General features: G+C 47.4%; 4 protein-coding genes across 4 annotated transcripts; 2 read left to right on the forward strand and 2 right to left on the reverse strand.

The window, feature by feature from the left end:
* Window positions 1–28,824: 28,824 nt before the first annotated feature.
* On the reverse strand, window positions 28,825–30,819 carry LOC136965192 (C-X-C chemokine receptor type 4-like). Its single transcript, XM_067259243.1, has 4 exons — window positions 30,805–30,819; window positions 30,162–30,358; window positions 29,619–29,902; window positions 28,825–29,429 (listed from the first exon to the last, which is right to left on the reverse strand). Exons 1-4 carry the CDS (start codon window positions 30,817–30,819, stop codon window positions 28,825–28,827), a joined length of 1,101 nt encoding a protein of 366 aa, XP_067115344.1.
* Window positions 30,820–31,465: 646 nt separating this feature from the next.
* Window positions 31,466–33,391, forward strand: LOC136965580 (piggyBac transposable element-derived protein 4-like). The gene has a single exon (XM_067259763.1). The coding sequence runs from the start codon at window positions 31,466–31,468 to the stop codon at window positions 33,389–33,391; it is 1,926 nt and encodes a 641-aa protein (XP_067115864.1).
* An 846-nt stretch (window positions 33,392–34,237) lies between these two features.
* LOC136965581 (piggyBac transposable element-derived protein 4-like) lies at window positions 34,238–36,166 on the reverse strand. Its single transcript, XM_067259764.1, has one exon. It carries the CDS (start codon window positions 36,164–36,166, stop codon window positions 34,238–34,240), a length of 1,929 nt encoding a protein of 642 aa, XP_067115865.1.
* A 462-nt stretch (window positions 36,167–36,628) lies between these two features.
* LOC136965215 (C-X-C chemokine receptor type 4-like) lies at window positions 36,629–38,638 on the forward strand. Its single transcript, XM_067259274.1, has 4 exons — window positions 36,629–36,643; window positions 37,089–37,285; window positions 37,539–37,822; window positions 38,034–38,638. The coding sequence occupies exons 1-4, from the start codon at window positions 36,629–36,631 to the stop codon at window positions 38,636–38,638; spliced, it is 1,101 nt and encodes a 366-aa protein (XP_067115375.1).
* Window positions 38,639–72,089: the final 33,451 nt, after the last annotated feature.

The raw sequence follows: 72,089 nt of genomic DNA on the forward strand, positions 1-72,089 counted from the left end.
GATTTCGCCAAACGGGGGGTTGTAAAGTTGGACGACGTTGTCGTTGACATCCCCGAAAACCGTTACAAGGACCCGGCCTCTGGTTCCAAGAACTGTCTGGATCCTCAGTATAACATAGGTTTAAGTCACACCGTCGTATGTCCCGGGTTGATAGCTGCTCACGGAGCGTTAGGTATATTCAAGGAACCCCACAAGGAACTTTATAGCACCAATTACGAGAAAATCTACCTAGCCGATTTGTATAATCTTGAATCCTGCACACCCGGAGAACCTAGTAAAAAGGCTACCGTCTCCACGCGGCCTCCTCAGGTCGCTGTGAACATCAACACATTCATCCCCACAACAGATCGCAGCCACTACATGGTAGGTATCCTGGATTCTGAGCATGTTGTGGAGTATGAGCCTCCCGTCAACAAAGTGTGTACAGCATACCACACCGGGGAGATGACACAAAGCATGAACGTGGTCTGGGTAGACGATGGTTATGCGGTAGATAAACCGGTGGTTGAGGTTGAACATGGGGTAATAGTGAAACCCGTGGAACTTTTATATTTCGTCTCTAATTTCACCCCGGGCATAGACTACATCAACCTTAATGTCAGCTGTGTCAATTACCACGTGAGTGCCTTACGTCCCTGTCTGATTGCAATATGCGGAGGTGACAACAGTTGCAGGAGAGACTATGGGAGGCTATGCAATTCAGCACATGAGATCATGAACGACGCTCGCAGGGCCGGAGCGTTGATGAAGGAAGGTCTTGAGGAGTTGGCTGTGCAGGATAAGAAGGCTAGGATGTACGAGATACCTGACAACGCACCCTTCCCCATGTTCAATAAACCACAAGGTCGCAACATTCGCCATAAAAGATTTCTTGGGATGTTGACAGGGGCAGCAGCCTTGGGGCTGGCTTGGCACGTATCTGATAGAGTGTCAGTCTTAGAGGATCAAATGGACTCCCTAAAGAACTCCTATGTTTCGGTGTCAAATAAGTTAGTGGAAGTAAGCAGCAAGCTCAATACCAACATAGCCCTGGTGAGCGGTAGGATCGATGACCAAGAGAAGAAGATACAGAAGAACAATGACATCGTCAACAACAACTTTGTCATGCTACGAGATGCAATGATGAGAAATACAGAGGCTGGCTTGCGTGACACCAACATCAAGTTCTCAGTCATGGCCAGTTATCAAATGTGGTATGCTCAGATGCAGAGCGTCACACATCAGATGACGCAGGCCGCCATGCACACTAAGTTCATGACCAGAGGAGTTGAAAACTGTTTAAGGGAGATCGCATCGAAGCGGTCAGGGAGTTGCCCCAGCGGCATGACAATCATGCAGGAGCACCCCGGGTTGTCCGAGTTTCCGACAGTCGGCACAGCCCTCTACAAAGACAGAAAACTTTTTATAGTACACTCTATTCCGTCGACTGTTGAGAAGACCATAGTCAGAGGCATCATACCCATGCCCAAAATGAGCACAGACGGAGTGCCGTGCTGGCCCGATTACAAAGTATGGCTGATAGATGGTAGTTACTACGAACCATCCGACTGTTACGGAAAGTACTGTCACAAACCGGAACCTCACGAAAGGTACCTAAGATGTGTAAAGGAACCCAGCGAGTGCAAGACTGTATGCACGGCATGTCATCGAGGCATTTGCTATCAGGACAATAAGGTGACCTGGATGGAAGGTTCTGTTTCAGTGGAGATCAAGTCCCCTCCACTCAAACCGTTTTCCGGACCGCACATATCGGACGGACCTGTGTCTTTCTCAGATCTACTGAAAATCCCGAAAGTTTCAGAACTTGAGCTACTGCAGGCCATAAACACCACCGTGAAACTAATAGACATTAGAGACGACCTGGACAATATCACAAAAAGCCTAGAAGAATTTGACAAGCGATATGACGACATTTCGGCCAGCAGAGTCACATTCGGAGGGTGGCTTTCCGGCTTCGCCAGTGATACGGCCCTATGGACATCTGTAGCTATACTTATGACTTGGTGCACCGCGCTATCAGCCGGGATCGGATATGTATTTTTCTTTGGAGGGGGCGGAGGAGGAGGAGGGTCTGCGGTCACAAGCTGTCCCAAAAACTTCTCTAAGATGTTATAGACGTCATTACAGTATACCAATGTGTGCACATGTGTACACCCTGTACATTCCAAAGTTTAAATGAAATAAAGTTGATTAGACCTCAAGGGGTTCGAATCTTGTTTGTACAATGTGAAAATGGTATCACAAGAAGATAAAGAGTTGTAAACACACTGACTCCAGAGAGGGATTGTGTAATCACAGCTACATACATATATCATCACACGGCTTTTCTAAACCTCTGTTGGGTCCGATGGGCTCTTAGAATGAGATTCCAGTAAGATTTACTGACTAGTTACGCCTATATACCTTTATAAGAAGAATGTTTTTTACAGCGTCTGTCAACTGAGCGGTTAGACATATTCATCACCAACCGAGCACATTCATCCAACCTTGCCAAGGGGGCTCATTCCTCCAACCGAGACGAGGGGCTCAGGTCAAGACCCGTAAAAGGGAATCCGACCAAGACTTGTCAACAGTCCGAGTGAAAAGAACTCACTGTCACATAATTGAGACCATTGGCTTATCAGAAGTTCAGAATGTTGGATAGAGTGTGCGCTTCGTCATGGTGGGCAGGAGGTTGTGGACATGGCTGCCATCTAACAGTGACAAAAGCGGTTCAACCAATTTTAAGTTTTCACAAGCCTGATGATGCTCATGATGAGTGTTCAGATTTTTGGAAGAACGTGTCAGATGTAATTGGCAATATACTCAAAGACACAAGCCTGCGTTTCAATCACGGAAGTAGTTGTATGTCAGATTTGATCAAAAAGATATCATCCCTGACCTTGCCTCAAATGAATGAAATTTTGGCAGTAGGAAGTGGAAATGGCTTAACGGAAGCCTACATTGGATATGAAGCACTCAAAGCGAAGATAGTTCACATCACTGACATCCAACCTCCTCATGATATGGTGGAAGAGTTATCTTGCCATGAATCGATTGACAAGTACACTGAAGCTGACACTTTGATGTTTATATATCCTTTTGTTGGAGCTTCAGGTTACAAAGGAGTCATACGAAAATTCAAAGGAGACAACATTTTCATGATCGGAGAGCTTGCTACCTTTGGACACACTAATCCTGACGAATTGTTGAAGCAGATAAGTGAAGATTTTGAAGAACTTTTGAAAGTGGAAATGAGCACTTGTACGGCTTTTTGTCGTACTGAGCACATGCTTATATACAGAAGAAAATAGAAAGAAGGCAACACAATGATTAACGGTCACGCAAGTTAAAGATTTGATTTATGGTGTGGGATAGTTTCAATTTCATTTGCAACGATGATGGTCTCATGGAATAATGGTGTACACACAGTCTTGTAAAGATCAAATAAATACAATTTTACACACAGTCCTCTTTTCAACTCATTTTAATTTAATTTGCAACAAGATGGTCACAATGTATTCATGAAACAAACGAGTTGTGCTGAGCTGTAGAGGGTCTTGTAATAACTTATAAAGTCTAATCCTGTATGATAAACTAACAAACACATTATGTCATCACATTACTACTAATATAACTAATTGAGACATGTAAATCGTTTGAGTATAGTAGATTTATAGTGACATTGTAGAATAATACATTTACAATTGCACCGTAAAATGTTAATGAATAAAAGAGTACACACAATCTTGTAAAGATATAATAAAAAACATTATACACACAGTCCTCATTTTCAACTTTCTATAGCTTAGCCTGGTTTCTGACCACATTCTTGTCTTCCTCAGTCATGCACGCAAGCGTCATCCATTCTCTATCCTGTAACAGTTCGTGAGCCTTAAGTCTCTTGGTCTCATAGAAATTCAATAATTTCAAGACGATTCTTTGGACAATTTCACATCCCATCGCAGTAGGCATTATTTTGACAGGGTTACAGGGTTGAATTTGTGCAGAAGGGTGGCTTTGGGGACATAGAGCCTGTACAATGAGTTCGTAGGTGGACACTTTTGCATGCCCTATTTTACTAACAGTTCCGTCCCTGCGCTCCGAATGGGTCAATGTGTCATACCCAAGAAATACAATCCTTCGTTCCATGGCGTCTGCTATCATTACACCCAGACTCCACATGTCTATGGAACAAGTGTAATCTCCATACTCACCTGCACCAAACAATTCAGGAGCCCTGTATGGCACAGTGACCACATTCAAGCTCATCCATTTTGATGTTTGTCTGGATAGGCCCATATCGGCCACCTTGACAGTGAGATCTTCTGTCAGTAGCACGTTGAAAGGTGTCAGGTCTCTGTGCATTATACTCAATCTATGCATGTAGGACAGAGCACTGGCCACTTGGCTAGAAAAATGAGCCACAAAACTCAACGGCAGGGATTGTTGCGGCAGGTGTTGACAAAGGTAGGATCCCCCACCTTGTTGGTTGTGAATCACTTGGCTCAGCGTGTAGGGTAGGTAGGGCATGAGCATGGCAAGTATTCCATCATCTACGAACCAATCGCACATCTGGATTATGTGACGATGACCACTCAGTGAAGCGAGACAAGACATCTCTCTCACTGTCGAATCCTCCACACCGTGGACGTGACACTTTAAGGCAAATACATTTCCTGTTACCCGACATTTGACCTTGTATACGACTCCGTAGGCGCCTTTGCCGATAATGTCACCCTTTATGTAATTCTCCATTCTGAGTCTGATGGGGTATAACCTTTCAGTTATAATTGTGGACAAGCTGAATGAGGGGGTTTATAAAGGGGTGAACAGTTCCATAAAAAAAACTGTTACGTCCAACCACGACTGACACAGCCAACCTCAGTGCTCAACCTTTACAGATCCATTGGAAATGATATCAATGGGAGGTTCTCCTTGATATCTGGATCAGGGACAAGGCTTCGTAACCCTGAACAAGAAAATTGTAACACTAGCGGAGATGTAAGTTGGTAGAACGTGTAACCGTTTCTATGTATATATGTGTTATAAACCTGACAAACCATTTGTAGCAAATAAAGAATGAATATACGTTTAAGCGTGTGATTTAAGCCTTTATTACATTTTTACATTTGTAGATGTAACACCAGAGCAGAGGGTTGAATTCAGAACTTCTTCAGTGTCAACAAAATCAGTGTTGCTGCAATGTCAAGACATTTTACGATTGTGTTATTCAATGTGGACTCCACTTCTGTCACTTGAAAGAATTTGACAAAGCCGTCCTGTGAAATGATAATTAACATTAGATTACACTCAGTGTTACAAACGGAAACGTGATCCGTTAAGCCGTTACACAGCTTACCCAGGAGTTGTTTTCGACCAGCCAAGTCTTCTGGTTGGTGGCCAGGTAGACAGCTATGTCCTCTCCCACCAACTCTACACAGTTGTCCACGCCACCGTCCTTTAAATGTTGACACACTACAGCTCCAAAGGCTAACAGGCTGGCGACACGGCCCCAGTTGACGATCCCGTCTTCGAAAAGGTGATTTGCTACTACATTGACTAACTTCACAATGCCCTCTATGTCAGCACATGAAATTGTCCTGATCATACCTTTAAAAACGAATATAGATAACATTGATAAAAACAGCGTTGAGTTTATGCCATTGGATTATTGTTATCATAGACTTATTACCTACCATTGTATACTCCGGCGTGCTTCTCCAATAATTTGCCCACAACCCTTTTCATTGTTGACATAGGTTCCTTTTCTTTCCAGCTAGGTTTAACCACTCCTGTAAATTCCCCTAGGAAGCATTTAACGAATTGAGAAGTCTCTGTGTCGAACACATCGCGCCTGGGGCTAGACACCTCAATGTTGACTTTGGATACTGTGTAGATACCCGCCGATGACATTACTAGACTCCTCTAGAATTTGAAAATCTAAGTTGACAATTTAAGTCTAACTGGCAGCTTATCACTCACTTAAAGCAAGTGACTAATGTCAAGATCCCGCCCAACTGGGTATGGCATACACCTTCATCGTCCAACTACATGAATAATGCAAAAGGCCAATGTACATGTATTTTATTAAACAACATCAGAAACAGTCATAGACATATGACAACATAGACAGTCAAATTAAACTACCGTTCATGCTGACATGTTTGCTACAGTTGGACATTATCTTAATAAAGTACAGGGACATGTATGAATAGAGGACAGTGGTACAGACGTGCAAGTATCATGCCAGAACTTTGAGTTGAGAATGCTTACTTTTTGTCGTACAGGAAGACGTGCTATCAAAATCTTACATTGACACAAGATACTCTGAGTTGGCGTCAGGGTCACTACATACAGTCTCGGTTAAGGTATGTAATCCACTGTAATTATATTATAAATTTCATAATTGTCAGCCTACTTGTAAGAGATTTGTTCATTTCGTAACAGTGCGGATAGTGCCAAGGGCGTAGGTATACCCCCAGGACGGTCATGGCGCTGCAGACAAGACAACGGTTCACCCCGCCGATTGTTATGAACCCGTAAACAGCGTTGGTGATACCAGCCGGGAAGGCGATTGATCCCTTTCTGTAACGTTCCTTACCCAGTTTTGACATCAATTCATTTCGTCGATCTTTGAATCTATCTTCAAGGTATGGACATTGGCCGCCTGCGTTGTAGACATGATATATGTGTTCACCCAGTAATGTATCATTATGCACAAAGTTGTTGATATCGATATTACACTGAAAGCATGTATGCGTGTCAACCGTCTGAGGACGATGATACATGTTGGCAGATTCTCCCAATACAGTGAAGTCATTGGTGAAGTGTGCTAAAGAACTATCAGTTTCAATACCGTGGTCGTACAAGCGCCAGGACGGCTCGGGTCCTGTGAACAAAGGAGTATCATAGCTGGACTTAACTATCAAACTCTTCAGTTTCACCTTAAGGCGTTTGGAAATCTCCTCGCATGCGATATAATGGTCTTCTCCAAACGGACATGTGCAGATGCTGCAGTGTTTCGCCCCTGCAATGTTAACGTATCCATTTTTGGAAGACAACAAGAACTCAGGGAACGCGACAAAGCCATGCTGGAAGCGAAGTTTTCCTTGTAAAATCAGAAGCTCATTTTCACGACCCCTGTATATCGCCTTGATATAACGACAATGTCCTCCTCTTTGCACATGTTCATTTAAACCAGGGTCACCTCTTTTGTAGCCAGATAGTACTATGTTACAATCAATACACTTATACGTATCGTAAGTCCCAGGTATATGGATCATGACGCGAGGGTTGTTTAGCAGTTCGAATTCATTTCTCAAACTTCCACCAAACTGTGTGATGTCATGCGGACGTCTGCTAGAATCTCCATCTGTCTCTAGCTGACAGTCAGAGACTGTCATGGGAACCCCCTGAACCATCAGCAGCTCTGACATTTGACGAGGTTCGACGTTGTTATCATCTGAAGTCTGCATGGTTCACTCTGATATAGCGCTCTTGGTGGGTTAATAGACAGTTGTGAGGACATCCATTGGGTCTCGAATTTATAAGTTGGTCATTGTCCTTGGTTGGAAAAAACGGTCAGGTTAGCTAATCTCCGTGTGATACATATCATCTTCTCGGTCGGAGCAAGGAGAGCTTCCTCTTCTCGGTCGGATAAATGAGAGCTTCCTCTTCTCGGTCGGATAAATGAGAGCTTCCTCTTCTCGGTCGGATAAATGAGAGCTTCCTCTTCTCGGTCGGAGAAATGAGAGCTTCCTCTTCTCGGTCGGATAAATGAGAGCTTCCTCTTCTCGGTCGGATAAATGAGAGCTTCCTCTTCTCGGTCGGATAAATGAGAGCTTCCTCTTCTCGGTCGGATAAATGAGAGCTTCCTCTTCTCGGTCGGAGAAATGAGAGCTTCCTCTTCTCGGTCGGAGAAATGAGAGCTTCCTCTTCTCGGTCGGATAAATGAGAGCTTCCTCTTCTCGGTCGGATAAATGAGAGCTTCCTCTTCTCGGTCGGAGAAATGAGAGCTTCCTCTTCTCGGTCGGAGAAATGCGAGCTTCATCTTCTCGGTCGGAGAAAGGAGAGCTTCCTCTTCTCGGTCGGAGAAATGAGAGCTTCCTCATCTCGGTCGGAGGAATGAGCTCCCTTGGACGGTTGGACTGTTGACAAGTTCCATGACATGAAGTCTAAAAGGCTTCTGTATTGTTAGCAAGATTATCATAGGCTTTGTGTTTAGCTGTATCACAAGAATGGACGCCATCGTCAACATCACATTCAATAACATGTCATACTATCCAGAGTTTATTTCACAATGTTATTCTCTTTACGAATACAATTGACATTTTACATCCCTTTCCGCCATGCACTAATGACGATCAAGGGCTTGGCTGTCAACCTGTATATGAGCATGGTGCACATTGTTTGTGTAGAAAGGAATCAAGTCGAAGAAAGAAGGTCATAAGTAGCCGTTATAATATAGAGTATTTTATTATCTGTTTAACATGCATGTGAAATAAGTGTGGATGTAATGTGTATTGGTATAATTAAACCACAAACCCTCATGGTGTACATCGTCTTTGAGTTTATTTTTGATAGTACAGGTGGCACATGTGATTACAGTGGTTGAAACTTCACATTGATGAAACTACCGCATGTTCAGGTCGTTTAACGCCCATGATTCATTTCTATCACACTCGCCAATTCGGTGGGGACAAACGTCCAACAGTTGCGTGTCTTCATCCGACGGTTGATCAAAAACAAAGTCACATCTGATCAACGGGGCATGGTCTGATGTCCCACTGTTGAGAGTGTGCGGCATTGGAACATTATTCTCGTCCAATTCCTCAGTGTCCCTCGTAAGCACTCGGGTTGAACTTGTTGCTTTCACTGGAAGTATATCAGGTTTCGACTTGGTTGACTCAAAAGGAGGATGTGAATTAAGATCAGACAAGCATAAGGCGCTGTCTACCAGCGCCTCTATCATATCAATCAGTTTGGCGTAACGGCTGACAAACTCGTCACCATGAGCTTTGTACTGTTCCAAAGACATGCTTATGAACTGGTGGAAGTTTATCTTCTGAAAGAACACTTCAAACCGGGACATTCCCATAACTCTAAGACATTTATAAATTAGAGGGTCGATCCGACATTGCTGTCCGATCCGCCTCAATCTCTTGTGTTGCTGTTGAGAATACATTTGTTTTATGATCCAAAACTAATCCGTATCTCAGATCTATTAAAAATCTAAATCAAGTAGCACACCAGGTTGTACGTCTCTGACTGTGTAATGTATAACTGACTAGTTGAAAAATTGAAAGATGTGCACACTGACATTCTAAATTTCTGATAAACCGATAGCCTTAAGTATGTAAAACAGTGGGTTATATACACTTGAGGAAGGAGGTAACTCGGACGACGGTTGCATTGTTGACAAGTCTCGGTTGGATTTCCTTTCACAGGTCTTAACCTTAGACGGGTGTGGGTTGGAGGAACCAGCTAGTAGCGCCTAAGGGGGAATTGTATTACTGGCAGAGGTCACTTTAGAGACTTCAGTTTTCTTGATCTTCCACCCTGGCGACTTTTCTCCTTTTTGCCGCAAGCTCATCCACAGAGTACTGTTGAGTGCCATTGCTTTTATGTCGCTGGCTACTTGTAGTGAGCGACTCTTCGAGAGGTTGAGTGTTTCGGTTTTGTGGATTGTTTACTGACCTCGCCGTACCCTTTCTCATAGCAAGCGCAGCTTGTCCGTCCGAATCGTGTAAAGCCTTTATCATGGCAATGAGTTTTGTTGACCGTCGAGGCCTTTTAGTTATCAACTCTCCCTTTACGGCCATCATGGTAGTAGCATAGTCACGTTTCAATGTTTCCACGGAAAATGTGTCTACTCTGTGAACATTGTTGAATACCTGAACCGCATCCTTCCACTCCCAATCCTCCTCTAGTTCAAGTAAGTGACGACGATCATCACGGTTGACTCTCAGAAATATCTTGTCTTGATGATAGACGGTCCGCGTAGTACAAAATGAGCTAACGTTTTTCACGGGTACACCCGAGTACTCTGTTGAATACACGCTCAATCTGGGACCGTGGAAGGTGCCTTTTGGACCTAGTCTGGATTCTTTCAGGTGACCTTTGTCGTACGATTCCTTAGGGGAATTCGGAGACATCATTCTTCGGATAACCCCTCCGTAATACAAAGGCGCAGAACATTGAAATGTCTCCCCTCCCAAGGGGCACTTGTTGAAAGTGAGTTCGTTAAGGGGTTGGATGACCGATGTAGCTTCCAATATCACAGAGCAAATCGGGTCAGTGTTGAAGTCCAATGTGAATCTCAATATGAGCTGCTGCTCAGTGCTGCTGTCAGTAGAACATTGTCCAAATGCATTGACTTGTTGAAAGTCTCCATTCTTGTAAGCATCCATCATCGCGACTGAGATATGCTCCCAAAAGACAGTGTGAGACGTTGGCGCATACAGGGCCAGCATGTCATAGACCGCTTCAAGTGGAACGGTGACAGATCCTATTTTCTTGTAATGATTCGACTGTAGTTTCTTGTTATGAGTCGTGTTAGTATTGGTGGCGTACCTGTAAGTGCACAGATTGTAGGTCTTTATCTTACCAGCACGAGGTGGGACTTTACATGTTGAGCACAACATCAACATCTCGTGTGCTGCAGCGTGTCCACCCTTGATCTCTTCCGTTGAGAAAAACATAACATCTACACCTGAAATGCACAAGTTTCCATTTTTCAAACTGGTCTTAAGGCGTTGCTCATGTATCTGGGTCAAGATGTACCCTAGCACCTTGCACGCAAAGCGTCCCTGTATGTCAACCACCCGAGGACATATGTCCGGTAGACAGGCTGCTGTGCAAAGTTTGTATACAGCGTTAGTCTCCAAGCAGATCTGACCGAATGATAACTTGTTCAGAGCTTTCAGTCTATTCTCATCCATTTGCTTCATGTAAACCCTCAAGTCAGGACAAGCCTTCTCATCAGGGATGTCGGTCCACGGAGGGATCCATATGTCAAAGACAAAGTGACAGGCCAACTTCATGGCCTCAGCAAACACCAACTGGTTGATGCAGAAGGAAACCCTGCGGCTGACGATTCCTGTGCACACAATGTGACTAGCATATAGGGCAGCTACACAAGCGTCTCTAGCGATGTCAAAGCTCATACTGAATTGCATGATATCAGACTCTGCAATCATTGTAGCGGACTGTATCAGGTTTTGTCTGTACAGACAGACTGCAGTTATTTGATCCATTTTCAGTTTCTCTACCATGTCCTGTACCTGCTTGGTACTCCGTGTTCGTGTCACATGGTCAGGGAACTCAGATTCCATAATCACACATCTGTCGGCCCACGCATCACTTACAAACCCCAGTGTGTTGGTGTTCCAAACAAATCCACAATTGTGCACTGCGTGAATCTTGACGGTGTCCACTTTACCAGTGCTTACGTCTCTTATCACAACATCACTCTCCAGTATGCTGGTGTCCAACAGGTTCTTGAACGTATTGGGGATCACATTAGACTCCTTATCGACGTTCTTCAGGGTCTTCTCGTGGCTTATATGAGCATCGTCTATCATGACCACACAAGAATTCCTCTTCTGCTTGTACTTGAAAGCTTGCGGGGTGAAAGACGTCAGTGTTTCTATACAACCCTTTACCCTCTTGAACTGATAGTTCAACACGTTGTTAGCGTAACTCTTGCCCTCTCCGGGACCTGTGACGTTGAAGAACATAATACGCTCGATTGTGTACCTGGGTGCAGTGTTGACAATGATGTAATTAAATGTTGTCGATGCCTGGAACAATCTGCCAACTTGAAGACTGTCACAAAACAAGTAGCTCACCACTGCAACGTCGTACAATTTCACTGGATTGAGAACGATAGCGTTTTCCGAGTAGTCACATTGATCACTTGGTGAGAGGTAAAACGATTCGTGGATCTCCGAAAGGTGACAACCGAGAGACAAGCTGGAGTTGCTGAGTTCGTTGTCCATAACATCGCAAAGACCTTCGTAAAGTGCTTCGTTTTCACAGAATTGATGCCGTATCAGGATGTTGAAGACCATATCTGCTATACTCTCGAATTGCCTGCGTCTTGACTTTGACTTGACTTTCATTTCTTTGCTGAGGCGCTCCAGTTTACCCAGATGAGGGTAGAGGCGTGCAAAGTAATAGACGTGCTCGTCTTTACTCACGATGAAGGGGTGTCGTAGGGACGAGTTGTAAAAACATGAGTACGCAGTCTGACACTCTCCGCGGCATGCTGCAGTTCTAAATTCAAATCCAAACCGTTTGCAATAACACTGTCCGGTCGCCAGTAAAGACGCTATACGCCGTGTCCTACGTTTCTTCTCTATGTCACACAGCACCTTACCAATCCGACCCTTTGTGATAGGCATGTGCTTGTGGATCATCGATTTAACGAACATGTCAGGGTTCTCTCTGCTGATGAGTTTCTCGAGAGAGTATCTGAATACCAACAATCCTCTAATGTTCACATCCCCAAGTCGTGAGCAACCGTCAAGATCTTTTGTGAAAGCCTTCAGATTGTCCACAAATTGCTTATCGTCCAACATGGTCATGTCATATCCAGTTCGAATGACTTTCTGCTTCACACATTGTGCACTTGTGAGTTTGGAGAGGAGTGATATGAACAGTGTCTTGCATTCTCCATCGCCAACACTGTCCGTAAGCCTACCTATGGAGTTTTCCAGAACCTTGAGATTCATATCCATTATAGTATCTGGTAACATGACCACTTGCCTCCCCGACTGACAGGCTGGTGTATACATCGAACCCTGTAGGTCCTTGACTTTCTTCTTGTCGACTTTGTTAGAATTAAGTGTGTCGTTGTGGATGTCCACCCAATCAAAGATAGAGGACAGCTCTCCCTTATTGTCTCGCATGACTATCATTGCGTTATTTAGGGATGACGCCTTTTGTCTAACCAATTGCAGTCGCATAAAGGCGTTGAAAGCCTCCTCCTGTAGTTCAATCATTGTCAAATCTGTTGCCGACGCTACGCTGTCAGCATCCTCAGAGTCGTCTCTTCTGAATACATCCATGTTTACACTGTGTATGAGACTGAGCAGCTGGCTATTGGACACATCGTCATAGGAGTCTGTCGGCTGTCTGGCTTGTAAACCGTGGCTAGATGCTAGGTCATCCGAATCTTCACTACTCATGTCCAGAACGAAACAGAATAAACGCCCGTGAGCAAAGTCTTCTCTGATGGGAGGTGACATGCTACGAAAATCTGGATGCTCCAAAGTTACTTGAAGAAATACCCCTTTGCAGCAATATGTCAGGTATAGGAGAAATTGAAACGTTGCCCTGTCGTTTGGCGACAACGCGCTGAAGGACAACTCTTCAGACAGTTTGTCGTACAATACATCTGTTCCAACTGCAAGGAATAACGCTTTTCTATTGGACGGTAGTCTTATGGTTTCTAACACAGAGGTATCCGCTTCTCTATGAGGCAGTATGTTACATTCGACTAACACGGTCTTTCCTTTCTTATTTGCCATGACTAGCAAGTGGGGATTCTTCGCTCTTACGAAACGAGCACAGTGTCATTCCTCCCTAACCCTTAGACATGCATGTTAGACTGAGTGTCATTCCTTGAAAGAGGGGTTTTAAGCTACACCCCTTATATGACAGCTGGACATATCCGTCAAGGTTGGAGACTTCCTCCCTATTTTTTTTTGATGATGTATATATACACGTAGATTCTCCCCTTGACTCGAACCTGTTCATCCAGATGGATCGGTTTCAGGCTTGGATGTTTGCTACACATACAAGAGTGTACATTTGATATACAAACATTTTGGAGAAAACTCACAAGTTTACCGATTTGGAATCATGCAGAAAGCAGTGCCGTTTGTGGATTTCTTTCCTGATATCTACCCTCAATGCAGAGTCGTCCACCCTGAAGTTGAACATGATCTTGTCGGGGTGATATTAAAATCCATCCTCTTTCACAAGCAAGAAGAGGCTCTCTTGTGCAGAGGTTTGGTGGTGCAGGGCCGACATGCTAACATCTACACCACAGTACATTTAAAAGTTACTGAAATATCTCCTGTTGTGGGTTACGACCTAGACCTGATTCTAGACCAAGACGGCGAGGAAGAGACGTGGGAAGTTGTTCATAAAAAGTGGTCCCAACATTTTGCTGCCGATCCGGTGAACATCCACGTTTTTCACGATGACATTAAACGAAAAGTAAATGCACAAGTCTTTCCACTTAAATGCATTTCTTTGGCCAAAAAGTACGTAGAAACTGTAAGAGGAGCGCTGACTTTCGGAGACTTTTGTCCCGATAAGGGATACTACATTTCTCAAGATGGTAACACGCCTGCTTTATGCTCCAGTGTTATGTTTGGCAGGATGTATTTCCTACCTACAAACAAGCTGAACGGGGCACTGTCAGCCTCTGAACTGATCTACGATCACGACAAGTCAGTGGTTGAGACTAAGCTGTTTGACAGTAAACATATGCCATATTTCTACAAGGCAGCGTGTCTGGACATTGAGACCGTCTTTGACAAATGCCACCAGGATAAGTCTCTAATATGCGAATCGTTTGCCTACAAGTTCCCATACTGTACCCAGAGTAAGGTTGCGGATATGATAGAATATAGAACCAAGCTGGTTCAGAGGCTAAACGTCGGCAGGAAGCAATTGCCGAAAGAGAGTAGAAATGTCACCATCCCTACTTTGTCACCCGATATGCCAGGCCAGCAACACGAGATAACGTGTGTGTCTCTTGTAATTCTCAACTCTCATATACCCAAGACGTCACCCAACCACCACAGAAAGGCCCTGATAGTTCTCTATAACAAATGTAAGGTAACACAAAATCGTAACCTAGAAGCTGATTACGAATTGGCCAAGGGAGTTGGTATAGAAGATGTCAAACGGATTTCGTTTTACCCCTGTTCTGGAGAGCTCAGACTTCTGGAGACAACTATCCGACTCTTGTATGACCACGGTGTAGAACTTCTCTATGTGTTCAATGCCGAATTTGACGTGCGGGTAATCGAACAGCGTGTTCATTTCTACGCTGACTCGGATTACACCAAACTCTGCGACATTGCTACCCAAAAACGATGCTCCTCATTATTACGAGCCTGGCATGGACTCTTTGTAACCAGGGCCATGGCAGATGATGTGTTACCTTTCTTCCAATTCGAAAACGTGCGCTACCTGGAAATGTACAAGGACATGCTCAATAGTATAGGTTCGGTGTTACAGAGCGAAACCTTAACCGACTACAAACTCTGGCTGATATCTGACCACGTTGACAAGTTCAACAAAGGGAAGGCGAAATTGGGACACTTCAAGATGAATAGCTGTGGCATGAACATCATAGATCTCTATAGGGTGGTGGGAACTCAAGCGATTAAGTTTGCATGCACTAGCATGAAGTTGAACGACGTGACACCTTTTGTAATAGCAAAGGTTAGGGAGCTGCACAAAAAACCTCCAAAGGATGCCAGAAAACTGTGCAAGGTGGCAGATGTCAGTTACTCTAAAATGGACAAGATGATTACAATGGGAGGGAAAAGTCTCTTTGCCGTGCTCATCTATAACTTGGTCGATTCTCAACTTTGCGCCAGGTTGGCTAAAGTGCTGAACCCTGTATCGTCTCTTTTCCATCGATGTAGGACGACTCTCAATATAGACGTTGTTGTACATGGAAGAGGAGATAACTTTGGAGGTTTCGTGCAGAGTATCCATTCTGTTCAAATCCCACAGCTAAAGTTTAGACTTGATAGCCTCAAAGTCAAAGCTGGACCTGTGGGTATGGAACTAAACAGTCGTCAGCGATGGCAGCCCCAGTACAACTCTGAGTGGAAAGGAGGTGCTGTCTTTGACCCCCTCACCGGCCTACACTACTCAGGACCCGGTATGGGGTTGGAGCTTTCGTTTGACTTCTCTGGCATGTATCCATCCATCATGTGTGCTCTCAATATCTCACCTGAGACCACCATCCCTTGGCCTCCTGTAGACTTTCCTCACGATCTGTCCGGGTGGGTGTGTTACAACTGGGAAGCTGAGGGTTTTGAATACTCATCCCTCCTTCTCAAGTACGACCAGGCCCAAGGAGCCTTTGTTCGTGTACCAGCCGTATTATCTTCCTCGGTCGAATACTATCTTAATCAACGAGCTGAGTTTAAAAGTAAACTCAAAAACCCTGACATCAGTGAGGTTGATCGGGTATACTACACTACGCAAGAGGGTGAGTGTAAAATCCTAGCCAACTCCTTCTATGGGACGGCTCCTTACCCCTGCGGGCCTCTTATATCTGGTCACGGTAGACAACAGATGTCGGTGGTGAATAGCTGCGTGTCTACTTTTTACCGACATAGATCCCCCGTAGTCTACGGAGACACTGACAGTGTCATGGTCTCCGTTGGTTACACACCCGGGGGGCGTCCTGAAAACTATGTTAGCGATGTAGACTTCCACAAAAAAGACACAGCTGACCCTGGACCTGAAAACGAACACCTTAAGAGCTTCGCCTATAAGGCCAGAAAGGCTTTGGCTGACAAGTTTGAACAGGCTGGCGCACAGGTGCCTGGGTTTCTGAACCACGTACACACAGCCTTGGTTGAGGACACTCTTAAGAGGATGTATTTGATAGGCAGAGGTAACACACACCAAAATATAGTCAGAGACCCAAGTGGGAGATTCACCAAGGAAGGATATCCCATCTACGGGGCTAGAGTTCCTGGGTCTGAAGAATTTGTAGATGTCACCGGACCCTTCGTTAGAGACAGGAGAGTTAAGCTGGAATATGAGAACAGCAGCTCCATATATTGCCACGTAACCAAGAAGACATACGTTGCTCTCACTCATAACCTAGACAACAAAGGGAGTCTTTCGTCAGTCTCCGTCAAGGTTAGGGGGTTGTCAGCTTTCAAAAACATTCGCACACCTTGTGATTCCGCTGTGACCGACACTTTCATAGCGTGTGTCATGAGGGGAGACTGCATCAAACTGGCGACTGACAACGTCTCGTGTTTTTCAACATGTCCCTGGCATCAGCTAAAGCGAGGAGATGCAATATTGTACACGGATAGGGAACTCCTCGTTGATGACCTTGGTAGGTGGCTAGAGTTACATCAAGCTAGTTCCATTCTCACCCCTTGTAGAGTGGAAGATGTCATAACGTTACAACTGGACTCGGGTTTCTCTGCTGTCTCCACAACGTTGACCCCCGTGCACGACCATAAATCAGTGTCTGATGCTACCCTTACAGTGAGAACGCTTTACAAGGACCAGAAATATTGCATGAACCATATGTTTTCACGCAAACAATCCATTCTCAGAGACCTACTCACATGTAAAGCATCTGAGATCATCGCGTCCAAGATGGGAGCAGGCTTTTTTCCTTGGAGTAGTCTCATTAAATCTTCGAAGAACAAGCACTTTGGTCAACAAACACTGGATCGGTTGAAAGTGTCCAACGCCAGTGTCAAAACTACCTATGTTGAAATTGTAAAGACGTGGTTAAAGCCGATCACAGGACTTTCCATCACACCTGTGAAGTGTTATGAGTATTACAAATGTAACCCTTGCGAGGCTGCTTTTCACAGATACCCGTTGAACCTTCAGGCTGAGACAGGGTGCGTCACTGCTATGTTTGGAGGCTCACTCAAATGTGAGGCTAACCTCTGTGGATCCGGTAATGTCTCTGAAGACCATAAGAGGTGCAACGGTGACAGTGCATTATGCCAGGACGGCGATGACGGGTCTGGTGATCATTGCGAAAGACAAGACGAACCCTTGATCGACTCCTCCTTTCAGACAGGTCTCGTATCTCGCACAGACCAGCCCAACAAATGTTTTGCCAACTCTAGAGTGTGGATATCTTACCAGGCAGACTCCACCTTGGTCAACGTCTCCGGAAAACTTGTTGCTCATTGCATTATAGACTACTGTCTACCTTGCCACATGTACAGCCCTGCGTTGGTGCCACACTGTCTAGATGATTGTAAACAGCATCTGCTAACCACAATATCCTCTGTCAGAGAGAGGTCGAAGAGAGCAACCAGTGCTTTCAACTCTGTAATGTATAATTGCCCTGAACATATGATACCGGCCTGTGGGATTCGGGAGTTTGAGCACTTGAGGACAAACCGAGAGACTGTGACACGTATGCCGGGTGAGAAACTCGAAGTTTGTCGCAAGGTCATAGTTGAAGACATGTCCCTACGACCCAGTGATGTTTACAAGACACTAAGTGTGTTACTTGGAAAAAAGCTCAGTAAAGCCATCTCTGAAGGTATTGTGGTACTTAGAGACGACTCATCCACCCCTCCCTGCTCGGACACCGACATTCCACTTTCGTTGCCAAGTGTCATCTTGACAGACGCTGGGATAGAATCCTCTACTGGTAGACTTTCTATAGCAAGAAGCGAAATATGTGAGAGACGTTTGGTTGACTTGGCTAGTCTTCTGTGTCAGGCGGTGATCGTGTTGCAAATACACACTCCCAAAGTATTTAGTTCGGGGGCCGTCATGTATCCCGAGTCTGTTCTTTGTATCATGCCTTACTCTTGTGAGGATGCAAACCTAATGGGAAGGTGGCTAGAGACATTCAGAGATAAGAAGTGGCTCAAACGCATCGAAGCCAAGCACCTCGACAATCCAGGCAAGAGGAAACTGTCTACAGATGATGGCAGGAAGGTTACCTATCATTGCACAGGCTGTAAAAAATTCTACAGACTTCTGACCGCTGACAACGTCTCACCTGATGATCTTGTGCAGCACGTCTACGGCCAAGACAAGAGGAGAAAGATGGGGCAGTGTATCACCGAAAGCCGGTGGCTGTATCAAGCCTAAGTTTGAGTTTTTACATTCCACATGACTCGACACCATTATTCTTGTCGAACTTGAATTGAACTGAAACATACCGTATATATACGATTCTGTATCCATACATTGGATAAAAACTCCAGTGAATACACATTCTTGCTCCTAGTCTCTGTTCCATTGCCCAAGATGTCTTTCAGTCAAAAGGACTACGTCTTCTCCCATACGATGAACAAGCTTGGTCAGGCTCATCAGCCTGCAATGTTTAAACTTAACTTGCGTGACATCATACCGTTCGGAGAATACAGTACTCTGTTTGTCATTGATAACATGCGGATTAACGCCTACAAGCAAGGTGGCTTGGAGACAATACCAGTGATGTTTACAGTCATCAACGATAACACAAAAAGGGTCCTGACCAACGACCTGTGTAAGCTTTCTTCAGAGTGGCATGTCGACATTAACGGTGGATCCTATATGAAGATAGCAGGCACCGATGTCGTACCTTTCAAACGCAACCCATCGGTTTACGACGTCGAGCACAGACAGGCTTTTGCCAACGTTTTGGCTTTCATGATGTCAAACAGCCTGTGGGCCTCAGACAGAGCCAGAGGGGCTTTTGACAAGCTAATCGCCTCTACCCGAGGGGAGTTTGAATTCACATGTGACATGTGTTCAGGAATCAGACTTGCTTGCATCGTGAAAGGACCAAGTGGATTACAGTCGTTCAATTTCCCACAGTGTGCCGACAGCTACGTTTGCATACCTTCCCCGCGACCCGACATTGACAAGGATTACGAGGCTCTAAGAAATATCCTAGCACTCTTACGATCCGCTTCCCTTGACAACCTTGACATTTTCAAACTTTTCACTCTGGAGATGGCCTCCGATAGAGGCTTTGAGGACCTCAACTGTGCACATTTTCCTCCTAGGCATATTTACACGGGGGGTATTGTAATCCCATATGTGTTGATGAAATACATCACCTCCTTTTACCAGACAATGAGTGAGTACGCTGACAACATCGCCATCATAGACGAAAATACGCCTCATATCAAAGTATTAATCGAGAGTCCCTCCGACAATATAGGTGAAATCACCGGTTGTTTGTCCCTTACACTAATCTACGGATTAACCCTCTCGGCCATTTATACCAAAATCACCAACGGTCTGCGTCGTGAGGAAGAATTTGATGAAGAAGAAATCTACAGTCATGCAACTTTCACACAGTTGAGCACGGATGTGTTGGTTAGGAGAACCCGGTTGAATTTCATGGTGAAGAATCACATGTCCTTAAAGGATTGGTACGACTTCTACTATGGGTGAAAAGGGAAGCTTTCGACGCTAAATGACAATTCTAATGTATATGAATAAAGACAGCATATCTCCGAAACAATGTTGCTTTATTGAACAAAATTGTTGAATGTACCTGAAACTCACAAAGCATGTTGTATTGGTTTAATTTTAAAAGTGTATAGATTTGTTCAAGTGGTATTAAACAAAATTGTTAAACAATCACACAGGTCTTTCTTGAATGCTCTGTAATAAATGCGTTGATTTTGGCTTGAACTTGTCTTACCATTCCCTTTATTGACTGAGACAAGATGAGTGTTTTATAACTGAATAGTTAAGATTTGCTCACCATGATTGCCTCAATGCACTTCATTAAAATGGTGAGTGTGTGTCTTATATGAAATAACCGTCTGCTGTGTCAAGTTACAGTAGTAGGCAGGTCAAATATATGCTAGTCATTGCTGCCATATAATTCAGAATTAACACCTCAAAATCATTGCACATCTCTCCCATTTTCTATCTTACACTAGTGTCAGTAGGCCTATGTATAATACGGACGATCATACAAACGACTAAATGGCTCGTGATACCATTTCCCAAACCTTGGACTCTCCAACCATGGACTCAGTTTCATTTGGTTAGCCATGGAACACTATAAATTGGCATATTGCACACTTGCAAGTGCAGACGACCGTTTGCCTTAATAGGAACTTTCTTACATCAACTCTGCTCACGATTCGAACTGTAAGCTAACCGCGTCAGAGGCTCACCGTCCAACGTATAAAACCATGTCGAAATCCAGTATCATTGATATTGCAGCCGACGGAACCTGGGTCAATTTGGAGGTTTCAGAGACGATTGAATTGGTGTTAACTTGGATCAAAATCAACGGTTCGAATCAAAAGAGGTTTTTGCTGAAAGAACATGACTCTGTGCGTATGCTGTACTGGAAATCCAACCGTGTCGTCGATAGCTACAAACATTTTATAGAATTGCACATCAAGAAACCTGGTTCAGGGGAGACGTATTTTTATACAGATTCTTTATATAAACCTGTAGTGTACCACTTTGAATATCTGGGTTGAAATGTACAAGTGAATATGATACATGAGAAGTTGTGACTTTTCAGGGGCAAAGTGATATTATAGGTATCTACCAATTTATAAAAACCCAGACTCTTCACTCATGAGGCTTATGAACATGGAATTTACAGCTCAGATGTCCTAAGCGATTCAATTATCTAGAAAGATATAATAGATAACATCCTCAATGAAATGTACATTTTAAAATTAGGATCCTTGGGAGGTAACAAGACATGATGGATGCCGAGTTGAAAGTGATATGTGTAAACGTGGTATATGACAAATTCTCAGACAGTTGTGATTATAAACTTTATTATACACAACACACTTTATAGAAATCACAATTCTGTAGAATTTGTGTTTCATAATCTTGCATATATAAAATGTGAACATTAGTATGTCATGCTACAATTTCCAGATCATACGTTAGATTACATCACACGTCCCCGACGAGTCGCCAAGTGAGGACTTGTCGATGAATTTTACAACACCATCACGCACACATAACCCATATTCTAATCCCGGTCTCGGACACTTCAGCTTCCACATTTGACAGGTGTACTTCATTGTCTTGACCATCAATTCACAATCTGCCGCAGTCCAGTGTTCAGCTTGGGTCTTCACTGCGACAGTTGTAAAATCGGCCAACTCCAGGCCGATTTTGTGATAACCGTTGCATTTTGGACATGAGCAACCTCTTACATTCCAGAGAAGACTCTTCATCTTTTTACACCATGACGAAAAACACTTGTAGTTGGTTACCACTCCGGTCATCAATTTCTTAATCCCCAGCATTTTCGGAATATAGTTATAATCTGTCCCACATAGTGCCATGAAAAACACCTTTTCCATTTGCTCCGTCTCATTTCGTGTTATATTTCCTTTTATTTGCATGAAAAAATGCCGTCCAGCTAGTTTCAACTTCAAAAAACGTCCATAACTACCCTGTGGCACCATCCCCCTCCTGTACGCAGTACTTAACCGTTTGAGGCCATCCATGACTTTTTTGTTGTTGACAACCCCATTTTCTGTGCTGTTGTCTAGGTTAAACTCAGTGGCTGCCTTCTCCTCCAGACATGACATCTTCATCTTCTTATTGTTGACAACCCCATGTTCTCTGCTGTAATCTAGGTTAAGCTCAGTGGCGACCTTCTCCTCTAGACATGACATCTTCCTCTTCGTACCAGTGGACGGAGGTTCATTCGAATCATACCCTGAAAGCACACTCTTGTCAGATGTAAGGTCTAGTGTTTTGAATATTTGACCAACTGTATTGTTACTGACACAACCTTCGACGACTCCCCAATCCTCCAATATATTCCAGACATTCAACTTGAAAAATTTAGCTAGGAAGGTGGAATACACAGAGCCTCTGATCCCGCTTAGGTATAAGAACCTAATTGCCTTCTCTTTAAAGTCGACCTTGGTGTGTTTATCCAAAATGACCTCGAATGAGTCGTGTTGTTTTCGAGTCGTCTGCAGCAGATGTTCGTCCTCAGCTGTGATGTCGCACATCATTCGGAATCTATCGTCAGTTGAAGTCATCTCTTTAAATGGAAACTCGGACGACCGGTTTTCAGGACTATCGAATACATTATCCCCAAAGGTCGACATGTACATGTCTAGATCTTCGTAGTAGCTCTTGTTTTCTAGTCTCAAAGTAATACCCTCGCGTCCACAAGCCGTCAGCACTGCCACAGCGTCTGAGTCTCCGGAACAAACTGTCACGCTACCTTCCAGAAGGTTTGCCAACTCCACGAGTAACATGTCAGCTTCTACATTCTTACATTGCAGACAGGCGTCCCTCAATGTAGAAACTTCTACAGTCTCAGGATTCGCAAAAGTCGCCACGAATACACCCTTGAATCCGGCAGGTCTTTCTATGGAGCCGGTATGGCAACCGTCGGGTGTGTCACATTCAAGAGGTTTCATATCTTCAGGTGTCGTCACAATTACGCTTTCGTCCTTACACTCCTGGCAGTCCAAGTACTTTTGGTGAAACGACACCAGGTTATTGATCGAGTTTCCCTCGACTATATCATCCTCTACTGAGTCTCCGTTTGACCCGGTTACTAGAAACAGCTTGTTTTTCATACCCATGCCAGCCAACATCTTCATCATGGTGTATTCAATGGCGCACAGATTACGTCGGCAGAACTTTATATGAGGCTCAAGGTCTTGCTTCTGTCTGACCTCTGTCACAGCTGGCTTCGGAGCTGCTGCTCCATCCTTCACAAGCACTACACACCGACTGCCTGAATCTTCCCATTTGTAATGAGACGCCAGCCTCCTGGCCATATTCACAATTGACGCCTCTGAATCATCCTTAATGTAGTCAACAGCTTTGACTTTGTGGATTACCATTAGATGATCTATCAGAGTCCAAGTCTGTTGTTCACAAGGTTTGTTGACCAATTCAAATGGTGCTAGGTGAGGGTTAGCTAGCATTGCATGGATAGCATTGTGTTTCAACCCCATTTCGCCTTCTAGAAAAATGATGTTATCCGATAAAATGAAATTAAACTTGGGTATGTGCTCTGTTTACACACTGACTAGAGTCCTCCGTGAGTGTGCTTTATAGTAAGCACAGGTGGATGACTATTGCAGGGTTGGAGGCTCACAACTACCCCCTGCACATGGAACATTAGGACAGTACATGTGAGTATATTATTACTATTCATCTTGATTTGTAACAGTCTGCATTTTCAAGTCATCTGAATTCTCAACAACTTTCATCCTTTTCTCCTGGTTGAAAAGTGTGTTTCTGTAACATAAATCGGTAGGGTCTAACCAGGAGACAGTGTTTTTCAGTGAGGAGGCCAGCTTAGTTTCTACTCTCATGTTAACACACATGGGAGTGAGACAGTTAAGTACCTGGGAACAAAAACACTTCAGCAACGGGAACGTCTTGCGGATATTCTTAGAAATCGTTGGCCTTGAACAACTTCTTATAGTAACCTGGTTGGTCCCCGGTCTGATTATCACCAGGTAGGCAGCTGACCGCTCTGCCATGCTGGGGTAAGTGAGAGAAAACATCACCCATGTCAGCCACAGCTGAGTGTTGTATCGTCTCAAGGTGACAGCGTCTAGAATGTCACGGTTCCTAGTCTTGACCTCCAACAGTGCTACATTATCCTTAACAGTATCATGCGCCACCAGGTCCACCTCTGTGTACAATCCCCCCGTGTAGCAAATCGACTTACAGCCCCTAGTACAGCTGTTATGATACGTGTACGATCCAGGTTTGCTGAACATATCCGGTCTAGGTACACCGGCGACCTTAAGGCCTGCACAAATTGGAGTAAGACGCAGAGCCTTCAGCTGTGTGAGTATGAGACGTGACACAGGGCCTACATCATACATGGTCTTTTTTCTATTGAACACGTCCTTACACTCCTTGTCTACCGCAACACCTATTCCGATCGACATACGACTATTGTCCCATAGGAGTCCGGAGTGGTACAGAGTCAGGGATTTAGACCTAACGAGTTGCAACAGAGCTTCCTTGAATTTTGCAACCTTCGATTCTGGAACGTTCAGATTTCTTAGATAATCAGAAACCCACTCAATGGAGCTATCCGGGTTGTCATTAATGTCCTTGACAAGTTTTGTGTAAAGATCCATGTTTATCATGTTGTGACCAACCGAATGCTTTTTGTACCACTTGAGTCTATTCAGAGGTTTGGTGATACCCTTGACCTTATACCAACGTTGATCGGCTGTTGACTTTGCATACAGCACACCAGGTTCCGTGCTTCGGAAGTCAATCGCGGGTCTTTGGAGCTTCATTGTATTAAATGTTCAGGCTTGTTACGTTGCTACAACAACCATATCCTTTGGCTAGAACATAAGGTTGAAGTTTGCAGAATTACAGTTGAGTCAGACCCGCGTTGAGTGACATGAGTCTCAGGAAACAAAACATGAGAGGCTTTGAGTCTCTGATATCCACGAGTAAGGATCTGTTTAACAGTAGAATGTCAACGATGCCGAACGGTGTCATTATGAATGTAGCCAAGTTCAAGGGCAAGTTGGGGGCCACCATCGCTGTCATCACCTCTCTGATCGTTGGATTTTTGACAATCCCTAACAACATTCTCTACTTCATCAACAACAACCACAGTACAAGGATTAAGGGCAGGCTAGATGCTGACTCCGCTCATCGGTCTCCCTCGGAGGGGAGACCTGACTATGAGTATGCTTATATACACTCAGGAATAGCACTCATCACACTCGGATGTCTGGCCATGGTCGTGAGTATAGTGCTTAGTTATTTCGCCTCCAAAAGCAAACGGAAAATCAATGATTCTGAGGGTTCTTACAAGGGTTTGGAGTCACCCAACACTACCGGGACAGTGATGGCATGTCTCATCATGATGAACATTGAGTTGCTCATGTCTGTGATCGCGGGCTGCATGGAGTTACTGTACCGACCTTTGATCACTGATGCTCAGAGATTGCATAATATGGAGTGTGCTATAGCTGTGTTCAATATCATAATCTACATCATGTACGTGGTGACCATGGTGTTGACTTCCACTGTCCTAAAGGGAAAGTATGAAAGAGTCTCGATTGATGTTCAGAGAGAACCGTCCGATGTGGTGAACATGCCACTCTCAACCCGAGACTATATGAGCAGGGGTGTCAACTCTTACAATTCACAATCCAGCTTCATGTAACAAACTCACCACCTCCAAAGTCTTCACATTCTACGTTGGGAAACAACCTTGGAACTGGAACGCTCTACACGCCCGCAGGAACACAGAAAGCAGTCAGACCCTCTAGAAGAGACGCTGTCTAGGACAGACGCTGTCTGAGTTGTTATGTAGTAGATGTTTTGTTATTGTTATTATGTCTCGATGTAGATGATTGAAGTACTGTGTGTTAGTGTGAATAAAGTACAATGGAACTGTACCACATCACGTTTCGTTTTTATTCACTTACAACCAACATAAAAAGGTTATGTCTATTAACATGTAAACTTACAATGAATTGGTTTCATGTGACAGTGCATATTTATCCAGGCTACATTCACTTTTTATCACAAACAGGGAAGCTTTGCAGGCGAGGCAGTGGTAGACTGTGGCAAGATGATCATTCTTGAAGAAATTATAGACCTAGCAACCGATCAGATGCCTAGTGAATGACAGAAATGTTTGTTATCACTTTCACAATGACAACTTTAACAATACAGACACGACACAATGTACAAGATAACAAGAGTTGAAGAGTCCATCTCACCCAGAAAGTAAGAATAAAGCAGACATACCTAACCCTCCTGTCACTACCTACCAACATATTAACCATGGAGTCATCACAAGATGAAACACCCAAGTCACTTACATGACTAATGTGGACATCTCAACCTCTCCATCCTCCTAACAGCGTTCGTCAACTCGCAGTGAAATATTATCAACAGGCAAAATGGATCAGTTTTACGATTGTCTCCTCGTAAAGAACAGGATCCTGACAAAATACGAGAAAGAAACCTTACAGAGCGTCAACGTAACATTCTATATCCACGATGATGATGATACCATGATAGGACTTACAGACAGTCGCTTCATCAGACCCATGTACCTAGAGTTGACACACTACTATCATCTTGACGCGATATTAGCCATGGTTGCAACTTACATCGATTCAGGAGTGAAAAGTCTACATGACTATCCGGTGAGACATGTGCGATGTGAAGCAACATAAGGAGTCCAATCGTTACGATCCACTGTCACTTACAGGGATGAATACATTGTCACTTCGTAATATGGCAGATTCAGGCTTACATAACAACAGCAAATGTTAGAGATCATCCCGTCGCTGCAAGTTCCACAGTATGTATTATACCAATGGAGTGAATAAAAGTATGACTGAACATCCCATTTAACCCGTTGGTGTTGGTGTTACACAAGTCCCAAATGTGCTACGGAAGACGGATTGCACAGTCCATTTAACACTTATCCCATTCCGTTGTGAATGTTTGTGTCTATATATATCTACATGTCTCGTTGTGGTACAATGTAGAGACAGATGGCTACATTTTATATCACGCATATGACAGTTGTTACATTCCAGGTGTGTGGTGGTTGTGCAAAATAATTAATTGCTGAGATGTGTGAGGTGTGTTTTTCAAGAGGACGGACTAGGTACTAGGGTTACAGCCTGTGTGAATTCCAATAGTCGATTTAAAAACACCCCCCCCTCTAGTGTTATCATGTCGACTGTGAAAGGTCTTCAATAACCCTTGTGCTACCTTAGGGTCGTTTTGACCCATAGGTATGTTTTGCTAACTTTTCATGCTAAAAAACCAAAGTGAAACATTTTCTCTATCCTTTGCGTGGTATCGACGTCGTTTTGACCACAGCTATGTTGTGCTAACTTTTCATGCTAAAAAAAAAACAAAGTGAAACATTTTCTCTATCCTTCGCGCGGTTGCTCCTTTGGTTCTCGACGAAGGCTGTCGCATTTTTCTATCCTCCCCTCCCTGACCTTCCCTGCTTGGCTGTGTCTTGTCTTGTCTCAAGATACTCTCTCATCATCACTCTCCGAAACTAGAAGCATGGAATTAATTAGCTGGTCTCTCAATGCAATTGACACCATCTTCTCGAAGATAAGCTCGGGTTCAGGGGAACCTAATTGTCCGGACGGGACGTTCGTAGCTGGCTACACGATGGACGCGTGGGAGAATTGGCGTGTGGTGTGTCCAGCGGCGCGTCGCCTGCTTGTTTCCCCAGGGTGGCTGGCGGGTCTGTGTCCAGCGCCTACCATAGCTGCAGGTCCCGATGCTGCTTGTCTACCTCCCAATTCCCGTTGCAAGTCACGTGTTTTTGTAAATGTTGTTGTGCTTATGTGCTGAGGTTTTTGTCTGTTCCCACACTGTACTCCTCTGGGAGCATTGTCTGGGGGTTGCCTTTTTCTCTCCTCCTCTCTCCTCATGTTATGCTGTAACTTTCTAGTTGGCGCCGAAAATGGCTGCCTAGGTAGGCTCTCCTGCCAAAGTAAATTCCTTGTCTGTGCAAACTTTCATGGCGAATAAACACCAATTCTGATTCTGATTGGTTTTGACCACAGCTATGTTGTCTGCGTTGTCTATTACATCACCCTCGCGCTGTCTCCGGGTCCTTGTGAGCCCCCTGCACTAATTTGGCATTGTAATAATGTGTTTTGCTCCTTGTATATTCTAAAATAAGGAGGAGGAGGAGGAGGAAGCATACACCTGGTCCAAGCCACTAGTCTGAAACCTAGTTTCATTCTCAATATAATGTTTCAGTGCTTTTGACATGCGTTTGTTTAGAACCATCATGAGTCAAAGTTGAGTCATAGTTGGTGTGTGTGATGATGATGATGATGACGACAGTGATATAGACACATCCAAGACTACCAGCACTAACTGGGATGGAGGGAGGGTGAACACCTCCAAATAATTGAAACTAACACACACACACATATACATACTGACAACTCTGAGAGACAGGAAGAGTAAGACAAAAAGTGAGAACATTTCATTTCGAAATTTTATTGTATATAAACAAACTTAAAAACAGACAAGGGACAAAGTCATGGATCAGCAGACTACCCTCTTCCCATATATAGGACGAAACATTTACACCCTCATCCAACCCACACCTACATCCACACCCATATTATGTTAGCTGGAGTGTAGAATAAATGTCTCAGACTCTGTGGTAGTAGAGGTTCCTGGGCGTCTAGGAGGCAGGCTCGTCATACTGGAGATGAGGCGACCGAGTGTTGAGTCCTCCTGTCTGGCGGACCTCTTGAAGTCCGCCCCCAAGAAGGCGTACAGCAGCGGGTTTAGACAGCAGTGGGCAAATGCCATGGGTTCAGCCACCGCCAGCCACACAACCAGCACCACCTCCAGACTGCAGCCCCTGGGAAGGACCTGTAGACGCATGAGGGCATCCACAGTGATGCCAGCACCATACGGGAGCCAACACAGGAAGAAGCAGACGATCAACGCCACAGTGGTCCTGACAGCTCTGCGCTTCTGTCTCTGCCCCTGCAGAGGCCCGATGCGTGTCAACCTAGACACGATGACACAGTAACACGCCAGCAAAACTAGGCCCGGTACCAGCAAGCCCACCAACACCAGCTGCAGGTGGAACACTGACTCCCAGAGAGGAGCGTTGTCAGCTGGGTATAAGCGCTGGCACACAATCGTCCCATCTCCTGTTTCCCAAGTCCTGGCAAACACTATGTCTGACACGGCCAAGAGAGCCGCAGGCGACCAGGCTCCTGGAAAGGAGAGGGGAGGGGGGGAGACGAAGAGGAGATTCGGTGGTTAGATCAGGAGATGGAGAATACAAGTGAAGATGTACCCCTGTGCATACATCTGAAGCATGGGCACGTCGAGAGAGAGAGAGAGAGAGAGAGAGAGAGAGAGAGAGAGAGAGAGAGAGAGATGAGGCTAGAGACGTAGCTCACCTACAAACACCAGTCTCCGTGCCAGTAGCTGTCTTGTGCGTGAGGTGTGCGCGTCTGTTGCTTTGACCACAGCTAGGTAGCGGTCCAGACTGACAAAGGCCAGGATGAGCACACTCCCATACAGGTTCACCGTGTAGATGACGTGCACGGCCACACAGGTGCCTAATCCGAAACGCCAGTCCGTCAGGGCGGCATCCGCTGCCCAGAACGGGAGCGTCAGTACAAAGAGAAGATCGGCAGCAGAGAGGTGCAGTCGGTAGCGGTCTGTCAGACTCAATTTTGACCTGGGGACAATCAGATAAAACCATTCTGTGTGTCATCTTCTACATCAGAATCAGAATGTGTGTTTATCCGCCATGTACATGTAATGTGTTGTAACACAAACAAGGAATTTACTGTGACAGGAAGGTGCATATAATAAACGAATGTACGGATCTTTCGTTCTTTCTTTTTCAAAAGATTAAAATGTACAAAGTAACAAACTAAACTTACTAAAGGACTAAACTAATATAACATCTTTGTCATCGTCTTCTTTATTCTCACCTGCGCTGGCAGCCAAGCACCATCCACACCAAGCCGTTCCCAGTGATGCCCAGGACAAAGATGAAGCCGTAGACCACAGGGAGGAACACTCTCTTGAGGTCAGGGGTTATAACTTGATCCAGGTCACACTGATCATCCAGAGCCAGCCCCAAGTCACCAGAACCAGTGTCGTTTATGTCATAGTCAAACACAATATGCTGTAGGGAGGGAGAGACAGAGAGACGGATAGGATGGGGGGGAGAGATGGCAACAGTCATGAGATACATAGAAAGACACTAGTAGATGAAGTGAGATAGAATAAGCAGTTTCACCATAAGCCACCATAACTTGCCTTGATAAAAAAGGATGACATGATGACTGTTCTGAATTGAACTGAAAAGATTCTTGACCAAACATATATTTTTTAAGTTGTACAATCATCTTTCTATTTGCTGAGACCAACTTTCCAGACTATAATGATCCTTTATCCTTTTTATAAATATCCTTTATCTAAAGATAAAGCCCAAATAACTAGACAGACCTGCCACATTGTGACTGTGGGACCTTCCATGGGGGAGCAGTTGTAAAATGACCTTCAATGTACACCTACAAATCATAGATACATAAATACAACAACAAAGCTGAATAAGACCTTGCCGCATACCTCATAGTAGGACATGATTGAGAGGAGCCTGGGTCTCTGTCTCCTCTGCTGAGCGGAGCTGAGTACACTTCTCCCTTCAGTGGAGTTTAATATCTCTCACATTCACCCCCCAGAGCCCATACAAGTAGGAGGACTACACTTCCTCATCCCGGTTGGAAGAATACACTTCCTCATCTCGGTCGGACAAATGAGTTCCCTTCCCCCCTCGTCTCTGTGGTAGAAATGCACTTCCTCATCCCGGTTGGAAGAATACACTTCCTCATCTCGGTCGGACAAATGAGTTCCCTTCCCCCCTCGTCTCTGTCGGAGGAAATGCACTTCCTCATCCCGGTTGGAAGAATACACTTCCTCATCTCGGTCGGACAAATGAGTTCCCTTCCCCCCTCGTCTCTGTCGGAGGAAATGCACTTCCTCATCCCGGTTGGAAGAATACACTTCCTCATCTCGGTCGGACAAATGAGTTCCCACCCCCCCCCCCCCCCCCTCCACCGTCTCTGTCGGAGGAAATGAGCACCCATCACCCACCCCTGCAACTAAATGAGCAAATACTGAGCGCTTGGACATTGAGTGCGAGAGGAGGATGTCTGGGGAAGTGCTACTACTTACATACATTCAGCGGGTTAGGGTCAGGCCAGCAGCCGTCGTCTAGAGTCACACAGCTATGGCTGATGATTTTACTGCGCTGCAAGTTCTACAGCAGATGTTTGCAAATGTCGAGCAGGTTGACTCTGAAGAGGAGGCAGAGGATGTGTCAGAAGAAGAAGACGCGGAAGAGTGCCATGCAGAGAATGTGTCAGAAGAAGAAGAAGACGCGGAAGAGCGCCATGCAGAGAATGTGTCAGAAGAAGAAGGCGATGAAGAGCGCAACGCAGAGAATGTGTCAGAAGAAGAAGAAGAAGGCGGAGAAGACGGAGAAGAGCGCAACGCAGAACGCCGCGACCTGTCGGCGCCCGAAGAAGACAAAGCCGACAGTGATCCTCACGAGGACCAAGTCCCGGATACTTTCGTGTCAAAAAACGGCAAAATCAAATGGTCTTCGGTTCCGTGTGTGACTGCGCCGCCGCCGCAGCGTAAAAACACAGAGAGGCCCCCCGGACCCACAGCTTACGCCGTTTCCCACGCCCGTGACATGGTCTCCACGTTTTTACTCTTTGTCACGCCACAAATCGAAAGAGTGATCTTGGACGAGACAAATCGCGAAGGCTATCTGAAACGTGGAGAGGAGTGGAAATTCATGGACGCCACTGACCTACGCGCCTACTTAGGGCTGCTAATCCTGGCGGGGGTGTACAAGTCCCGAGGCGAAGCAGCCGCTAGTCTATGGGATGCACAAAGCGGCAGAGTGATTTTCCGTGCTACGATGCCGCTCAAACTCTTTTACACGTACTCGTCAACGCTACGATTTGACGACCGTGGGACACGAGCGGCGAGACGCGCCACGGACAAGTTGGCGGCGATACGAGAGGTCTGGGATATGTGGGTAGAGAGATTACCCCGCCTCTACGACCCAGGGCCCGAAGTGACCGTCGATGAACAACTGGTCGCGTTCAGAGGACGGTGTCCTTTCAGGCAGTACATGCCGAGTAAACCGGCAAAGTATGGGATCAAGTCGTGGGTCGCGTGCGATGCAAAATCAAGCTACGCTTGGAAGATGCAAGTGTACACCGGGAAGTTGAGCGACGGAGCGCCGGAGAGGAACCTGGGGATGCGCGTCGTGCTCGATATGACAGAGGGCCTGAAGGATCGCAATGTCACGTGTGACAACTTATTCACCTCTTACGAACTCGGACGAGAGCTCATGACGACGAGAAACATGACCATGGTTGGCACGGTCCGAAAGAACAGGTCCGAGCTCCCGACTGAGCTGCTAGCGACAAACAGGCGACGGGTGCTGTCGTCGCAGTTTGCCTTCACGCCCACCACCACTCTAGTTTCCTACCTCGCCAAGAAAAAAAAGAACGTTTTACTCATGAGCACACGCCACACAGACGCCGAAATCAGCGACAGAGACGACGGGAAACCGACCATCATCCTAGATTACAACCGCAACAAAGGAGGGGTTGACAATCTGGACAAGGTCGTCACTTACTACAGCTGTAAAAGGAAGACTGCCCGCTGGCCCCTCGTCATCTTTGACAATATGATTGACGTCTCCACCTACAACGCCTTTGTGATATGGAGAGAGATCAACCCCAACTGGATGCCCGGCAAGCGCAACAAGAGGAGGTTTTTCCTCGAGCAGCTTGGTAGGGCACTTGTGAATCCGCTGATCGAAAGAAGACAACGTGTCCCCCACACGGCAGCGGCTGCTGCGGTTGTGAGAGGTCTCCGGACGGCCAGCTGTCGTGGTCCGCCACCTCAACGGCAACCTGAAGAGGCTGACGACGATGATGACGAAGCCCCCGCAGCCGCCTCATCGGCAGGACCGTCATCCTCACCACCGGTCACCTCTTGTGTCAGTAAGAGGAAGAGATGTCAAGTCTGCCCGGTGAAGAAGGACAATAAAACGACCACCGTTTGTCGTAGGTGTAAGAAGTATGTCTGCAGAGCCTGTTCGCATGTATACTGCCCCACATGCCCTCCCTGAGTTGTCAGTTGTGAGTTGTCAACTGAGTAAAGTAAACTCTAGCATGGAGGAGGAGTCATTTGCATGCATGGTGTATAAAGCTTTGTGCTTGGCATGTATCCATCCATTGATGTTTAAAATCAAGTCAGCTGAGATATCTAGCAGCAGTATGAGTAACTCTGATCAACCAAAGACCATATCGTTCACTCCTGCCGTCAGGGGTTCGATTGTGGTCGATGGGGCCATCAGAAACCTGGACGTCGGCTCACTGGACCTGAATATCAACGTCGGACCCTTGGGTTGCCATGTTTATACGACGGCTCCGAGGTCTTCCGACACGAAGGCAGCTCCGTCTGAACCTAAAGCTAAAGATACGCACACCTCCGGTCACGGCGGCCGCACTCGGCCTGCGAGGATGACGACTCCCGTGATCAACTGTGCCAATCCCTGGGTGACAGTGTCAGACAACGGAAGGATGGTCGCTACCTCGGCGTATGTCATCTACGACGGAACCCCACACCAAAAAAACGAAGCCAGCTTATGGTCAGAAACCGTTACGGTGTTGGGCTCCGAGATCAAAATTGTCTTCACCTCTAAAGGTGGGGATACCTCCATGAGATCCTTTACATATGATATGGTCACCAAGAGTTGTCATGCTCACGGTGGTGTATTGGTGTTGAACATGTCTTAAATTCTGATGATGTCAACTTTAACCCTTGTGCTACCTTTGGGTCATGTTGTGAATACTTTTCACAATAAAAATAAATAAAGTTAAACATTTGTATTACTCCCGTTGTCGTGTCCTGTTTGCCTTCACCCCCACCACCACTCTAGACTTTACTCAGTTGACAACTCACAACTGACAACTCAGGGAGGGCATGTGGGGCAGTATACATGCGAACAGGCTCTGCAGACATACTTCTTACACCTACGACAAACGGTGGTCGTTTTATTGTCCTTCTTCACCGGGCAGACTTGACATCTCTTCCTCTTACTGACACAAGAGGTGACCGGTGGTGAGGATGACGGTCCTGCCGATGAGGCGGCTGCGGGGGCTTCGTCATCATCGTCGTCAGCCTCTTCAGGTTGCCGTTGAGGTGGCGGACCACGACAGCTGGCCGTCCGGAGACCTCTCACAACCGCAGCAGCCGCTGCCGTGTGGGGGACACGTTGTCTTCTTTCGATCAGCGGATTCACAAGTGCCCTACCAAGCTGCTCGAGGAAAAACCTCCTCTTGTTGCGCTTGCCGGGCATCCAGTTGGGGTTGATCTCTCTCCATATCACAAAGGCGTTGTAGGTGGAGACGTCAATCATATTGTCAAAGATGACGAGGGGCCAGCGGGCAGTCTTCCTTTTACAGCTGTAGTAAGTGACGACCTTGTCCAGATTGTCAACCCCTCCTTTGTTGCGGTTGTAATCTAGGATGATGGTCGGTTTCCCGTCGTCTCTGTCGCTGATTTCGGCGTCTGTGTGGCGTGTGCTCATGAGTAAAACGTTCTTTTTTTTCTTGGCGAGGTAGGAAACTAGAGTGGTGGTGGGCGTGAAGGCAAACTGCGACGACAGCACCCGTCGCCTGTTTGTCGCTAGCAGCTCAGTCGGGAGCTCGGACCTGTTCTTTCGGACCGTGCCAACCATGGTCATGTTTCTCGTCGTCATGAGCTCTCGTCCGAGTTCGTAAGAGGTGAATAAGTTGTCACACGTGACATTGCGATCCTTCAGGCCCTCTGTCATATCGAGCACGACGCGCATCCCCAGGTTCCTCTCCGGCGCTCCGTCGCTCAACTTCCCGGTGTACACTTGCATCTTCCAAGCGTAGCTTGATTTTGCATCGCACGCGACCCACGACTTGATCCCATACTTTGCCGGTTTACTCGGCATGTACTGCCTGAAAGGACACCGTCCTCTGAACGCGACCAGTTGTTCATCGACGGTCACTTCGGGCCCTGGGTCGTAGAGGCGGGGTAATCTCTCTACCCACATATCCCAGACCTCTCGTATCGCCGCCAACTTGTCCGTGGCGCGTCTCGCCGCTCGTGTCCCACGGTCGTCAAATCGTAGCGTTGACGAGTACGTGTAAAAGAGTTTGAGCGGCATCGTAGCACGGAAAATCACTCTGCCGCTTTGTGCATCCCATAGACTAGCGGCTGCTTCGCCTCGGGACTTGTACACCCCCGCCAGGATTAGCAGCCCTAAGTAGGCGCGTAGGTCAGTGGCGTCCATGAATTTCCACTCCTCTCCACGTTTCAGATAGCCTTCGCGATTTGTCTCGTCCAAGATCACTCTTTCGATTTGTGGCGTGACAAAGAGTAAAAACGTGGAGACCATGTCACGGGCGTGGGAAACGGCGTAAGCTGTGGGTCCGGGGGGCCTCTCTGTGTTTTTACGCTGCGGCGGCGGCGCAGTCACACACGGAACCGAAGACCATTTGATTTTGCCGTTTTTTGACACGAAAGTATCTGGGACTTGGTCCTCGTGAGGATCACTGTCGGCTTTGTCTTCTTCGGGCGCCGACAGGTCGCGGCGTTCTGCGTTGCGCTCTTCTCCGTCTTCTCCGCCTTCTTCTTCTTCTTCTTCTGACACATTCTCTGCGTTGCGCTCTTCATCGCCTTCTTCTTCTGACACATTCTCTACATGGCGCTCTTCCGCGTCTTCTTCTTCTTCTGACACATTCTCTGCATGGCACTCTTCCGCGTCTTCTTCTTCTGACACATCCTCTGCCTCCTCTTCAGAGTCAACCTGCTCGACATTTGCAAACATCTGCTGTAGAACTTGCAGCACAGTAAAATCATCAGCCATAGCTGTGTGACTCTAGACGACGGCTGCTGGCCTGACCCTAACCCGCTGAATGTATGTAAGTAGTAGCACTTCCCCAGACATCCTCCTCTCGCACTCAATGTCCAAGCGCTCAGTATTTGCTCATTTAGTTGCAGGGGTGGGTGATGGGTGCTCATTTCCTCCGACAGAGACGGTGGAGGGGGGGGGGGGTGGGAACTCATTTGTCCGACCGAGATGAGGAAGTGTATTCTTCCAACCGGGATGAGGAAGTGCATTTCCTCCGACAGAGACGAGGGGGGAAGGGAACTCATTTGTCCGACCGAGATGAGGAAGTGTATTCTTCCAACCGGGATGAGGAAGTGTAGTCCTCCTACTTGTATGGGCTCTGGGGGGTGAATGTGAGAGATATTAAACTCCACTGAAGGGAGAAGTGTACTCAGCTCCGCTCAGCAGAGGAGACAGAGACCCAGGCTCCTCTCAATCATGTCCTACTATGAGGTATGCGGCAAGGTCTTATTCAGCTTTGTTGTTGTATTTATGTATCTATGATTTGTAGGTGTACATTGAAGGTCATTTTACAACTGCTCCCCCATGGAAGGTCCCACAGTCACAATGTGGCAGGTCTGTCTAGTTATTTGGGCTTTATCTTTAGATAAAGGATATTTATAAAAGGATAAAGGATCATTATAGTCTGGAAAGTTGGTCTCAGCAAATAGAAAGATGATTGTACAACTTAAAAAATATATGTTTGGTCAAGAATCTTTTCAGTTCAATTCAGAACAGTCATCATGTCATCCTTTTTTATCAAGGCAAGTTATGGTGGCTTATGGTGAAACTGCTTATTCTATCTCACTTCATCTACTAGTGTCTTTCTATGTATCTCATGACTGTTGCCATCTCTCCCCCCCATCCTATCCGTCTCTCTGTCTCTCCCTCCCTACAGCATATTGTGTTTGACTATGACATAAACGACACTGGTTCTGGTGACTTGGGGCTGGCTCTGGATGATCAGTGTGACCTGGATCAAGTTATAACCCCTGACCTCAAGAGAGTGTTCCTCCCTGTGGTCTACGGCTTCATCTTTGTCCTGGGCATCACTGGGAACGGCTTGGTGTGGATGGTGCTTGGCTGCCAGCGCAGGTGAGAATAAAGAAGACGATGACAAAGATGTTATATTAGTTTAGTCCTTTAGTAAGTTTAGTTTGTTACTTTGTACATTTTAATCTTTTGAAAAAGAAAGAACGAAAGATCCGTACATTCGTTTATTATATGCACCTTCCTGTCACAGTAAATTCCTTGTTTGTGTTACAACACATTACATGGCGGATAAACACACATTCTGATTCTGATGTAGAAGATGACACACAGAATGGTTTTATCTGATTGTCCCCAGGTCAAAATTGAGTCTGACAGACCGCTACCGACTGCACCTCTCTGCTGCCGATCTTCTCTTTGTACTGACGCTCCCGTTCTGGGCAGCGGATGCCGCCCTGACGGACTGGCGTTTCGGATTAGGCACCTGTGTGGCCGTGCACGTCATCTACACGGTGAACCTGTATGGGAGTGTGCTCATCCTGGCCTTTGTCAGTCTGGACCGCTACCTAGCTGTGGTCAAAGCAACAGACGCGCACACCTCACGCACAAGACAGCTACTGGCACGGAGACTGGTGTTTGTAGGTGAGCTACGTCTCTAGCCTCATCTCTCTCTCTCTCTCTCTCTCTCTCTCTCTCTCTCTCTCTCTCTCTCTCTCTCTCTCTCTCTCTCTCTCTCTCGACGTGCCCATGCTTCAGATGTATGCACAGGGGTACATCTTCACTTGTATTCTCCATCTCCTGATCTAACCACCGAATCTCCTCTTCGTCTCCCCCCCTCCCCTCTCCTTTCCAGGAGCCTGGTCGCCTGCGGCTCTCTTGGCCGTGTCAGACATAGTGTTTGCCAGGACTTGGGAAACAGGAGATGGGACGATTGTGTGCCAGCGCTTATACCCAGCTGACAACGCTCCTCTCTGGGAGTCAGTGTTCCACCTGCAGCTGGTGTTGGTGGGCTTGCTGGTACCGGGCCTAGTTTTGCTGGCGTGTTACTGTGTCATCGTGTCTAGGTTGACACGCATCGGGCCTCTGCAGGGGCAGAGACAGAAGCGCAGAGCTGTCAGGACCACTGTGGCGTTGATCGTCTGCTTCTTCCTGTGTTGGCTCCCGTATGGTGCTGGCATCACTGTGGATGCCCTCATGCGTCTACAGGTCCTTCCCAGGGGCTGCAGTCTGGAGGTGGTGCTGGTTGTGTGGCTGGCGGTGGCTGAACCCATGGCATTTGCCCACTGCTGTCTAAACCCGCTGCTGTACGCCTTCCTGGGGGCGGACTTCAAGAGGTCCGCCAGACAGGAGGACTCAACACTCGGTCGCCTCATCTCCAGTATGACGAGCCTGCCTCCTAGACGCCCAGGAACCTCTACTACCACAGAGTCTGAGACATTTATTCTACACTCCAGCTAACATAATATGGGTGTGGATGTAGGTGTGGGTTGGATGAGGGTGTAAATGTTTCGTCCTATATATGGGAAGAGGGTAGTCTGCTGATCCATGACTTTGTCCCTTGTCTGTTTTTAAGTTTGTTTATATACAATAAAATTTCGAAATGAAATGTTCTCACTTTTTGTCTTACTCTTCCTGTCTCTCAGAGTTGTCAGTATGTATATGTGTGTGTGTGTTAGTTTCAATTATTTGGAGGTGTTCACCCTCCCTCCATCCCAGTTAGTGCTGGTAGTCTTGGATGTGTCTATATCACTGTCGTCATCATCATCATCATCACACACACCAACTATGACTCAACTTTGACTCATGATGGTTCTAAACAAACGCATGTCAAAAGCACTGAAACATTATATTGAGAATGAAACTAGGTTTCAGACTAGTGGCTTGGACCAGGTGTATGCTTCCTCCTCCTCCTCCTCCTTATTTTAGAATATACAAGGAGCAAAACACATTATTACAATGCCAAATTAGTGCAGGGGGCTCACAAGGACCCGGAGACAGCGCGAGGGTGATGTAATAGACAACGCAGACAACATAGCTGTGGTCAAAACCAATCAGAATCAGAATTGGTGTTTATTCGCCATGAAAGTTTGCACAGACAAGGAATTTACTTTGGCAGGAGAGCCTACCTAGGCAGCCATTTTCGGCGCCAACTAGAAAGTTACAGCATAACATGAGGAGAGAGGAGGAGAGAAAAAGGCAACCCCCAGACAATGCTCCCAGAGGAGTACAGTGTGGGAACAGACAAAAACCTCAGCACATAAGCACAACAACATTTACAAAAACACGTGACTTGCAACGGGAATTGGGAGGTAGACAAGCAGCATCGGGACCTGCAGCTATGGTAGGCGCTGGACACAGACCCGCCAGCCACCCTGGGGAAACAAGCAGGCGACGCGCCGCTGGACACACCACACGCCAATTCTCCCACGCGTCCATCGTGTAGCCAGCTACGAACGTCCCGTCCGGACAATTAGGTTCCCCTGAACCCGAGCTTATCTTCGAGAAGATGGTGTCAATTGCATTGAGAGACCAGCTAATTAATTCCATGCTTCTAGTTTCGGAGAATGATGATGAGAGAGTATCTTGAGACAAGACAAGACACAGCCAAGCAGGGAAGGTCAGGGAGGGGAGGATAGAAAAATGAGACAGCCTTCGTCGAGAACCAAAGGAGCAACCGCGCGAAGGATAGAGAAAATGTTTCACTTTGTTTTTTTTTTAGCATGAAAAGTTAGCACAACATAGCTGTGGTCAAAACGACGTCGATACCACGCAAAGGATAGAGAAAATGTTTCACTTTGGTTTTTTAGCATGAAAAGTTAGCAAAACATACCTATGGGTCAAAACGACCCTAAGGTAGCACAAGGGTTAAGCAGCCTCCTATCCTTATCTTACTACCATGAATGGACCTAGGTGGTGTTGCATGACGCTCGGCTCCTGGTTCAGCTGGCCTCCTCGGCCAATCACCCACCGGGAGCCTCCTGACGCCCAATGGCATAGTCAGAGGACATGGCTCAACAGCAGCAAGTCAACCTAGCATGCGGAAGCCACTACTCAGAGTTTATTCACATCTAATAGCCTACGTATTTCTAGTTTTTGCTCTCCTTATTTGGATTCACATCCACGGACACTGAGGCCTGGACCGGTACTAAGGGCTATCACCGTGTGTTGGCCACCTGGGGATGTTCCTTTTATACATTCCCTCACTCCCACACGTGACGATGGAGCCCCCACCGCGTCACCCCCCTCACCACATGTGGAGAAGAATGAAGTGGACGCTACGGCCTGTATTCTCACAATACACATCCCTGTACAACTGCAGAGGTTGTGACCAGGTGACATCTACCCACAGAGGTGATTTTACCTGTGGCTGTGCCATTAGGTTTCCTGTGGAGTGGCGCCCTCACGCCTATTTTGTGTTTACACACCACTCTATGTGGTCATCTTCCTGGAGGGATTACACTGGAGACCAAGAAAAAGTGGATGCCACGGCCTGTACTCTCCAAATACACATCCCTGTACAGCTACAGAAGTTGTGACCAGGTGACATCTACCCACAGAGCTGTTTTTACCTGTGGCTATGCCATTAGGTTACCTGTGGAGTGGCGCCTTGACGCCTACTTTGTGTATACACACCACCTTTTGTGGTCATCTTCCTGGAGGGATTACGCTGGAGATCACCATATAGACTGGACCACATTTTTTCACACACATATGGATTTAGGCCTACTCTCTACTCTAGGAATCTAGACTGTTCTGTCCATTGAGGCCTAGGCCGGTGTCTTGATGAGTATCTTGTTCACTGGCTAATACCATAATCTCTGGACCACTTGGACTCACTGCGGGGCGTTTCACCCTCAGCGGTGATCTTGGTCTTGGGCCCTGTCATGGGGTTTTGGCCTTGGGTGACTGCCTGGGGTGGCTGTTGACATCAGGTATATCGGATGTGACCCTGGTGTCTTGCCTACCGGCTGTCATCTGTCAGGGCATGGATTAGGCACCATGGTCTGCATTGATGATTGGGGAATATCGGATGTGACCTCGACCACTTTGCGGACTCTGGTGGTCTGAGTTGTGTTGCTGTCCAGAGTAGGGATGTGCTTGTGTGACGTGGTTTCTCTGTGAGACGGCTGGCTCTAGGCCTCTGGATTATGTTGGTCGTGACCTCTATGGTGATTCTTAGTCTGAGAGCTGCTTTTATCACGTTTCTGCCACTGTTTTTTAGATACTTTGGCCATCCTTAGATTATCTTGGAGTCCTAATTTTACCTTGGAACGTTCTGGTTTTGCCTTTTATTCTAAGGGTTTATTATATAATATATTATATTATATTAATAGGGATAATATTAGTTTACTGTTTACTGCTAATGTGTAGTCCAGTCCCTTATTGCTGCTCAACATAATATTTTTTTCGCCTGTACCTACACCCTGTTGTAGAGACCACGGACGCGCAGGGGCTTCCCTGGGATTTCCTCTCAGTGACGTCACCGCAACAGGTCGTTCTTCTGCGGCAGCTATTTTTCACATAACGTAGCAGTGCAGACCGGTTCTACACCTGTGTAAAACGTGATTAGTTTTCCCCTACACTCTGAGGATTGTACCACTCTACTGCCTCTTGGTTTGGAATTTTTTCTCATCTCCAAGTCTCCGTTTTCTGCTACCGAACGGCGTTGCTAGTTTTGCAGTGTTTGTTTACATCGGACTTGGCTGCACGTCCCGGTTTGCCACGTCAATCACAGACCTTACACTCCAATGGCTAGTGACGTGATTTGGAGATCCCGCCCCTTGACGTCCTCTCTCCAAAAACTTTTTTCTTCACCGTCACTAATACTCCGGTATTAATAAGCCTGTGTGTTCGTTTGAGACTGTGACTGCCGACCGGAGCTGCGTGACCGTAAGACCATTTCCCACCCCTCAATAATAAGTTTTCTAACTTGCTTTTGCTATCCATAAATTGTTTATCTAGTTTTTTTATCGAATTATTAGCTTGTTTTGTGTCATATTCAGTACCATGCTCTGAACGCATGCGTGCTAGCGGACCTGTTGCTAATTAGCCCACTTGTTTTTTGCCCATAAACGCACCTGCTGCTACCACGCGCTGCAAGCATCCATCTTAGGATCTCCCATCTCATCTTCACTTCTCCATCTTCTGGGGCCATATGTAAGTTTTTCTTTCTAGTCTAGTTTGGTTGCTTGATTGATTTAATAGGGTGCATTTATTAATAACTTGGGCCTACCACCTCATACTCATACCCCACGCGTTTGCATGAACTGCTGATAGTGTGTGTGCATGCTTGTACTACATGTCGGTGTATATGTATGCATGGATATAATGTACTTTCTCTTTTCTTCCCTCTCCCTCCTCCCCCTCCCATTCCATGCTCACACATTCATTTCTGTGCATAAGCACACACACATAATCTTAGGCTTTGCTCACACACATACTCTCTCACACACTCACACACACATTCTGTCTCTCTCTCTCTACTATTCTCTACTGGTCTGTTCCGCTCTCTCTCTTTCTCTAGGCACACACACATTTTAGGCTTCTCTGTGCATTAAGCACTCACACATAAAGACAATCCCCCCCCCCCCCCCCCCTCCTTCCACAGGTTTTTCTGGACCCCCTTTCACTAATCCTAACCCATGCTTCTTCTTTTACAGATCTTCTCCTCTCACTTAGCTTGTTCACCACCCTGAGTGTACACACATGCCTCGCACACACGCGCGCCCTCCCCCTCTCTCTCTCTCTCTCTCCCTCTCTACTCTTTTCCCTAGACAATAATTCTGAATACCGCTTCTGGTGGGCTGCCAGGAGGGCACCGGGGTGACCACCATCCTCCTTCTTTGGTGTAGCCTCGAGGTCCCCTGTCAGTCCGTAGCCTAGGATGGCCCTGGTTCCTGCTCATGTTTTATTTCCGTCACCTGACGAGTCCTGGGAGAGGACGAAACCGGTCGTGGCCAGTTAGGACCCCGTATATCCCTGCTTAATTTCTGGCATGGGCCCGGCAGGAGGCACCGCCCAGGGAATGGAGTCCTGCGTTTTTGACTACAACTTTTATTTGCTCTAACAGGAGCGCCTCTCTCTATATCTCTCTCACCCCACTCCCACCACTATTGTCTGCATGGCTTTATCTTCATCGCACTCATGTGCAGTGAGGACAGGGCTATGACACTCATGTATCTTGTTTATTAACCCCTTCCTTCCACAGCCCTGCATTTCCTTGGGGTCCTCCCCACATCTGCACCCGGGATCGGTATAGATTCTTAACTTTCCAGGTAGAACCTTTTTTAGCTTTTCAGATTTAGTTAGCTGCCCGGTCAAGGTAGGACACGCACTCACACACTCAGTTGCACCTCATATGTCCACACAGGCCCTTTATTTAATTTCTATCTATCCCTCCTGCGTTCCTCGGGTACTCCCCCTAGACGCCTGCATATTTCTCCCTTTCTTGCCCTCCTCCGCGTACCTCAACCCAACCGTCACCATCCCATAGGCTGACCTACTGTGATTTAATGGGGTGGAATAGCCCCCCTGTCACCTATCCTAACCCCAACCTGGGAGGGTCTACGCCTAAACTTAACCGTAAAGCTGACCTACTGTGACTTAATGGGCCAGGATAGCCCTCCTGTCACTTATCCTAACCCCAACCTGGGAGGGTCTACGCCTAAAACTTAACCAGACGACTGACCTGCTGTGACTTAATGGGGTGAGATAGCCCCCCTGTCACTTACCCTAACCCCAACCTGGGAGGGTCTACGCCTAAAACTTAACCGGAAGGCTTACCTACTGTGACTTTAAGGGGGTAGGATAACCCCCCTGTCACTTATCCTAACCCCAACCTGGGAGGGCCTACGCCTAAAACTTAACCGGACGACTAACCTACCGTGACTTAATGGGGTGGGATAGCCCCCCTGTCACTTATCCTAACCCCAACCTGGGGGGGGTCTACGCTTAAAACTTGACCGTTGCTTCCCCCCAGTGGGTTTATCTCTGATCACTGGGCCACCTCACTGAGTCATTTTTTCTAACCCCAACCAGTGAGAGTTCACGCCTAAGCGGGTCGAAGCACGAAACTGCTGGGCTCGAGGGATCATCAGACATCAAACCTGATTTATAATCTGAGGATGTGTACCTTGACCCCTTTGGGATCGGGACTCCAAGGATCAATACCATAGTTGGAATAATAACTCGGTTTCAAACAATTTATGACTTTTATATACTCTGATGGTGTTTACTTTGTCCCCAGGTGGACAGAGACCCTCCAGATAATAACTTCTACTAACTACAAGGGGCCTTTCTGACCCTGAGCATGCTTCCGCATTGACCCTGCTACCTGAACATGTCAAGTGGATACGGAGACGGCTATCCATGTGCTCGACCTATACTTATATATTATGCATTGTTTCTTACTGTATGTTTATATATTACTGTCCCTCTGGGTGCTCCTCACTCACCTTGTGTCGGGTGGCGAGCACTTCAGGGGTTACCCGGCCTGGGTTCCCCTCGGGGTTCCTTGAGGGGCCTAGCCCCTGTTCGGATGTGGTGGATGACTCAGCATTGGCATAGCGTGTGCCTCAGTCCTGAGCCTAAGTGGGTCGAAGTACCGAACTACTGGGCTCGGGGGATTTTCAGACGTCAAACCTAACCCGCCGGAGCATACAAGGCTGTGATCTGAATCCACATCAGGATGCCACCAATTTACCTGCCTGTTATATTGGGACCACTAACTTGTTCGCACCGTCTCCCTCCACTAGCGATCCAACCCTTTCATGCAACACCTCCTAGCTGGGCACGGGGATATGCCCCTCTAATTTGTGCATGGCAGATCTCCAGTCAGAGACATGGAACTAGATGTGCTGAGACTTCCGTTGGGACACATTTTTGGAGATGGGACCGGCCGCACACTGGGTTGATGTGGCGAGGGTACTGGTTTTATATGATGTACCCGCATGTGATTAAAACTCGCAGCCATGTACATTGCTTCTCCTGATTCTCGCGGTGTGACTAGAGACCTACCGGGCGGGCCTTCGCTCTTTTTCACGAGGAACCCAGGTTATGTATCAGAACGTCGCATTTTGGGTCCATCTCACGCCGTTTAGCATGCTTAGCTTAGCATTGTTAGCCTAGCCCGACGCGTTATTCGGTAGGTTTAACATGACCCACACGTTTTTTGCTTACTTAGACGTTTTTGTTAGCTTAGCATAACCTAGCTTAGCCTAGCTTAGCATTATTAGCCTTTACCCAATTCGCTAGTTTGCATGTTAGTTATGATCTATATCGTTTTTTGACCAATCTAGACGGTTTTTGTTAACTTAGCCTAGCTTAGCATTGTTAGCCTTTACCCAACTCACTAATTTGCATGTTAGACATGGTCTATATCGGTTTTTGACCAAATTGGATGGTTTTTGTTAGCTTAGCCTAGCTTAGCATTGTTAGCCTAACCTAGCTTTGTTAGCCTAGCCCCTCAATTTCTGCCGCTTAGCGTTTGTCCACACGGTTCACGTCGATTAGATTGGTTTTGTTAGCTTAACCCTACTTAGCATTGTTAGCCTAACCTGACCTCATATTAGAAATCCAGTGGTTCGGGTTAGTTCAGCACTTTGCTCACGCTTTTGAGGCTCCCGTACCTGGTTCCTACTTATATAAGCCCCTAGGTTAGCCGAGCCCCCCTTCACTGGGGCGCTCTACTCCTGGTGGGCACTCTAGTCAGTTACCTTCAACCCGAGGCCTATCATCTCCGTCTCTCTGGTGTCCCTCCCTGCAACCAGGTTTAGTGGGGACACCCACACGCTAGTTGGGACTTGGGGCTCTCTCACATCATGGAGTGTGATCCCCCTCCCTGTGTTTAGTTTGGTTTTTTGAGTACCCGGACACCGTCACCTCTATCAGGGTTCGCCTCCCCTGGATACACTTAGGTGCTCTGACTGGGACCCCCCATTCTCTACCTGATCTGGATGGTATCGCCTGTTAGACACAAATAAATCTGATGTGGAGCCTTCTGGGAGAAGATACAATACACTTGTTTTGGATTTAAAGACCTCCATTGATCGCGTACGCGCGTCTGGACTTCTCCTCCAGACCTGGGTCCACAATACAAACTGTCCCTAATGTCCCCTGCATTCACAACATTCTCACCTAGAAGACCGTGGATGTGTTGGCTGGGGCTTCGACTAATTGACCTTACCAGCTCGCACAGTGGGGGGACCGCTTAGGGGGTGTGGATTTAGTATGGAGCCAGAATGGCCCCCATCAGACTGTCCGTGGAATGGTAGACCTTCCTACTCAGCCTGCCACAGCCGGTGGAGTTTGATTAGCTTGATATTTTCCCTCTAGCCTTTAGCCCGATTCCCCTTAAGCAGCCTCCTATCCTTATCTTACTACCATGAATGGACCTAGGTTGTGTTGCATGACGCTCGGCTCCTGGTTCAACTGGCCTCCTCGGCCAATCACCCACCGGGAGCCTCCTGACGCCCAATGGCAGAGTCAGAGGACATGGCTCAACAGCAGCAAGTCAACCTAGCATGCGGAAGCCACTACTCAGAGTTTATTCACATCTAATAGCCTACGTATTTCTAGTTTTTGCTCTCCTTATTTGGATTCACATCCACGGACACTGAGGCCTGGACCGGTACTAAGGGCTATCACCGTGTGTTGGCCACCTGGGGATGTTCCTTTTATACATTCCCTCACTCCCACACGTGACGATGGAGCCCCAACCGCGTCACCCCCCTCACCACATGTGGAGAAGAATGAAGTGGACGCTACGGCCTGTATTGTCACAATACACATCCCTGTACAACTGCAGAGGTTGTGACCAGGTGACATCTACCCACAGAGGTGATTTTACCTGTGGCTGTGCCATTAGGTTTCCTGTGGAGTGGCGCCCTCACGCCTATTTTGTGTTTACACACCACTCTATGTGGTCATCTTCCTGGAGGGATTACACTGGAGACCAAGAAAAAGTGTATGCCACGGCCTGTACTCTCCAAATACACATCCCTGTACGGCTACAGAAGTTGTGACCAGGTGACATCTACCCACAGAGCTGTTTTTACCTGTGGCTATGCCATTAGGTTACCTGTGGAGTGGCGCCTTGACGCCTACTTTGTGTATACACACCACCTTTTGTGGTCATCTTCCTGGAGGGATTACGCTGGAGATCACCATATAGACTGGACCACATTTTTTCACACACATATGGATTTAGGCCTACTCTCTACTCTAGGAATCTAGACTGTTCTGTCCATTGAGGCCTAGGCCGGTGTCTTTATGAGTATCTTGTTCACTGGCTAATACCATAATCTCTGGACCACTTGGACTCACTGCGGGGCGTTTCACCCTCAGCGGTGATCTTGGTCTTGGGCCCTGTCATGGGGTTTTGGCCTTGGGTGACTGCCTGGGGTGGCTGTTGACATCAGGTATATCGGATGTGACCCTGGTGTCTTGCCTACCGGCTGTCATCTGTCAGGGCATGGATTAGGCACCATGGTCTGCATTGATGATTGGGGAATATCGGATGTGACCTCGACCACTTTGCGGACTCTGGTGGTCTGAGTTGTGTTGCTGTCCAGAGTAGGGATGTGCTTGTGTGACGTGGTTTCTCTGTGAGACGGCTGGCTCTAGGCCTCTGGATTATGTTGGTCGTGACCTCTATGGTGATTCTTAGTCTGAGAGCTGCTTTTATCACGTTTCTGTCACTGTTTTTTAGATACTTTGGCCATCCTTAGATTATCTTGGAGTCCTAATTTTACCTTGGAACGTTCTGGTTTTGCCTTTTATTCTAAGGATTTATTATATAATATATTATATTATATTAATAGGGATAATATTAGTTTACTGTTTACTGCTAATGTGTAGTCCAGTCCCTTATTGCTGCTCAACATAATAATTTTTTCGCCTGTACCTACACCCTGTTGTAGTGACCACGGACGCGCAGGGGCTTCCCTGGGATTTCCTCTCAGTGACGTCACCGCAGCAGGTCGTTCTTCTGCGGCAGCTATTTTTCACATAACGTAACAGTGCAGACCGGTTCTACACCTGTGTAAAACGTGATTCGTTTTTTCCCCTACACTCTGAGGATTGTACCACTCTACTGCCTCTTGGTTTGGAATTTTTTCTCATCTCCAAGTCTCCGTTTTCTGCTACCGAACGGCGTTGCTAGTTTTGCAGTGTTTGTTTACATTGGACTTGGCTGCACGTCCCGGTTCGCCACGTCAATCACGGACCTTACACTCCAATGGCAAGTGACATGATTTGGAGATCCCGCCCCTTGACGTCCTCTCTCCAAAAACTTTTTTCTTCGCCGTCACTAATACTCCGGTATTAATAAGCCTGTGTGTTCGTTTGAGACTGTGACTGCCGACCGGAGCTGCGTGATCGTAAGACCATTTCCCACCCCTCAATAATTTTTCTAACTTGCTTTTGCCGTTCATAAATTGTTTATCTAGTTTTTTATCGAATTATTAGCTTGTTTTGTGCCATATTCAGTACCATGCTGTGAACGCATGCGTGCTAGCGGACCTGTTGCTAACTAGCCCACTTGTTTTTTGCCCATGAACGCACCTGCTGCTACCACGCGCTGCAAGCATCCATCTTAGGATCTCCCATCTCACCTTCACTTCTCCATCTTCTGGGGCCATATGTAAGTTTTTCTTTCTAGTCTAGTTTGGTTGATTGATTTAATAGGGTGCATTTATTAATAACTTGGGCCTACCACCTCATACTCATACCCCACGCGTTTGCATGAACTGCTGATAGTGTGTGTGCATGCTTGTACTGCATGTCTGTGTATATGTATGCATGAATATAATGTACTTTCTCTTTTCTTCCCTCTCCCTCCTCCCCCTCCCATTCCATGCTCACACGTTCCTTTCTGTGCATAAGCACACACACGTAATCTCAGGCTTTGCTCACACACATACTCTCACACACTCACACACACATTCTGTCTCTCTCTACTATTCTCTACTGGTCTGTTCCCCTCTCTCTCCTTCTCTAGGCACACACACATATTTTAGGCTTCTCTGTGCATTAAGCACTCACACATAAAGACAAACCCCCCCCCCCCCCCCTCCTTCCACAGGTTTTTCTGGACCCCCTTTCACTAATCCTAACCCATGCTTCTTCTTTTACAGATCTTCTCCTCCCACTTAGCTTGTTCACCACCCTGAGTGTACACACATGCCTCGCACACACACGCGCCCTCCCCCTCTCTCTCTCCCTCTCTACTCTTTTCCCTAGACAATAATTCTGAATACCGCTTCTGGTGGGCTGCCAGGAGGGCACCGGGGTGACCACCATCCTCCTTCTTTGGTGTAGCCTCGAGGTCCCCTGTCAGTCCGTAGCCTAGGATGGCCCTGGTTCCTGCTCATGTTTTATTTCCGTCACCTGACGAGTCCTGGGAGAGGACGAAACCGGTCGTGGCCAGTTAGGACCCCGTATATCCCTGCTTAATTTCTGGCATGGGCCCGGCAGGAGGCACCGCCCAGGGAATGGAGTCCTGCGTTTTTGACTACAACTTTTATTTGCTCTAACAGGAGCGCCTCTCTCTATATCTCTCTCACCCCACTCCCACCACTATTGTCTGCATGGCTTTATCTTCATCGCACTCATGTGCAGTGAGGACAGGGCTATGACACTCATGTATCTTGTTTATTAACCCCTTCCTTCCACAGCCCTGCATTTCCTTGGGGTCCTCCCCACATCTGCACCCGGGATCGGTATAGATTCTTAACTTTCCAGGTAGAACCTTTTTTAGCTTTTCAGATTTAGTTAGCTGCCCGGTCAAGGTAGGACACGCACTCACACACTCAGTTGCACCTCATATGTCCACACAGGCCCTTTATTTAATTTCTATCTATCCCTCCTGCGTTCCTCGGGTACTCCCCCTAGACGCCTGCATATTTCTCCCTTTCTTGCCCTCCTCCGCGTACCTCAACCCAACCGTCACCATCCCATAGGCTGACCTACTGTGATTTAATGGGGTGGAATAGCCCCCCTGTCACCTATCCTAACCCCAACCTGGGAGGGTCTACGCCTAAACTTAACCGTAAAGCTGACCTACTGTGACTTAATGGGCCAGGATAGCCCTCCTGTCACTTATCCTAACCCCAACCTGGGAGGGTCTACGCCTAAAACTTAACCAGACGACTGACCTGCTGTGACTTAATGGGGTGAGATAGCCCCCCTGTCACTTACCCTAACCCCAACCTGGGAGGGTCTACGCCTAAAACTTAACCGGAAGGCTTACCTACTGTGACTTTAAGGGGGTAGGATAACCCCCCTGTCACTTATCCTAACCCCAACCTGGGAGGGCCTACGCCTAAAACTTAACCGGACGACTAACCTACCGTGACTTAATGGGGTGGGATAGCCCCCCTGTCACTTATCCTAACCCCAACCTGGGGGGGGTCTACGCTTAAAACTTGACCGTTGCTTCCCCCCAGTGGGTTTATCTCTGATCACTGGGCCACCTCACTGAGTCATTTTTTCTAACCCCAACCAGTGAGAGTTCACGCCTAAGCGGGTCGAAGCACGAAACTGCTGGGCTCGAGGGATCATCAGACATCAAACCTGATTTATAATCTGAGGATGTGTACCTTGACCCCTTTGGGATCGGGACTCTAAGGATCAATACCATAGTTGGAATAATAACTCGGTTTCAAACAATTTATGACTTTTATATACTCTGATGGTGTTTACTTTGTCCCCAGGTGGACAGAGACCCTCCAGATATTAACTTCTACTAACTACAAGGGGCCTTTCTGACCCTGAGCATGCTTCCGCATTGACCCTGCTACCTGAACATGTCAAGTGGATACGGAGACGGCTATCCATGTGCTCGACCTATACTTATATATTATGCATTGTTTCTTACTGTATGTTTATATATTACTGTCCCTCTGGGTGCTCCTCACTCACCTTGTGTCGGGTGGCGAGCACTTCAGGGGTTACCCGGCCTGGGTTCCCCTCGGGGTTCCTAGAGGGGCCTAGCCCCTGTTCGGATGTGGTGGATGACTCAGCATTGGCATAGCGTGTGCCTCAGTCCTGAGCCTAAGTGGGTCGAAGTACCGAACTACTGGGCTCGGGGGATTTTCAGACGTCAAACCTAACCCGCCGGAGCATACAAGGCTGTGATCTGAATCCACATCAGGATGCCACCAATTTACCTGCCTGTTATATTGGGACCACTAACTTGTTCGCACCGTCTCCCTCCACTAGCGATCCAACCCTTTCATGCAACACCTCCTAGCTGGGCACGGGGATATGCCCCTCTAATTTGTGCATGGCAGATCTCCAGTCAGAGACATGGAACTAGATGTGCTGAGACTTCCGTTGGGAAACATTTTTTGGAGATGAGACCGGCCGCACACTGGGTTGATGTGGCGAGGGTACTGGTTTTATATGATGTACCCGCATGTGATTAAAACTCGCAGCCATGTACATTGCTTCTCCTGATTCTCGCGGTGTGACTAGAGACCTACCGGGCGGGCCTTCGCTCTTTTTCACGAGGAACCCAGGTTATGTATCAGAACGTCGCATTTTGGGTCCATCTCACGCCGTTTAGCATGCTTAGCTTAGCATTGTTAGCCTAGCCCGACGCGTTATTCGGTAGGTTTAACATGACCCACACGTTTTTTGCTTACTTAGACGTTTTTGTTAGCTTAGCATAACCTAGCTTAGCCTAGCTTAGCATTATTAGCCTTTACCCAATTCGCTAGTTTGCATGTTAGTTATGATCTATATCGTTTTTTGACCAATCTAGACGGTTTTTGTTAACTTAGCCTAGCTTAGCATTGTTAGCCTTTACCCAACTCACTAATTTGCATGTTAGACATGGTCTATATCGGTTTTTGACCAAATTGGATGGTTTTTGTTAGCTTAGCCTAGCTTAGCATTGTTAGCCTAACCTAGCTTTGTTAGCCTAGCCCCTCAATTTCTGCCGCTTAGCGTTTGTCCACACGGTTCACGTCGATTAGATTGGTTTTGTTAGCTTAACCCTACTTAGCATTGTTAGCCTAACCTGACCTCATATTAGAAATCCAGTGGTTCGGGTTAGTTCAGCACTTTGCTCACGCTTTTGAGGCTCCCGTACCTGGTTCCTACTTATATAAGCCCCTAGGTTAGCCGAGCCCCCCTTCACTGGGGCGCTCTACTCCTGGTGGGCACTCTAGTCAGTTACCTTCAACCCGAGGCCTATCATCTCCGTCTCTCTGGTGTCCCTCCCTGCAACCAGGTTTAGTGGGGACACCCACACGCTAGTTGGGACTTGGGGCTCTCTCACATCATGGAGTGTGATCCCCCTCCCTGTGTTTAGTTTGGTTTTTTGAGTACCCGGACACCGTCACCTCTATCAGGGTTCGCCTCCCCTGGATACACTTAGGTGCTCTGACTGGGACCCCCCATTCTCTACCTGATCTGGATGGTATCGCCTGTTAGACACAAATAAATCTGATGTGGAGCCTTCTGGGAGAAGATACAATACACTTGTTTTGGATTTAAAGACCTCCATTGATCGCGTACGCGCGTCTGGACTTCTCCTCCAGACCTGGGTCCACAATACAAACTGTCCCTAATGTCCCCTGCATTCACAACATTCTCACCTAGAAGACCGTGGATGTGTTGGCTGGGGCTTCGACTAATTGACCTTACCAGCTCGCACAGTGGGGGGACCGCTTAGGGGGTGTGGATTTAGTATGGAGCCAGAATGGCCCCCATCAGACTGTCCGTGGAATGGTAGACCTTCCTACTCAGCCTGCCACAGCCGGTGGAGTTTGATTAGCTTGATATTTTCCCTCTAGCCTTTAGCCCGATTCCCCTTAAGCAGCCTCCTATCCTTATCTTACTACCATGAATGGACCTAGGTTGTGTTGCATGACGCTCGGCTCCTGGTTCAACTGGCCTCCTCGGCCAATCACCCACCGGGAGCCTCCTGACGCCCAATGGCAGAGTCAGAGGACATGGCTCAACAGCAGCAAGTCAACCTAGCATGCGGAAGCCACTACTCAGAGTTTATTCACATCTAATAGCCTACGTATTTCTAGTTTTTGCTCTCCTTATTTGGATTCACATCCACGGACACTGAGGCCTGGACCGGTACTAAGGGCTATCACCGTGTGTTGGCCACCTGGGGATGTTCCTTTTATACATTCCCTCACTCCCACACGTGACGATGGAGCCCCAACCGCGTCACCCCCCTCACCACATGTGGAGAAGAATGAAGTGGACGCTACGGCCTGTATTGTCACAATACACATCCCTGTACAACTGCAGAGGTTGTGACCAGGTGACATCTACCCACAGAGGTGATTTTACCTGTGGCTGTGCCATTAGGTTTCCTGTGGAGTGGCGCCCTCACGCCTATTTTGTGTTTACACACCACTCTATGTGGTCATCTTCCTGGAGGGATTACACTGGAGACCAAGAAAAAGTGTATGCCACGGCCTGTACTCTCCAAATACACATCCCTGTACGGCTACAGAAGTTGTGACCAGGTGACATCTACCCACAGAGCTGTTTTTACCTGTGGCTATGCCATTAGGTTACCTGTGGAGTGGCGCCTTGACGCCTACTTTGTGTATACACACCACCTTTTGTGGTCATCTTCCTGGAGGGATTACGCTGGAGATCACCATATAGACTGGACCACATTTTTTCACACACATATGGATTTAGGCCTACTCTCTACTCTAGGAATCTAGACTGTTCTGTCCATTGAGGCCTAGGCCGGTGTCTTTATGAGTATCTTGTTCACTGGCTAATACCATAATCTCTGGACCACTTGGACTCACTGCGGGGCGTTTCACCCTCAGCGGTGATCTTGGTCTTGGGCCCTGTCATGGGGTTTTGGCCTTGGGTGACTGCCTGGGGTGGCTGTTGACATCAGGTATATCGGATGTGACCCTGGTGTCTTGCCTACCGGCTGTCATCTGTCAGGGCATGGATTAGGCACCATGGTCTGCATTGATGATTGGGGAATATCGGATGTGACCTCGACCACTTTGCGGACTCTGGTGGTCTGAGTTGTGTTGCTGTCCAGAGTAGGGATGTGCTTGTGTGACGTGGTTTCTCTGTGAGACGGCTGGCTCTAGGCCTCTGGATTATGTTGGTCGTGACCTCTATGGTGATTCTTAGTCTGAGAGCTGCTTTTATCACGTTTCTGTCACTGTTTTTTAGATACTTTGGCCATCCTTAGATTATCTTGGAGTCCTAATTTTACCTTGGAACGTTCTGGTTTTGCCTTTTATTCTAAGGATTTATTATATAATATATTATATTATATTAATAGGGATAATATTAGTTTACTGTTTACTGCTAATGTGTAGTCCAGTCCCTTATTGCTGCTCAACATAATAATTTTTTCGCCTGTACCTACACCCTGTTGTAGTGACCACGGACGCGCAGGGGCTTCCCTGGGATTTCCTCTCAGTGACGTCACCGCAGCAGGTCGTTCTTCTGCGGCAGCTATTTTTCACATAACGTAACAGTGCAGACCGGTTCTACACCTGTGTAAAACGTGATTCGTTTTTTCCCCTACACTCTGAGGATTGTACCACTCTACTGCCTCTTGGTTTGGAATTTTTTCTCATCTCCAAGTCTCCGTTTTCTGCTACCGAACGGCGTTGCTAGTTTTGCAGTGTTTGTTTACATTGGACTTGGCTGCACGTCCCGGTTCGCCACGTCAATCACGGACCTTACACTCCAATGGCAAGTGACATGATTTGGAGATCCCGCCCCTTGACGTCCTCTCTCCAAAAACTTTTTTCTTCGCCGTCACTAATACTCCGGTATTAATAAGCCTGTGTGTTCGTTTGAGACTGTGACTGCCGACCGGAGCTGCGTGATCGTAAGACCATTTCCCACCCCTCAATAATTTTTCTAACTTGCTTTTGCCGTTCATAAATTGTTTATCTAGTTTTTTATCGAATTATTAGCTTGTTTTGTGCCATATTCAGTACCATGCTGTGAACGCATGCGTGCTAGCGGACCTGTTGCTAACTAGCCCACTTGTTTTTTGCCCATGAACGCACCTGCTGCTACCACGCGCTGCAAGCATCCATCTTAGGATCTCCCATCTCACCTTCACTTCTCCATCTTCTGGGGCCATATGTAAGTTTTTCTTTCTAGTCTAGTTTGGTTGATTGATTTAATAGGGTGCATTTATTAATAACTTGGGCCTACCACCTCATACTCATACCCCACGCGTTTGCATGAACTGCTGATAGTGTGTGTGCATGCTTGTACTGCATGTCTGTGTATATGTATGCATGAATATAATGTACTTTCTCTTTTCTTCCCTCTCCCTCCTCCCCCTCCCATTCCATGCTCACACGTTCCTTTCTGTGCATAAGCACACACACATAATCTCAGGCTTTGCTCACACACATACTCTCACACACTCACACACACATTCTGTCTCTCTCTACTATTCTCTACTGGTCTGTTCCCCTCTCTCTCCTTCTCTAGGCACACACACATATTTTAGGCTTCTCTGTGCATTAAGCACTCACACATAAAGACAAACCCCCCCCCCCCCCCCTCCTTCCACAGGTTTTTCTGGACCCCCTTTCACTAATCCTAACCCATGCTTCTTCTTTTACAGATCTTCTCCTCCCACTTAGCTTGTTCACCACCCTGAGTGTACACACATGCCTCGCACACACACGCGCCCTCCCCCTCTCTCTCTCCCTCTCTACTCTTTTCCCTAGACGATAATTCTGAATACCGCTTCTGGTGGGCTGCCAGGAGGGCACCGGGGTGACCACCATCCTCCTTCTTTGGTGTAGCCTCGAGGTCCCCTGTCAGTCCGTAGCCTAGGATGGCCCTGGTTCCTGCTCATGTTTTATTTCCGTCACCTGACGAGTCCTGGGAGAGGACGAAACCGGTCGTGGCCAGTTAGGACCCCGTATATCCCTGCTTAATTTCTGGCATGGGCCCGGCAGGAGGCACCGCCCAGGGAATGGAGTCCTGCGTTTTTGACTACAACTTTTATTTGCTCTAACAGGAGCGCCTCTCTCTATATCTCTCTCACCCCACTCCCACCACTATTGTCTGCATGGCTTTATCTTCATCGCACTCATGTGCAGTGAGGACAGGGCTATGACACTCATGTATCTTGTTTATTAACCCCTTCCTTCCACAGCCCTGCATTTCCTTGGGGTCCTCCCCACATCTGCACCCGGGATCGGTATAGATTCTTAACTTTCCAGGTAGAACCTTTTTTAGCTTTTCAGATTTAGTTAGCTGCCCGGTCAAGGTAGGACACGCACTCACACACTCAGTTGCACCTCATATGTCCACACAGGCCCTTTATTTAATTTCTATCTATCCCTCCTGCGTTCCTCGGGTACTCCCCCTAGACGCCTGCATATTTCTCCCTTTCTTGCCCTCCTCCGCGTACCTCAACCCAACCGTCACCATCCCATAGGCTGACCTACTGTGATTTAATGGGGTGGAATAGCCCCCCTGTCACCTATCCTAACCCCAACCTGGGAGGGTCTACGCCTAAACTTAACCGTAAAGCTGACCTACTGTGACTTAATGGGCCAGGATAGCCCTCCTGTCACTTATCCTAACCCCAACCTGGGAGGGTCTACGCCTAAAACTTAACCAGACGACTGACCTGCTGTGACTTAATGGGGTGAGATAGCCCCCCTGTCACTTACCCTAACCCCAACCTGGGAGGGTCTACGCCTAAAACTTAACCGGAAGGCTTACCTACTGTGACTTTAAGGGGGTAGGATAACCCCCCTGTCACTTATCCTAACCCCAACCTGGGAGGGCCTACGCCTAAAACTTAACCGGACGACTAACCTACCGTGACTTAATGGGGTGGGATAGCCCCCCTGTCACTTATCCTAACCCCAACCTGGGGGGGGTCTACGCTTAAAACTTGACCGTTGCTTCCCCCCAGTGGGTTTATCTCTGATCACTGGGCCACCTCACTGAGTCATTTTTTCTAACCCCAACCAGTGAGAGTTCACGCCTAAGCGGGTCGAAGCACGAAACTGCTGGGCTCGAGGGATCATCAGACATCAAACCTGATTTATAATCTGAGGATGTGTACCTTGACCCCTTTGGGATCGGGACTCTAAGGATCAATACCATAGTTGGAATAATAACTCGGTTTCAAACAATTTATGACTTTTATATACTCTGATGGTGTTTACTTTGTCCCCAGGTGGACAGAGACCCTCCAGATATTAACTTCTACTAACTACAAGGGGCCTTTCTGACCCTGAGCATGCTTCCGCATTGACCCTGCTACCTGAACATGTCAAGTGGATACGGAGACGGCTATCCATGTGCTCGACCTATACTTATATATTATGCATTGTTTCTTACTGTATGTTTATATATTACTGTCCCTCTGGGTGCTCCTCACTCACCTTGTGTCGGGTGGCGAGCACTTCAGGGGTTACCCGGCCTGGGTTCCCCTCGGGGTTCCTAGAGGGGCCTAGCCCCTGTTCGGATGTGGTGGATGACTCAGCATTGGCATAGCGTGTGCCTCAGTCCTGAGCCTAAGTGGGTCGAAGTACCGAACTACTGGGCTCGGGGGATTTTCAGACGTCAAACCTAACCCGCCGGAGCATACAAGGCTGTGATCTGAATCCACATCAGGATGCCACCAATTTACCTGCCTGTTATATTGGGACCACTAACTTGTTCGCACCGTCTCCCTCCACTAGCGATCCAACCCTTTCATGCAACACCTCCTAGCTGGGCACGGGGATATGCCCCTCTAATTTGTGCATGGCAGATCTCCAGTCAGAGACATGGAACTAGATGTGCTGAGACTTCCGTTGGGAAACATTTTTTGGAGATGAGACCGGCCGCACACTGGGTTGATGTGGCGAGGGTACTGGTTTTATATGATGTACCCGCATGTGATTAAAACTCGCAGCCATGTACATTGCTTCTCCTGATTCTCGCGGTGTGACTAGAGACCTACCGGGCGGGCCTTCGCTCTTTTTCACGAGGAACCCAGGTTATGTATCAGAACGTCGCATTTTGGGTCCATCTCACGCCGTTTAGCATGCTTAGCTTAGCATTGTTAGCCTAGCCCGACGCGTTATTCGGTAGGTTTAACATGACCCACACGTTTTTTGCTTACTTAGACGTTTTTGTTAGCTTAGCATAACCTAGCTTAGCCTAGCTTAGCATTATTAGCCTTTACCCAATTCGCTAGTTTGCATGTTAGTTATGATCTATATCGTTTTTTGACCAATCTAGACGGTTTTTGTTAACTTAGCCTAGCTTAGCATTGTTAGCCTTTACCCAACTCACTAATTTGCATGTTAGACATGGTCTATATCGGTTTTTGACCAAATTGGATGGTTTTTGTTAGCTTAGCCTAGCTTAGCATTGTTAGCCTAACCTAGCTTTGTTAGCCTAGCCCCTCAATTTCTGCCGCTTAGCGTTTGTCCACACGGTTCACGTCGATTAGATTGGTTTTGTTAGCTTAACCCTACTTAGCATTGTTAGCCTAACCTGACCTCATATTAGAAATCCAGTGGTTCGGGTTAGTTCAGCACTTTGCTCACGCTTTTGAGGCTCCCGTACCTGGTTCCTACTTATATAAGCCCCTAGGTTAGCCGAGCCCCCCTTCACTGGGGCGCTCTACTCCTGGTGGGCACTCTAGTCAGTTACCTTCAACCCGAGGCCTATCATCTCCGTCTCTCTGGTGTCCCTCCCTGCAACCAGGTTTAGTGGGGACACCCACACGCTAGTTGGGACTTGGGGCTCTCTCACATCATGGAGTGTGATCCCCCTCCCTGTGTTTAGTTTGGTTTTTTGAGTACCCGGACACCGTCACCTCTATCAGGGTTCGCCTCCCCTGGATACACTTAGGTGCTCTGACTGGGACCCCCCATTCTCTACCTGATCTGGATGGTATCGCCTGTTAGACACAAATAAATCTGATGTGGAGCCTTCTGGGAGAAGATACAATACACTTGTTTTGGATTTAAAGACCTCCATTGATCGCGTACGCGCGTCTGGACTTCTCCTCCAGACCTGGGTCCACAATACAAACTGTCCCTAATGTCCCCTGCATTCACAACATTCTCACCTAGAAGACCGTGGATGTGTTGGCTGGGGCTTCGACTAATTGACCTTACCAGCTCGCACAGTGGGGGGACCGCTTAGGGGGTGTGGATTTAGTATGGAGCCAGAATGGCCCCCATCAGACTGTCCGTGGAATGGTAGACCTTCCTACTCAGCCTGCCACAGCCGGTGGAGTTTGATTAGCTTGATATTTTCCCTCTAGCCTTTAGCCCGATTCCCCTTAAGCAGCCTCCTATCCTTATCTTACTACCATGAATGGACCTAGGTTGTGTTGCATGACGCTCGGCTCCTGGTTCAACTGGCCTCCTCGGCCAATCACCCACCGGGAGCCTCCTGACGCCCAATGGCAGAGTCAGAGGACATGGCTCAACAGCAGCAAGTCAACCTAGCATGCGGAAGCCACTACTCAGAGTTTATTCACATCTAATAGCCTACGTATTTCTAGTTTTTGCTCTCCTTATTTGGATTCACATCCACGGACACTGAGGCCTGGACCGGTACTAAGGGCTATCACCGTGTGTTGGCCACCTGGGGATGTTCCTTTTATACATTCCCTCACTCCCACACGTGACGATGGAGCCCCAACCGCGTCACCCCCCTCACCACATGTGGAGAAGAATGAAGTGGACGCTACGGCCTGTATTGTCACAATACACATCCCTGTACAACTGCAGAGGTTGTGACCAGGTGACATCTACCCACAGAGGTGATTTTACCTGTGGCTGTGCCATTAGGTTTCCTGTGGAGTGGCGCCCTCACGCCTATTTTGTGTTTACACACCACTCTATGTGGTCATCTTCCTGGAGGGATTACACTGGAGACCAAGAAAAAGTGTATGCCACGGCCTGTACTCTCCAAATACACATCCCTGTACGGCTACAGAAGTTGTGACCAGGTGACATCTACCCACAGAGCTGTTTTTACCTGTGGCTATGCCATTAGGTTACCTGTGGAGTGGCGCCTTGACGCCTACTTTGTGTATACACACCACCTTTTGTGGTCATCTTCCTGGAGGGATTACGCTGGAGATCACCATATAGACTGGACCACATTTTTTCACACACATATGGATTTAGGCCTACTCTCTACTCTAGGAATCTAGACTGTTCTGTCCATTGAGGCCTAGGCCGGTGTCTTTATGAGTATCTTGTTCACTGGCTAATACCATAATCTCTGGACCACTTGGACTCACTGCGGGGCGTTTCACCCTCAGCGGTGATCTTGGTCTTGGGCCCTGTCATGGGGTTTTGGCCTTGGGTGACTGCCTGGGGTGGCTGTTGACATCAGGTATATCGGATGTGACCCTGGTGTCTTGCCTACCGGCTGTCATCTGTCAGGGCATGGATTAGGCACCATGGTCTGCATTGATGATTGGGGAATATCGGATGTGACCTCGACCACTTTGCGGACTCTGGTGGTCTGAGTTGTGTTGCTGTCCAGAGTAGGGATGTGCTTGTGTGACGTGGTTTCTCTGTGAGACGGCTGGCTCTAGGCCTCTGGATTATGTTGGTCGTGACCTCTATGGTGATTCTTAGTCTGAGAGCTGCTTTTATCACGTTTCTGTCACTGTTTTTTAGATACTTTGGCCATCCTTAGATTATCTTGGAGTCCTAATTTTACCTTGGAACGTTCTGGTTTTGCCTTTTATTCTAAGGATTTATTATATAATATATTATATTATATTAATAGGGATAATATTAGTTTACTGTTTACTGCTAATGTGTAGTCCAGTCCCTTATTGCTGCTCAACATAATAATTTTTTCGCCTGTACCTACACCCTGTTGTAGTGACCACGGACGCGCAGGGGCTTCCCTGGGATTTCCTCTCAGTGACGTCACCGCAGCAGGTCGTTCTTCTGCGGCAGCTATTTTTCACATAACGTAACAGTGCAGACCGGTTCTACACCTGTGTAAAACGTGATTCGTTTTTTCCCCTACACTCTGAGGATTGTACCACTCTACTGCCTCTTGGTTTGGAATTTTTTCTCATCTCCAAGTCTCCGTTTTCTGCTACCGAACGGCGTTGCTAGTTTTGCAGTGTTTGTTTACATTGGACTTGGCTGCACGTCCCGGTTCGCCACGTCAATCACGGACCTTACACTCCAATGGCAAGTGACATGATTTGGAGATCCCGCCCCTTGACGTCCTCTCTCCAAAAACTTTTTTCTTCGCCGTCACTAATACTCCGGTATTAATAAGCCTGTGTGTTCGTTTGAGACTGTGACTGCCGACCGGAGCTGCGTGATCGTAAGACCATTTCCCACCCCTCAATAATTTTTCTAACTTGCTTTTGCCGTTCATAAATTGTTTATCTAGTTTTTTATCGAATTATTAGCTTGTTTTGTGCCATATTCAGTACCATGCTGTGAACGCATGCGTGCTAGCGGACCTGTTGCTAACTAGCCCACTTGTTTTTTGCCCATGAACGCACCTGCTGCTACCACGCGCTGCAAGCATCCATCTTAGGATCTCCCATCTCACCTTCACTTCTCCATCTTCTGGGGCCATATGTAAGTTTTTCTTTCTAGTCTAGTTTGGTTGATTGATTTAATAGGGTGCATTTATTAATAACTTGGGCCTACCACCTCATACTCATACCCCACGCGTTTGCATGAACTGCTGATAGTGTGTGTGCATGCTTGTACTGCATGTCTGTGTATATGTATGCATGAATATAATGTACTTTCTCTTTTCTTCCCTCTCCCTCCTCCCCCTCCCATTCCATGCTCACACGTTCCTTTCTGTGCATAAGCACACACACATAATCTCAGGCTTTGCTCACACACATACTCTCACACACTCACACACACATTCTGTCTCTCTCTACTATTCTCTACTGGTCTGTTCCCCTCTCTCTCCTTCTCTAGGCACACACACATATTTTAGGCTTCTCTGTGCATTAAGCACTCACACATAAAGACAAACCCCCCCCCCCCCCCCTCCTTCCACAGGTTTTTCTGGACCCCCTTTCACTAATCCTAACCCATGCTTCTTCTTTTACAGATCTTCTCCTCCCACTTAGCTTGTTCACCACCCTGAGTGTACACACATGCCTCGCACACACACGCGCCCTCCCCCTCTCTCTCTCCCTCTCTACTCTTTTCCCTAGACAATAATTCTGAATACCGCTTCTGGTGGGCTGCCAGGAGGGCACCGGGGTGACCACCATCCTCCTTCTTTGGTGTAGCCTCGAGGTCCCCTGTCAGTCCGTAGCCTAGGATGGCCCTGGTTCCTGCTCATGTTTTATTTCCGTCACCTGACGAGTCCTGGGAGAGGACGAAACCGGTCGTGGCCAGTTAGGACCCCGTATATCCCTGCTTAATTTCTGGCATGGGCCCGGCAGGAGGCACCGCCCAGGGAATGGAGTCCTGCGTTTTTGACTACAACTTTTATTTGCTCTAACAGGAGCGCCTCTCTCTATATCTCTCTCACCCCACTCCCACCACTATTGTCTGCATGGCTTTATCTTCATCGCACTCATGTGCAGTGAGGACAGGGCTATGACACTCATGTATCTTGTTTATTAACCCCTTCCTTCCACAGCCCTGCATTTCCTTGGGGTCCTCCCCACATCTGCACCCGGGATCGGTATAGATTCTTAACTTTCCAGGTAGAACCTTTTTTAGCTTTTCAGATTTAGTTAGCTGCCCGGTCAAGGTAGGACACGCACTCACACACTCAGTTGCACCTCATATGTCCACACAGGCCCTTTATTTAATTTCTATCTATCCCTCCTGCGTTCCTCGGGTACTCCCCCTAGACGCCTGCATATTTCTCCCTTTCTTGCCCTCCTCCGCGTACCTCAACCCAACCGTCACCATCCCATAGGCTGACCTACTGTGATTTAATGGGGTGGAATAGCCCCCCTGTCACCTATCCTAACCCCAACCTGGGAGGGTCTACGCCTAAACTTAACCGTAAAGCTGACCTACTGTGACTTAATGGGCCAGGATAGCCCTCCTGTCACTTATCCTAACCCCAACCTGGGAGGGTCTACGCCTAAAACTTAACCAGACGACTGACCTGCTGTGACTTAATGGGGTGAGATAGCCCCCCTGTCACTTACCCTAACCCCAACCTGGGAGGGTCTACGCCTAAAACTTAACCGGAAGGCTTACCTACTGTGACTTTAAGGGGGTAGGATAACCCCCCTGTCACTTATCCTAACCCCAACCTGGGAGGGCCTACGCCTAAAACTTAACCGGACGACTAACCTACCGTGACTTAATGGGGTGGGATAGCCCCCCTGTCACTTATCCTAACCCCAACCTGGGGGGGGTCTACGCTTAAAACTTGACCGTTGCTTCCCCCCAGTGGGTTTATCTCTGATCACTGGGCCACCTCACTGAGTCATTTTTTCTAACCCCAACCAGTGAGAGTTCACGCCTAAGCGGGTCGAAGCACGAAACTGCTGGGCTCGAGGGATCATCAGACATCAAACCTGATTTATAATCTGAGGATGTGTACCTTGACCCCTTTGGGATCGGGACTCTAAGGATCAATACCATAGTTGGAATAATAACTCGGTTTCAAACAATTTATGACTTTTATATACTCTGATGGTGTTTACTTTGTCCCCAGGTGGACAGAGACCCTCCAGATATTAACTTCTACTAACTACAAGGGGCCTTTCTGACCCTGAGCATGCTTCCGCATTGACCCTGCTACCTGAACATGTCAAGTGGATACGGAGACGGCTATCCATGTGCTCGACCTATACTTATATATTATGCATTGTTTCTTACTGTATGTTTATATATTACTGTCCCTCTGGGTGCTCCTCACTCACCTTGTGTCGGGTGGCGAGCACTTCAGGGGTTACCCGGCCTGGGTTCCCCTCGGGGTTCCTAGAGGGGCCTAGCCCCTGTTCGGATGTGGTGGATGACTCAGCATTGGCATAGCGTGTGCCTCAGTCCTGAGCCTAAGTGGGTCGAAGTACCGAACTACTGGGCTCGGGGGATTTTCAGACGTCAAACCTAACCCGCCGGAGCATACAAGGCTGTGATCTGAATCCACATCAGGATGCCACCAATTTACCTGCCTGTTATATTGGGACCACTAACTTGTTCGCACCGTCTCCCTCCACTAGCGATCCAACCCTTTCATGCAACACCTCCTAGCTGGGCACGGGGATATGCCCCTCTAATTTGTGCATGGCAGATCTCCAGTCAGAGACATGGAACTAGATGTGCTGAGACTTCCGTTGGGAAACATTTTTTGGAGATGAGACCGGCCGCACACTGGGTTGATGTGGCGAGGGTACTGGTTTTATATGATGTACCCGCATGTGATTAAAACTCGCAGCCATGTACATTGCTTCTCCTGATTCTCGCGGTGTGACTAGAGACCTACCGGGCGGGCCTTCGCTCTTTTTCACGAGGAACCCAGGTTATGTATCAGAACGTCGCATTTTGGGTCCATCTCACGCCGTTTAGCATGCTTAGCTTAGCATTGTTAGCCTAGCCCGACGCGTTATTCGGTAGGTTTAACATGACCCACACGTTTTTTGCTTACTTAGACGTTTTTGTTAGCTTAGCATAACCTAGCTTAGCCTAGCTTAGCATTATTAGCCTTTACCCAATTCGCTAGTTTGCATGTTAGTTATGATCTATATCGTTTTTTGACCAATCTAGACGGTTTTTGTTAACTTAGCCTAGCTTAGCATTGTTAGCCTTTACCCAACTCACTAATTTGCATGTTAGACATGGTCTATATCGGTTTTTGACCAAATTGGATGGTTTTTGTTAGCTTAGCCTAGCTTAGCATTGTTAGCCTAACCTAGCTTTGTTAGCCTAGCCCCTCAATTTCTGCCGCTTAGCGTTTGTCCACACGGTTCACGTCGATTAGATTGGTTTTGTTAGCTTAACCCTACTTAGCATTGTTAGCCTAACCTGACCTCATATTAGAAATCCAGTGGTTCGGGTTAGTTCAGCACTTTGCTCACGCTTTTGAGGCTCCCGTACCTGGTTCCTACTTATATAAGCCCCTAGGTTAGCCGAGCCCCCCTTCACTGGGGCGCTCTACTCCTGGTGGGCACTCTAGTCAGTTACCTTCAACCCGAGGCCTATCATCTCCGTCTCTCTGGTGTCCCTCCCTGCAACCAGGTTTAGTGGGGACACCCACACGCTAGTTGGGACTTGGGGCTCTCTCACATCATGGAGTGTGATCCCCCTCCCTGTGTTTAGTTTGGTTTTTTGAGTACCCGGACACCGTCACCTCTATCAGGGTTCGCCTCCCCTGGATACACTTAGGTGCTCTGACTGGGACCCCCCATTCTCTACCTGATCTGGATGGTATCGCCTGTTAGACACAAATAAATCTGATGTGGAGCCTTCTGGGAGAAGATACAATACACTTGTTTTGGATTTAAAGACCTCCATTGATCGCGTACGCGCGTCTGGACTTCTCCTCCAGACCTGGGTCCACAATACAAACTGTCCCTAATGTCCCCTGCATTCACAACATTCTCACCTAGAAGACCGTGGATGTGTTGGCTGGGGCTTCGACTAATTGACCTTACCAGCTCGCACAGTGGGGGGACCGCTTAGGGGGTGTGGATTTAGTATGGAGCCAGAATGGCCCCCATCAGACTGTCCGTGGAATGGTAGACCTTCCTACTCAGCCTGCCACAGCCGGTGGAGTTTGATTAGCTTGATATTTTCCCTCTAGCCTTTAGCCCGATTCCCCTTAAGCAGCCTCCTATCCTTATCTTACTACCATGAATGGACCTAGGTTGTGTTGCATGACGCTCGGCTCCTGGTTCAACTGGCCTCCTCGGCCAATCACCCACCGGGAGCCTCCTGACGCCCAATGGCAGAGTCAGAGGACATGGCTCAACAGCAGCAAGTCAACCTAGCATGCGGAAGCCACTACTCAGAGTTTATTCACATCTAATAGCCTACGTATTTCTAGTTTTTGCTCTCCTTATTTGGATTCACATCCACGGACACTGAGGCCTGGACCGGTACTAAGGGCTATCACCGTGTGTTGGCCACCTGGGGATGTTCCTTTTATACATTCCCTCACTCCCACACGTGACGATGGAGCCCCAACCGCGTCACCCCCCTCACCACATGTGGAGAAGAATGAAGTGGACGCTACGGCCTGTATTGTCACAATACACATCCCTGTACAACTGCAGAGGTTGTGACCAGGTGACATCTACCCACAGAGGTGATTTTACCTGTGGCTGTGCCATTAGGTTTCCTGTGGAGTGGCGCCCTCACGCCTATTTTGTGTTTACACACCACTCTATGTGGTCATCTTCCTGGAGGGATTACACTGGAGACCAAGAAAAAGTGTATGCCACGGCCTGTACTCTCCAAATACACATCCCTGTACGGCTACAGAAGTTGTGACCAGGTGACATCTACCCACAGAGCTGTTTTTACCTGTGGCTATGCCATTAGGTTACCTGTGGAGTGGCGCCTTGACGCCTACTTTGTGTATACACACCACCTTTTGTGGTCATCTTCCTGGAGGGATTACGCTGGAGATCACCATATAGACTGGACCACATTTTTTCACACACATATGGATTTAGGCCTACTCTCTACTCTAGGAATCTAGACTGTTCTGTCCATTGAGGCCTAGGCCGGTGTCTTTATGAGTATCTTGTTCACTGGCTAATACCATAATCTCTGGACCACTTGGACTCACTGCGGGGCGTTTCACCCTCAGCGGTGATCTTGGTCTTGGGCCCTGTCATGGGGTTTTGGCCTTGGGTGACTGCCTGGGGTGGCTGTTGACATCAGGTATATCGGATGTGACCCTGGTGTCTTGCCTACCGGCTGTCATCTGTCAGGGCATGGATTAGGCACCATGGTCTGCATTGATGATTGGGGAATATCGGATGTGACCTCGACCACTTTGCGGACTCTGGTGGTCTGAGTTGTGTTGCTGTCCAGAGTAGGGATGTGCTTGTGTGACGTGGTTTCTCTGTGAGACGGCTGGCTCTAGGCCTCTGGATTATGTTGGTCGTGACCTCTATGGTGATTCTTAGTCTGAGAGCTGCTTTTATCACGTTTCTGTCACTGTTTTTTAGATACTTTGGCCATCCTTAGATTATCTTGGAGTCCTAATTTTACCTTGGAACGTTCTGGTTTTGCCTTTTATTCTAAGGATTTATTATATAATATATTATATTATATTAATAGGGATAATATTAGTTTACTGTTTACTGCTAATGTGTAGTCCAGTCCCTTATTGCTGCTCAACATAATAATTTTTTCGCCTGTACCTACACCCTGTTGTAGTGACCACGGACGCGCAGGGGCTTCCCTGGGATTTCCTCTCAGTGACGTCACCGCAGCAGGTCGTTCTTCTGCGGCAGCTATTTTTCACATAACGTAACAGTGCAGACCGGTTCTACACCTGTGTAAAACGTGATTCGTTTTTTCCCCTACACTCTGAGGATTGTACCACTCTACTGCCTCTTGGTTTGGAATTTTTTCTCACATCTCCAAGTCTCCGTTTTCTGCTACCGAACGGCGTTGCTAGTTTTGCAGTGTTTGTTTACATTGGACTTGGCTGCACGTCCCGGTTCGCCACGTCAATCACGGACCTTACACTCCAATGGCAAGTGACATGATTTGGAGATCCCGCCCCTTGACGTCCTCTCTCCAAAAACTTTTTTCTTCGCCGTCACTAATACTCCGGTATTAATAAGCCTGTGTGTTCGTTTGAGACTGTGACTGCCGACCGGAGCTGCGTGATCGTAAGACCATTTCCCACCCCTCAATAATTTTTCTAACTTGCTTTTGCCGTTCATAAATTGTTTATCTAGTTTTTTATCGAATTATTAGCTTGTTTTGTGCCATATTCAGTACCATGCTGTGAACGCATGCGTGCTAGCGGACCTGTTGCTAACTAGCCCACTTGTTTTTTGCCCATGAACGCACCTGCTGCTACCACGCGCTGCAAGCATCCATCTTAGGATCTCCCATCTCACCTTCACTTCTCCATCTTCTGGGGCCATATGTAAGTTTTTCTTTCTAGTCTAGTTTGGTTGATTGATTTAATAGGGTGCATTTATTAATAACTTGGGCCTACCACCTCATACTCATACCCCACGCGTTTGCATGAACTGCTGATAGTGTGTGTGCATGCTTGTACTGCATGTCTGTGTATATGTATGCATGAATATAATGTACTTTCTCTTTTCTTCCCTCTCCCTCCTCCCCCTCCCATTCCATGCTCACACGTTCCTTTCTGTGCATAAGCACACACACATAATCTCAGGCTTTGCTCACACACATACTCTCACACACTCACACACACATTCTGTCTCTCTCTACTATTCTCTACTGGTCTGTTCCCCTCTCTCTCCTTCTCTAGGCACACACACATATTTTAGGCTTCTCTGTGCATTAAGCACTCACACATAAAGACAAACCCCCCCCCCCCCCCCTCCTTCCACAGGTTTTTCTGGACCCCCTTTCACTAATCCTAACCCATGCTTCTTCTTTTACAGATCTTCTCCTCCCACTTAGCTTGTTCACCACCCTGAGTGTACACACATGCCTCGCACACACACGCGCCCTCCCCCTCTCTCTCTCCCTCTCTACTCTTTTCCCTAGACAATAATTCTGAATACCGCTTCTGGTGGGCTGCCAGGAGGGCACCGGGGTGACCACCATCCTCCTTCTTTGGTGTAGCCTCGAGGTCCCCTGTCAGTCCGTAGCCTAGGATGGCCCTGGTTCCTGCTCATGTTTTATTTCCGTCACCTGACGAGTCCTGGGAGAGGACGAAACCGGTCGTGGCCAGTTAGGACCCCGTATATCCCTGCTTAATTTCTGGCATGGGCCCGGCAGGAGGCACCGCCCAGGGAATGGAGTCCTGCGTTTTTGACTACAACTTTTATTTGCTCTAACAGGAGCGCCTCTCTCTATATCTCTCTCACCCCACTCCCACCACTATTGTCTGCATGGCTTTATCTTCATCGCACTCATGTGCAGTGAGGACAGGGCTATGACACTCATGTATCTTGTTTATTAACCCCTTCCTTCCACAGCCCTGCATTTCCTTGGGGTCCTCCCCACATCTGCACCCGGGATCGGTATAGATTCTTAACTTTCCAGGTAGAACCTTTTTTAGCTTTTCAGATTTAGTTAGCTGCCCGGTCAAGGTAGGACACGCACTCACACACTCAGTTGCACCTCATATGTCCACACAGGCCCTTTATTTAATTTCTATCTATCCCTCCTGCGTTCCTCGGGTACTCCCCCTAGACGCCTGCATATTTCTCCCTTTCTTGCCCTCCTCCGCGTACCTCAACCCAACCGTCACCATCCCATAGGCTGACCTACTGTGATTTAATGGGGTGGAATAGCCCCCCTGTCACCTATCCTAACCCCAACCTGGGAGGGTCTACGCCTAAACTTAACCGTAAAGCTGACCTACTGTGACTTAATGGGCCAGGATAGCCCTCCTGTCACTTATCCTAACCCCAACCTGGGAGGGTCTACGCCTAAAACTTAACCAGACGACTGACCTGCTGTGACTTAATGGGGTGAGATAGCCCCCCTGTCACTTACCCTAACCCCAACCTGGGAGGGTCTACGCCTAAAACTTAACCGGAAGGCTTACCTACTGTGACTTTAAGGGGGTAGGATAACCCCCCTGTCACTTATCCTAACCCCAACCTGGGAGGGCCTACGCCTAAAACTTAACCGGACGACTAACCTACCGTGACTTAATGGGGTGGGATAGCCCCCCTGTCACTTATCCTAACCCCAACCTGGGGGGGGTCTACGCTTAAAACTTGACCGTTGCTTCCCCCCAGTGGGTTTATCTCTGATCACTGGGCCACCTCACTGAGTCATTTTTTCTAACCCCAACCAGTGAGAGTTCACGCCTAAGCGGGTCGAAGCACGAAACTGCTGGGCTCGAGGGATCATCAGACATCAAACCTGATTTATAATCTGAGGATGTGTACCTTGACCCCTTTGGGATCGGGACTCTAAGGATCAATACCATAGTTGGAATAATAACTCGGTTTCAAACAATTTATGACTTTTATATACTCTGATGGTGTTTACTTTGTCCCCAGGTGGACAGAGACCCTCCAGATATTAACTTCTACTAACTACAAGGGGCCTTTCTGACCCTGAGCATGCTTCCGCATTGACCCTGCTACCTGAACATGTCAAGTGGATACGGAGACGGCTATCCATGTGCTCGACCTATACTTATATATTATGCATTGTTTCTTACTGTATGTTTATATATTACTGTCCCTCTGGGTGCTCCTCACTCACCTTGTGTCGGGTGGCGAGCACTTCAGGGGTTACCCGGCCTGGGTTCCCCTCGGGGTTCCTAGAGGGGCCTAGCCCCTGTTCGGATGTGGTGGATGACTCAGCATTGGCATAGCGTGTGCCTCAGTCCTGAGCCTAAGTGGGTCGAAGTACCGAACTACTGGGCTCGGGGGATTTTCAGACGTCAAACCTAACCCTAACCCTAACCCTCTCTGCAGCAAAGGTTTCCCAGGATTGCTTTTTCTCTTTTTAAATATCCATCTACAGGCCCGGGCCTTTTTTACCTACACCAGGAACACAACATTTTTACTATTTCCATTGGAATCTTAAACACTGTGTCCTGAGCCTGGAGAGGTGAAGAGGAGGAGACGGACCAGACCTGGGAAACCCACCACCAACGCCCTGCCAGCTGGAAACACCAAAAACTAGGCGGTAAGGGCCCTGTCTGGGCAGCTTTTTAACAAACACCACAGCTGTCCAGATTACCCCACTCTGATTTTTAAATATGTACCCTCAGGGAGGTAGACCGGCGGTGCGTTTTAAGACAGGAGAACACACCAGCAGTTTAGTTAGCGGTTTTAACAGTGTAGCTAGGCCATCTTTGTTAGGTTTGCCATCACTTTTACATTTACAGAGTCACCCACCATTTAGAACACCACACACCTACAATAGAACATCATACCCTGCCACTCAGACACAGCACTACAACATTCATTCACACAATACCTATGCACACAATAATGCTGCACATAGCCTCCATTCACACATTACTCACCCACAGATCCATCCACCACTTAGAACACCACACACCTACAATAGAACACCACATCCTTCCATCCAGACACAATACCGTAACATTCATCCACATAACATCCATGCACACAACACTCACCCACATAACACTCATGTACAACACATTCAACCACGCCACACTCAGACATACAACACCCAGGGCCACAACACTCACACATATCACACTTCAGCACACAACACCCTACCAGACAACACTCAACCCCGTAATCCTCATCCACATCACACTGCATCACATAACACTCAGTCACACAACACCCAGGCCTACAACACTTATCCACAACGAATGCATCCACCCAATGCGCAGCCACACAATACTCAAACACACAACACCCATGCAGACACGCACACACACAACACCTACACACACAGCACATACAACACTCTGCCCACTGGTCAGGCACCGGATGAGGCCACCAGGCAAGCAGCAAAATTGTATTTTAAAATAATACAGGCAGTCCACCATGGTGAGATCATGAATGCCGCCATTTTAACAAAGACTCACCCGAGAGGCATGATGAGGCAGGTGGGGAAACTCACTTCTTTTATCAGGCCTTCTTCACCTACTGAACACACCACACTTTTAGTTGCAGACAACACTACACTATGGATGAATAATAACCTGGGCATTTTACAGACACACTACAACACTACCATCCAGACACTCATCCCCACAGCACCCACACTCAACACCACTGCATTGCACATAGCCATGGGGTGGGCACAGAAGAGGTACACACACAGACTCACACAGACAACCATTGCAACAGTAGAGACAC

Source organism: Osmerus mordax, chromosome 21, assembly GCF_038355195.1.
Source record: "Osmerus mordax isolate fOsmMor3 chromosome 21, fOsmMor3.pri, whole genome shotgun sequence".
Taxonomy (NCBI): Eukaryota; Metazoa; Chordata; class Actinopteri; order Osmeriformes; family Osmeridae; genus Osmerus; species Osmerus mordax.

Bases quoted from the DNA above. Each gene is read 5' to 3' on its own strand.
- LOC136965192 (XM_067259243.1), bottom strand. The intron at 29,903-30,161 runs GTGAGAATAAAG...GATTGTCCCCAG, and splicing joins GTGCTTGGCTGCCAGCGCAG to GTCAAAATTGAGTCTGACAG. The intron at 29,430-29,618 runs GTGAGCTACGTC...TCTCCTTTCCAG, and splicing joins ACGGAGACTGGTGTTTGTAG to GAGCCTGGTCGCCTGCGGCT.
- LOC136965580 (XM_067259763.1), top strand. From the start codon at position 31,466: ATGGCTGATGATTTTACTGCGCTGCAAGTTCTACAGCAGATGTTTGCA.
- LOC136965581 (XM_067259764.1), bottom strand. From the start codon at position 36,166: ATGGCTGATGATTTTACTGTGCTGCAAGTTCTACAGCAGATGTTTGCA.
- LOC136965215 (XM_067259274.1), top strand. The intron at 37,286-37,538 runs GTGAGAATAAAG...GATTGTCCCCAG, and splicing joins GTGCTTGGCTGCCAGCGCAG to GTCAAAATTGAGTCTGACAG. The intron at 37,823-38,033 runs GTGAGCTACGTC...TCTCCTTTCCAG, and splicing joins ACGGAGACTGGTGTTTGTAG to GAGCCTGGTCGCCTGCGGCT.